Source organism: Bidens hawaiensis, unplaced genomic scaffold (assembly GCF_021521415.1).
Source record: "Bidens hawaiensis isolate Kalapana, Puna unplaced genomic scaffold, B.hawaiensis_p1.1 tig00008460_1, whole genome shotgun sequence".
Taxonomy (NCBI): domain Eukaryota; kingdom Viridiplantae; phylum Streptophyta; class Magnoliopsida; order Asterales; family Asteraceae; genus Bidens; species Bidens hawaiensis.
In genome coordinates, this window is record NW_027491601.1 from 710 (window position 1) to 72071 (window position 71362).

General features: G+C 38.4%; 5 protein-coding genes across 6 annotated transcripts; 3 read left to right on the forward strand and 2 right to left on the reverse strand.

Annotated features, from left to right (window-relative positions):
* The first annotated feature begins 11818 nt into the window (after nucleotides 1-11818).
* Nucleotides 11819-18578, forward strand: LOC143529079 (polyribonucleotide nucleotidyltransferase 1, chloroplastic-like). Of its 2 annotated transcripts, XM_077024951.1 has the most exons (23): nucleotides 11819-12196; nucleotides 13228-13296; nucleotides 13422-13528; nucleotides 13632-13674; nucleotides 13807-13890; nucleotides 14328-14392; nucleotides 14500-14656; nucleotides 14751-14807; nucleotides 15009-15122; nucleotides 15242-15505; nucleotides 15572-15646; nucleotides 15819-15932; nucleotides 16059-16151; nucleotides 16236-16414; nucleotides 16508-16691; nucleotides 16794-16841; nucleotides 16939-17011; nucleotides 17099-17280; nucleotides 17352-17510; nucleotides 17584-17637; nucleotides 17713-17754; nucleotides 17860-18158; nucleotides 18276-18578. In XM_077024951.1, exons 1-22 carry the CDS (start codon nucleotides 11924-11926, stop codon nucleotides 18142-18144), a joined length of 2721 nt encoding a protein of 906 aa, XP_076881066.1. In that variant the 5' UTR covers nucleotides 11819-11923; the 3' UTR covers nucleotides 18145-18158; nucleotides 18276-18578. The 2 variants fall into 2 exon arrangements, with proteins under 2 accessions (XP_076881066.1, XP_076881065.1); XM_077024950.1 differs by having other exon boundaries at nucleotides 17860-18578.
* A 339-nt stretch (nucleotides 18579-18917) lies between these two features.
* On the reverse strand, nucleotides 18918-35649 carry LOC143529080 (cationic amino acid transporter 2, vacuolar-like). Its single transcript, XM_077024952.1, has 14 exons — nucleotides 35294-35649; nucleotides 23350-23551; nucleotides 23179-23263; nucleotides 22944-23084; nucleotides 22734-22852; nucleotides 22519-22615; nucleotides 22255-22427; nucleotides 22068-22134; nucleotides 21801-21959; nucleotides 20805-21069; nucleotides 20606-20714; nucleotides 19630-19742; nucleotides 19451-19526; nucleotides 18918-19306 (listed from the first exon to the last, which is right to left on the reverse strand). The coding sequence occupies exons 1-14, from the start codon at nucleotides 35439-35441 to the stop codon at nucleotides 19144-19146; spliced, it is 1917 nt and encodes a 638-aa protein (XP_076881067.1). The 5' UTR covers nucleotides 35442-35649; the 3' UTR covers nucleotides 18918-19143.
* Nucleotides 35650-43214: 7565 nt separating this feature from the next.
* On the forward strand, nucleotides 43215-45303 carry LOC143529057 (uncharacterized). The gene is made up of 2 exons (XM_077024937.1): nucleotides 43215-43272; nucleotides 43379-45303. The coding sequence occupies exons 1-2, from the start codon at nucleotides 43215-43217 to the stop codon at nucleotides 44146-44148; spliced, it is 828 nt and encodes a 275-aa protein (XP_076881052.1). The 3' UTR covers nucleotides 44149-45303.
* Nucleotides 44210-46429, forward strand: LOC143529070 (uncharacterized). Its single transcript, XM_077024945.1, has 5 exons — nucleotides 44210-44664; nucleotides 44743-44798; nucleotides 44899-45236; nucleotides 45304-45526; nucleotides 45642-46429. Exons 1-5 carry the CDS (start codon nucleotides 44210-44212, stop codon nucleotides 46427-46429), a joined length of 1860 nt encoding a protein of 619 aa, XP_076881060.1.
* Nucleotides 46430-48284: 1855 nt separating this feature from the next.
* Nucleotides 48285-52633, reverse strand: LOC143529081 (uncharacterized). Its single transcript, XM_077024953.1, has 9 exons — nucleotides 52408-52633; nucleotides 50739-50952; nucleotides 50511-50668; nucleotides 50273-50418; nucleotides 50121-50183; nucleotides 49921-50013; nucleotides 49676-49837; nucleotides 49503-49594; nucleotides 48285-48937 (listed from the first exon to the last, which is right to left on the reverse strand). Exons 1-9 carry the CDS (start codon nucleotides 52523-52525, stop codon nucleotides 48469-48471), a joined length of 1515 nt encoding a protein of 504 aa, XP_076881068.1. The 5' UTR covers nucleotides 52526-52633; the 3' UTR covers nucleotides 48285-48468.
* Between the last annotated feature and the right edge of the window lie 18729 nt (nucleotides 52634-71362).

Sequence of the window (71362 nt, forward strand, 5' to 3'; positions counted from 1 at the left end):
AACATTTGAGAGTTTGAAGTTGGTGAGAATAGTGATTGGGTGACCCTGGAAATATCGTCTCAACCTGCGTGAAGCGTGTATAAGTGCCAAGACCAGTTTTTCCAGGGTAGAGTACCGGGTTTCCGCGTCTGCCAGCACGCGGCTAACATAATAGATTGGCATCTGGATGCCTTTTCGTTCTACAAGCAGGACTGCCCCGGTTGCTCTATCTGTTGCGGAGAGGTATAGGATTAACTCCTCTCCCGCTTGTGGTGCTGTGAGTGTTGGGAGTTCGATCAGGCGTGATCGAATCTCCTGGAAAGCTGCTTCCGCTTCTGGTGTCCAGCGGAAGTGCGTTTTCTTTAAACAATTTCTTAGTGTTGACACAAAAGGGAACGACCTATCCGCATGGTTTGCCAAAAAGCGGTTAAGCGCGACTAGTCGTCCATTAAGTGTTTGAGCCTGTTTTATGGTGGTAGGTGATTCCATTTTGACAATGGCTTCGACCTTTTCAGGGTTCGCTCTGAAGCCATCTTTAGTAATAATGACCCCTAAGAACTTCCCTTCTTCCACCCCAAATGAACACTTGCTCGGGTTGAGCTTCATGTTTATCTTTCTGAGCGTGTTGAAAGTTTCCTCAATGTCTTTCAACATCGTCTCTGGCTCGGGGCTTTTGATGACCAAATCATCCATATAGACTTCCAAGTTTCTCCCAATTTGGGCGTGAAACTCTTTGTCCATTAGTCGTTGGTACGTGGACCCCGCGTTCTTAAGTCCGAACGGCATCATTTTATAACAAAATGTGCCATCGGGCGTCCGAAAGGCGGTTTTGTCCTGGTCATCCACAGCCATGTGGATTTGATGGTACCCCTTATACGCATCCAAGAAGCATTTAAGGCGAAATGGTGCCACCGAATCCACCTTGAGATCAATTTCTGGCAACGGATAACAATCTTTGGGGCATGCTTTATTCAAATCTTTGAAATCTATGCACATGCGCCATTGTTTGTTATTCTTCGGTACCATTACGGGATTTGCAACCCATGTTTGATATTTGCTAACGCGCACGATGCCCGCATCAAGGAGTTCCTTGACTTGGGTTCTGCACGCGTTGGTTTGCTCGGGCCCCATTACTCTGCGCTTTTGTACGATCGGCGTTACGGCCGGATCGCATTTGAGCTTATGCTCTGCCTTTCCCCGGGGTACACCAGTCATGTCGGCTGGTGTCCACGCGAAGATGTCTGCGTTTCGCTGCAGTAAGCGCTTGAGTAAGGTGCGTGTTGGATCAACAATTGTCGGGCCAATGGTAACGGCCTGATCGGGATATTTCCCATTGAATGCCCACTGTTCAGGCTCAGTGATGGTTTGTTTGGCCATCTTCGGTTTGGGTTTAGAGGAGACAGATGCGATGCATACCTGGGGAATGCCCGTGATCATCGCTACGCCTTCAGTTGTTGGCCATCCCATCATGCCGTGGACTGAGGATACCACAGCGTTGAATCTTGCCATCCCGTCTCTCCCGAATAGGATGTCATACGTATGATGTGGTTTTTTCATCACAACAAAATCCACATCCTCCGTGCGTGAATAATTCCCATCAGTGAGAGTGACGGGGAAAGATAGGATGCCCAAGGGAGTGTTCATGCTGCCGTCAAACCCTTCCATTGAAGCGTAGACCGTCTCCAGGCGTTCCTTGTCTTCATCATCGAGCTTGTCGAAGAACTGCCTGTACATCACTGTCGACGATGCGCCATTGTCAACGAGGGTGCGGGAGGTGATGTAGTGCCCCAGCTGGCTTTTAATGACAATGGGGCCTTCTTTGTTTGGGCCTCCCGGCACTCGCGGGAAGCGCACTTCTGCTTCCTTCCATGCGCATGGTTCGGTCATTGGTCTCTTTCTTCCTCTGACCTTACCATGGACCATGTTGATGCTAATGTCGACGGGCTTCCGTCCGTTACCCCTGTACCTGTTGTCGTTCCTTCCTCCCTTCTTGATAGATGCCACGAGGTGTGCGAGCCTCCCATCCTTGACGAATGTCTCGACGATGTCCCTCAAGGATGTGCACTCCTCAGTGCTATGGCCCTTTGTCCCATGGAAGTCACAAGACTTGCTTTGATCCGCATTGGGTTTCTGTCGGATCACTGGAGCTTTTGGCCATGGCAGTTTTTCCGTGGCAAATATCTCCGTGACGCTCTTGGTGAGTGGCGTCCAGCGGTTTTTCCGGTTCAAAGGGTGCGTTTTGTCCCTTCCGCCAACCAGAGGGCGAGAGCTTGAGGGGGCGTCAAAGTTTATCCTTGACTGCCAAATACCTTGCCGCCTCTTTTTGTTTAGCCGGGCGGTTCTTACATTATTCTCCCTTGTCCTCTGCGTGTAGAGGTTTGTATTGTGGGGGAGATCTCTTCCCAGCTGTTTCTCTGTTTCGGCAAAGCGCTTGGCTGCCGTCATTATGGCATCCCACGTGGATGGCATACCGTCTTTACCCGTCAGAGTGCGGATGAGTTCTGGGTATTCAGCGCCCTGAATGAAAGCGGCGCGAACGAGGTCTTCACTGATGTTGCCCAGACTCACCTTCTTGGAGTTGAAGCGGGTGATGAAGTCCAGTAAGGATTCATCCTCTTCTCTGACACAGTTGAGGATCGTCCACTGCTCCTCAGTGTGTTTCCTCTGTTGACTAAACTGTTGACTGAACTTGTTCTGGAAGTCTGCCCAGTCATAAATGTGGTGGACCGGTAAACGGTCGAACCATGCTCTGGCTGCTCCTACCAGAGTCATCTGGAACATGTAGCACCACGTGGGTTCCGTCCAGTTACTGACGGTTGCCCCCGCAATGAACCTGTTCAGATGGTCATCTGGGTCGGATAGACCATCGTATGTGCCAATATTGGACATTTGTTTGGCACTCCTCGGGGCGATTGCTTCTGCAATGTCCCTTGCAAATTTTGACCTTCCTGCGTTTGTAGCAGTAGGTCTAAAGGCCTTGGAGAAGTCACGCTCGCTTTTTTCTGTGACTGGTTGGAATGCTTCCCCAAAATTCCTTTTTGGCTGGGGATCCGTTTCCTTACGCTTCCCTTTCGTCCTATGGCGAGGGTTCGCGTCGGTGTCGGAGTCTTCCCCCTCGCCGTCTGAGTACTCGTACTCACTACTCATGTTGAGGTGCTGGCGAGTACTACCGAATTCCTCAGCTTGTTGGACTGAACGCAAGCGTTCGTCCAACTCAGCCTGAAATTCTCTTTGACGTGCCTCGGCCCATGCCTTCACTTGATCAAGTGTTTGGCGAGGGGCTCGAGGTCGTTTTTCCAGCTGGGCATCAGTGAATCCCAGTGGAATATTTACTCCACTTGCCCCTACATGAGTGACTGGGGTAGTGTTCGTAAAATGTATTTCACTTGCCCCAGCTTGGGTGGCTGGGGTAGTGTTTGTAAACATTGTGTTGCCGGTGTTTACCCCAGTGGCTGGGGTTGTGGTTACCGGAATGGCGCCAATGAAGAAACACTAAGTAACCCCGGGCAGATTATAGGTAATCTGGGGGCCAGGTAATGTTTCCCACGAAGGTTAGGTCCAGCAGAGTAAGTTGTACTTCAGGGAACCTGCAAAACAGACACCGTAAGCTCGTCACTGAGAAGGGGGGGTTCCTCCTTGTGACCACCCTCCGGCGTGAGAATCAGTCTATATTGCTCTTTGAATATAAAAGTATATGAATACTATAAGAGCAGTTATCAAGTAAGTTATACGAGATTGTAGATGATCTTACCATTCCAAGATATTGGAGTATTTATAGCCGAAGGTAGGTTTTCTAGAAGGTACAGCCGGCCGAATAGTATTCCTGTTCAACCAACAGTGGATTACGCACAGGCCATACTGGTTGGTGGGTAGGTTACAGCCAACAGTAATAAAGTCGGCTGCACTATTCCACCAACTGTAGACCATGCACGTCCCACTGACTGTGGATTGTACGCAGGCCATGCTGGTTGGTGAATAGGTTACGGCCAACAGTAATACTATTCCACCAACTGTAGGCTGCGCCTGCTCCACAGTGAGGGTTGGTGAGTAGGCAGCGGCTAATAGTGACAAACAGTACTAGAGGGTGCTCCTCCTCGCACTGTTGTCGGTGAGCTGTCACCCTGTGATTGGCTCATGGGCTGTTCTGGTCAGATCGTCTGTCCTATCCATACCTTGGTAGGTATGGTACAAAAGATCTTTCAGAATCAGACTGGCTCACTTGGGCGGGATTGTTCCCGCCTTGCTCATGCCTTCACGTGACTGCTGAAGTAGCTAGTCTTGTACGTGTAGCCCTGCTGTCTGCGGGTAGCCTTCCCTGATGGCTTGTATCCGCAACTGCGGGAACAGGCGGGGTACTTCACCATTGGGAGGCTTTCCCTGCGTGTACAGCTTGCGTACTGCGCGTAAGATTCTATGAGCATGGTGGGTCCTGCGGGAGCAGATGGCCTTTGCGCAGACAACCCTGTTCAAGGTGAGTCTTGCGGGACCAACTGGTCTCTGCTGGGACCTACCTCTTCACACCCCATTATAATATCAGAGTACACCATCTAAACAAACTTGAAAAGTAGTAGAGTGGCTAAGGCATTGGTTGATAATGTGGATGTCAAGTGTTCGATTCTAGTTGTTGGCCGGTATTTTACCGTCCACTGTGGCTTACCTAATATTTTTAATATTTGTAGTTTATATTCTCTTCAAATTATTTTTGGATATTTCACACACTTGTGTCAACAGTAACTATTAGTTTCTTGTATTTATATATAGTATTCATATTATTCTTCAATTAAAGCTTGGATTTGCAGACAGATTTATTGCTTAAAGCTTGTTTGGACTAAATTGTTTGACCTGGTAATTTTTCAAGATAATAGGCTATTATAGCAACCCGACTTGAATTTACAAACATAGTCTAGCCTTTAAAATGCACAAAAGAATCCTTATAAAGACAATACCTTTATATGCGTCTATAATTACATATTAAACAGTTGTATTTTGACATTTTGAGCTATTTTATTTTCATGAAAGCCCTAACCCCTAAACCGTTACTGTTTGGTTCGGTTTTAATTTGTAAAGGTTTGGTTTCGGTTGTTAAAATAATACTATAGATGCACAACTATATAATGAAATTTCTATACAAATAGAAGATAGTGCGGTTGAAAGATGTGACGTCCAAATATGATATTGAAGTATCAAAGGCGAGTATGTAGACCTGAAATGTCAAAGGAAAACCGGCATCACCAATCGTCACCGTTATGTGGTTAATAATTTCATCATTATGTGGTTAATAAATAATCTCTAATAACTGTGTCTTTTATCATTGTATCGTATTTTTATTATGTGATGAAGCTTACCCGAACTGAACCATTTAACCAATCTAAATTGTCGAACCGGCCCAAAATTTTTCATATCCGACTCTATGAGATTGAAACATTTATAAACAGTGCACCCTGTGAAATAAATTTCTGGATCTGCCACTGTTGACATTGATCCATAATGAAGCTATCTTAACTTTAGTACGTGTTCAAAATAGTTGCAGGGATGCTCCCTCAATCATGAGAGAGCCTTTACGAACGTGTGGTTCAATTTTATATAGACTATAGCTACCCATGTTATCAAAGACCGGACTCGATCGGGTTCACAATATACACACACACATATATTTAAACAATTGTAAATGTATCTAGATTAACTTGTAAAATAAACGAGAATGGCATGAGCCGAGCTTGAGCTTAAAAAATACTCATAAGCCGAGATTAAACTTTAGAAATGCAGTTCAAAACAAGCTAAGCTAGACCTTGTACGAGCCCAACTTGACTCGTTTACACCCTAGGTCAAGGCGAGGGAGAGAAGTATTTTTACATACTCTCACGGTGGTATGGTGGTGTTGCCACAATAGGCGATGGCTTGCGATTAGAAGTGTCATCTAAAGGAGATTAATTTTGAACATGGAGTTTGATGGCGATGGTGTGTAGTTTTGACAGGGGTGTAAATGTGTTAAGCTAGCTATGAGAAAGCTCGAGCTTGACTCTTGTAATTCTGTGAACCACAAACTCGACTTTACCTCACTTTGAAAATTAGCTCGGTGGTGTATAAAGCTTAGACTTGTCTACTTAATGAAATTGTTTATAGACTTGAGCTCGCTGAAGCCCACTTCAAATCAAGTTATTAACGAGCCGATCTCAATTAGCTCATGAGTCATGAGTAGCTCGCCAGCTCGGTTCGTTTACACGTGTAAGTTAAGAGATGAAAAAGGAGACAAAGAGTTGTTTGGGCTTTTTATATTATATATATATTGAAAACCACATTCCTCATCACTCATACATTAACTATTCATGAAATTGTGAATTATTGACCTTACACGTGGATCTTGATCTTAACCTCTTCTCTTTACCACACGTATGGACCATACCTCTTTAACACATGACATTTCATTAAAAATGCAAATTAGTTATTTCGACTCATTTTAACGTCTATTTGTTACATGTTTAATATCAAATGTGTTATACAGTTGTTTCTACGTTGAAGATTAAACATGTAGTTTCTAATCAATTAAGACAACATTCAAAGTATGTAAATATAGTTTATTATTCTAATATATCACTAATACACTATCATTTACAGAATCTATGTATAGATTTTGCTTTTCCTCAACACCAAAAATTCCAAAGTCAAAAGTATGACTTTTTTTTTCTTTTTTTTTTTTTGGTGAGTTTTGGCTTTTCTGAAACACAATATATTAATACAAAAATGGGAGGTTACTATAAACCGAATCACAAATAAAGAATGCATGAGTTTCCTTTTAAAACACCTTTATGTATTTTAGTAACTTAGTTATGAGGCATCTTTCATATATACGGTTTATGCTTCAAGGACCTATGTTAAAGTAACATTTAAAGTTTCTATTTTACGAGCTCTAGGTTATTTAAATAGTCTATGACTCCAAACTCATTTGAACTTTATAAATTTTAAGATGATGTACATTTGATTGCTCAAATAATAATGTCACAACAAAATACAATGAGACCGTATGTATTGCTGAATATATTGGTTTCAGTTGCGGGATTAAGAGGACGTGAATTGAACAACATTGCACATCCAGCATCTTTCACTTGCAGCCCGGATGCCGATTTTGGTGCCCACGCATATCTAGTATAATTTGGTTTTTTAATAGTTTTAGGTGGTTTCCGCCACAGGAAAATGGTTTTTCTCAGCTTTGGACTTAAATAATTGTATTTATATATGTGGTATTTAGACAATTATTTCCAGACGTGTGTTCTACTTGAAATTGTGTGATAGTAACAACTGCTTGTGCGAATTTGCAATACCACTACTCGTGCGCGAGTTACCACTCTCATACACAAGCCATTATTGGTCTTCACCTAGTGTTGGACCAAGTTTAATTTCGGCCAATGATCTTCAACTAATGTCATTATGATGGTTTGGTTGACCATAAATATATTTGTGTTTATTAAACATTAATCTTGGAAGAATTTTCTAGTATAAAATGCTTTTATCTTTTTTGCTAGTGGGCCATCTACTCTTATGAAGTTATGCTTCACATACACCAAAATACTCAAAAACAAGTATTGTTAAAAAGTGAGAACTAGAGATGAGAACTCTCTAATTGGTTCCACAACTTACCATCTTCTTCTTGTACTTCATTTTCTTATTCCTAATCATAATTAACACCATTTTACCCTATGTAACCTCATACGTGGGAGCCATCTCTGACAATATATTCCGATTAGGTTGTTGTATCTTGGTAAACATGTAGTTTTTTCAATGGGAGATTTATAATATGTTTTAACTTTTAAGGGAGCTATGTTAAACACGAATCCTTATTAGTTTGCTCATTTTACAGTTAAAAACGAAGTCGAAGCCATTAACTCACATAAACTAAGAAGTTATATATTATTCATTTGTTTGATTAATACATGATATGGTAGCAAATATATTTCCCAAGAACATATTTATAAATAAAATTTGTGTTCACTAATTAGTTTTTGTAATATACACAAATAATATCTTAGCTTCTTCTTTATTCATTTCAAAATACGTTGAACCTTTTTCAAACTTAAATTTAAAGTCTTGTCATCCTTTTACTCATGCAAAATTGAAAAGTCAAAACACAATCAAAATAGTACAAAACGTTATATAAATAATGCTTAAACGAATATATATATATATAATACAACATTAAGCCGACACTTAAACAATTATTAATTCAAATGTTCTTTCCTTAATCAACACTAAAAGACACATTTACCATTTGAAGCATATAATATTAGAAATTATAGCTTGAAGAATAAGACTATGCACATGAACCCTGCGTTCTTAAGCATTAATATACTATGTGTTTGTGTGTGTGTTAAAGAGAGAAGAAAACAAGGAGCTCGTGAGAGAAAGGTGGCATTTAGCCAACTACATAATGTATGTCAAATGAAAATAACATGTATATGCGTACATGTCTCTCTTGTCACATGATTCACTTTGCTTTGCATAATGGTCATACGTACACAAGTCATCTTAGACTAATAGACTAGATGCGGGCCGTCTCTAGGTTATCTTATTTTCTGTTCGGGAGATGTTGACCCGACTCAACCACTTGTTTTCGAATAAAAGTAAACGAAAGCGAAATGATGAAACTATCAAGGTGAACCTCGTGATGTTACGAAGGTTGAATAAAGAAAAAAATAAAGTGGAAGAAAATAGGCACAATTAGACATGATACTAATAAGACATAAGGCATGGATACTCAACAAGGCATGAGTCGACGCAAATGAAACCTTTTATATTTTTTAACTTTTTATGTTTACTTGAAAATATGTTGATATGTAGGGCATGTTTGGGACCGCTTATTTAGACTCATTTTTAACTTATTAAATTTTCTAAAAAGTTAATATGTTCATAAGATATTTGGTAAGTCTGGATATTGTTAGTTATAATTTTTTGGGAAAAGAACATTTGCATTTAAATAAAGAAACCCAAACACCCCTATAAATTGTTAATTAATTAGATGAACACCAATATTTTTTCTTTTGAATGGCGTTAGCCTGACTCATAGATCTTCAATGGGAAGCTCCTACACTACATCAGCTGCTTCTTTTTAGGCCATATGTAATGGGGCGATTTTGGGTGAATTTGGGGTGGAACACCGCCCCCTGGGCGAAATGGGGCGGGGGCGTGGGGGTATTTGTTGCCGGAAGGGGGAATAATTTTATTATTATTATATTATTACGTGTGTGTGTGTTATATACATATATATATATATTACTATTTGTTGACTGGGCGTCACGTGTCGCAATTCGTCCCAATTTGTAGCCCATCTACTACGCATAGCCTTAAAACGTTGTTCTCCCTGAAAGAAATGCCAATATTGATGACATATTTGTTTGAGTAAAATATATGATATTATGCCAAAGTTACACACTTATACTCTACCATAATATTTGTTCCATATTAATTAGCCTGACTCATAGATCTTCAATGGGAAGCTCCTACAACAATGCTTCTTTTTAACATGCTGTTCTCCCCGGAAGAAATACAAATACTGATGATATATTTGTTAAGTAAAATATATAATATTATGCCAAAGTTATACACTTATACACATACTCTAGCATAATATTTTTTCCATATTAATTAGACTTAAAATTAATTTGAGATTTTATGATTTGAGTTTATTGTGAAATTTGCAAAAATTAATATTTATTTTGCCTAAATATTATTTTGATTTTTCATTTGCACAAATTTTTAATCACAATTTTACTAAAATAAATCGGTGTGATAAACAAAAGTCAATACCTAGTAGCTATAACTAGTTATATTTTATTTTAACAAGTTTTTATGACCGCGCGCCGCAGCACGCGGCCGTTTATTTGTGCATACAACTAAAATTTTAATCACTTATCATCAAACTATTAATCTTATAATGAACAAACAAAGTTACATGTATAACTAAAGGTGCACAAATCTGGCTTCCCCTCCCCCCCAACCAATCGGGTTGGCTTAAATCGTGTCAAAGAAAGTCAAACGGCTTTTTTTTGGTAAACCCACTTTGGGTTCCAACCCTGTTTTTCTATAATAAAGGATTAGTTTTGACCAGTTTGAAACCATGTTTTAACTTGTTTGAGTCGGGTTTGACTGAATACAACTTTGGGTTCCAATCTTGTTTTTCTGTATTCACGGCTCATCCCTCATCTTTATCTATATAATTGCATTAAAAATCATAATTTTTTTTCTCTTCTCCACTCATAACTACTTTAAAAAAAACATAAAAGAATTAATAAGAATAAAAGCGTTTTCAAAATCAACTTATAAACAATAATATTTTCCTCTTTCCTCAATTTAAAAAAGTAAGTTGCTTCAATAACTATTAGCTTATATAAGCTAATAAGCATAAGCTTGAAAAGCTAAATCAAACATCAAGTTAAGCTTCTTTTACAAAAAAAAAAGCTAAAAAAGCTATAAGTTTATATAAAAAAAACTAGGCCAAACACTCCCTAGTCCCTAGAGCTGTACAAACTGCTCGCAACTCGTTCGTCGTTCGCTCGAAAATTGCTCGAAAAATGCTCGTTTGATTTAGGCTCGGTTTGGAAGTGAGCCGTTCGGCTCGGTTCAGTTTAAAAACAATCCAAGTAGGAGCAAAGCCTCGCTCGGTTTGGTTTGGTTCGCTTTGCTCGAATTATTTTTTATTTATTAGTTTTATATATAAACTTTATGTATATATATAAAAGTATACTATTTTTTAAAGTTTTTAAAATTCTCCTCTTTTGTGTTGAATTCAAAATCCAACTTTAAACCGTAGCCGCTCTTTTTATACATGTTTTGTTGTTAACTTTGAGTTTTATACATTTTAAAGAGGAAAGTTTAGATAATTTTGAGTTAAAAGTCTTGAATTAATGATATCTGAAGTTTTAGAAATTTAAAATTGGAAACTTTGTACGAAATCAAGCATAAACCGAACCAAGCCGCTCGGTTTCAAAACCAAACCAAGTTCAAGCATAAAGATATCGCTCGTTTCTTTAAATTCAATCCGCTCGGTTCGGCTCGCTTTCAAACCAAACCAAGTATGAGCATGTTTGCGTTCGGTTCGGTTTGGTTCGTGAACAACCCTACTAGTCCCTACCATAAGTAGTATCCATTAGAGGTGCACAAAAAACACGAACCCGAAACCAGGTCTTTTTATTCCCGAACCTGTACCCGACCCTACCTATATGGTACAGATAAGGTATGCATTTCAGTCCCAAAACCCGTACCCGAACTGGACCCGATTTGTACCCGGAAATACCTGAAAATCGGAACCGGTTCCATACCTGGAACCAGGTTTTTCCAATACCCGAAACCGGGTTTTTTAAATACCTGATCTATACCCGAATTTACCTGAAAAATACATGAAAAATATCCCAAAAAATACCCCTAAAAAGTGCAACTCCTTAAAAGTTCAATCTATACCCCGGAATAAAGGCCGAAAAACCCCAAAAATATGGTTTTCTAAATACTCGAAAATAGGGTATTTAAATACCCGGTTCTATACCCGACCCGAAGCTGATACATAAGGTATGTTTTTAGAGACAATACCCGGACCCGAAACCGACCCGAGTATTAACAATATCCGATTTTTCAATACCCGATCATATCCAAACTCAGTTCCATATCCAAACCCAGATATTTGAAAAACCAAATATGTACACCTCTACTTTCCACTCACAAATATGGGAAGGAATGCTTTAAATATAACTATCACATTATAAAGCCCGAAAAGAATGCCACAAATATAATACAACTATACAAGTAAAATAATAATCCCATTATAAAAGCCCAATAAGGATGGATAATAAGTAGCCCATCTGCAAATGCCGCGCACCAGCAACAACGGATAAGAGTCTCATACACTCACTCACTCACTCACTCACTCCATCACCATCTTCTTCATTGTCCCACCACCACAATGCTTGCAAGCAGTAGCTTCCATGGCGGACCTTGCTGTCACTTCACACATCCAACAACATCATCATCCAATAAACACCACAAATCCTACTTCCGCCTCACTAAGCCTCATTCTATTTCCAATAATTTCATTTCACCGAGCCGAATACACTCTAAACGCTTCACAATTAAGGCTTTAAATCGTGAACCTGATGACGTCATCGCTTCGGAAAAGCACTCCACGCCGTTTTTTCCTAACCGCCGTTCCGTTCGAATTCCCGTCGGAGATAGATACGTAAGCCACTTATTATTATTATTATTATTATTATTATTATTATTAAGTTCGGTTTCAATTGCCTTAGAAACAAAATTGAATTATTTTATTACAAAATTAGATGAATTTGTATAATTAGGGATGAGCATTTTTTTACTGAAGCCGGTACTGTATACTGAATAGGATACCGGCCGAACACAATTGGTACGGGTACATATACATGTTTTCGGTGTCTAGGGGTGCAAATGAGCTGAGCCGCTCACGAGCTAATTAAGATTGAATCGATAAAAAGCTTGAAACGAGACGAGCACGAGGCTCAAATAAAATTCATTTAGTTATTGAGCCCGAGCCTTACTGTATTTCGAGTTATTAACTCTTTTGGACTTATGTGTATTAATTTCACACTGCAAAGCCGAGCTCGAGACAAGCTTTGGCTCGTTTAAGGTACTCACAGGAACTTGAGCCGAGTTTAGGCTCGTTTAAGGTACTCACAGGAACTTGAGCCGAGTTTAGGCTCGTTAACGTGTTTCTCAAAATAAATTTTTTTTTTAAATGTTGAGAAATAATTAGTCAACAAGAAATGAGCCAAGCCCGAGCCTGACCCGAGCTTGAGCTTAAGCTTGAGAAAATGGCTCACTAGCTCGTTTACACCCCTATCGGTATCGGTAACATTCCGTTTCAGTATTTTCAATGGTATGGTATTTGGTAATTTCACTCGTTTTGGTATTGGTATTTTTTGGTATGGTATTTGGTAATTTCACTTGTTTTGGTATTGGTATTTTTTGGTATGGTACCGATCTCATCCCAATTGTATTGGTATCAAGAAGAACGGGGAATTTACACATTGAGGTTATAAACTATTAGCTATCTGTTACTTGTGCTTCCTGCATAATTTTCAAGTTTACAAGATTGTTACCTTTTTAAACTGTTGAGTATAAATGATTTAATATATTATTTTTCTTCCAAAACAGTACAAACATGTTAACAACAATGGATGTAAAGCTTACTAGCATCTCTTATCTTTATTGCTCTAATATGTGTTCTTTCTACAGATAACAGTTGAGACTGGTCAAATAGGAAGACAAGCTAGTGGATCTGTTGTTGTAAGAGATGGAGAAACTGTAAGTTTTGAGAACAGTTACATTTATGTTTGGTTTTTAAAGTAGGTTATTCACATTATACATATGCAAGTTTGTGATGTGTTATCTTAGGTTATGCAATTTAATATAATAATAATCTCTTGCAGATTATATACACAACTGTTTGTATGGCTGATGTCCCGAGTGAACCGTCTGACTTTTTCCCTATGTCTGTACATTATCAAGAGCGGTTTTCAGCAGCTGGTAGAACTAGGCAAGTATTATTATTGTTTGCTTTTTTACTAGCAATACCTAAAAGTTCTATTCATATCTATTATACCAGGCATATATGCATTGATTTTTAATTATTTTTTCAGTGGAGGATTTTTTAAGCGAGAGGGAAGGACAAAGGACCATGAGGTATTAGTTTGTTCTTGTGCCCTTCATTAAAACCACCCCTATTTTCTCATTTCATGGATTTATTAATTAGCACATCCTCAAGTTATAATACAAATGTTGGAGTTTTGAATGGTATTTAATAATGTAATACAGGTACTTATTTGTAGACTAATTGATAGGCCGTTGAGGCCAACCATGCTTAAGGGATTCTACCATGAAATTCAAATACTATCTTGGGTATGTACTTGCTTCTTAGACCCTTTTTTTCTGTCTGCGTTTATTATTTTTATTTTCATGTATATGACTTTGAGGTGTCTTATACCGTTTCCAAGTCATGTAGCTGATACTAAGATAAATGTTTTGACTTTTGAGTTTTATTGTATAGTCATTATACACTGGACACCCTTATTCAAGCTTTCTGTTAAGTTGGTCGGTTGAGTTTTCTAGCTTTTGCAATGATATTATAAAACTTCTTGCCTTCTTTTTAAAAAAAGGCTGGATAACCAGATCTGCAATTTATTACACGGGACATGGAAAACTGAAAATAACATGGACTTCTAAAGTTAAAGATACGTTAAAAGTGAAAAACGGATGATGCTAAATGCATATTTGAAGTTCAAAGTTTTATGTTTGCTGGATTATATAATCCATAATGGAACTCATTTCATTTGCAGGTTTTGAGTTATGATGGTTTGCACTCCCCAGATTCTTTGGCGGTTACAGCGGCTGGAATCGCATTGTAAGATTTAATACCAAACTAAGCTTTTTTTCTCTTAGATGATATCATAGGTTATTTTAGTTTCAGTTAGCCTAATTACAGTTATTGCCACACTGTGTACCAAACAGAGCTCTCTCAGAAGTGCCACATACAGAGACTGTAGTAGGAGTTAGAATTGGTTTAATTGGTGATAAGTTTGTTGTGAATCCAACAACCATGGAGATGGAAGATTCAAAACTGGATTTAATGTTAGCAGGTTCAGAAGCCGGGATATTAATGATAGAGGTTGTACCACTCTTCTTTTATTGTTAGTACACTATGCATACATCATTATCACATGCCCTGACATGGTTTGTGTTTATGGACTTGTTCATCTCAGGGTTACTGTGACTTTCTTCCTGAAGAGAAGTTGCTTCAAGCAATAGAAGTTGGCCAGGTTGTTATCTAATTGTGTTGGATTTTACTTTCAGTTTTATTGGACTGTTATGGTTATTTCAGATAAATAGTAGGGTTTACTTTTATTGTTAAATAACTAATGTTAGATAAATCAAGAATTGGGATCAGATAGTCTTCTGTTTTCTATGCCTATATGTGTACGTGTCTCTGTTTGTTAAGTTTATTTTCTTTTATGCATCAGGATGCTGTAAAAGCCATATGCAAAGAGGTGGACAATTTGGCAAAAATATGTGGAAAACCGAAAATGCTTGATTCAATCAAGTTACCTCCACCTGAGCTGTATAAGCATGTAGAAGTATGTGACTCTTTTTATCTTTTTAAATATGTTGATGTTTTAATCTGATTTATCACCCTATGAAATTCATTTATCTGCATCAATGTTTTCTCTCAAGTTCACAAGTAAACACAATGCAGGAAATTGCTGGTGATGAATTAGTCAATGTTCTACAAATAAAAAACAAAGTACCAAGAAGAAAAGCCCTCTCATTATTAGAGGACAAAGTTCTAAACATACTTACTGAGGAGGGTTATGTCAGCAAAAATGAAACTTGTGTTGGTGCTGAAATAACTCCAGACATGCTGGAGGATGAAGATGAAGAGGAAGAATTTGTTGTTGATGGTGAATTTGATGAAGGCGATGTTCACATTAAGCCAGTTTTAAAAAAACCAGTTCCCGCGGTATAATTATCCTCTTTTCCTTAATAATTTATATTTTATATTTTATTCTTCTCTTTTCCTATGCAGTTCTACTCCGAGGTAGATGTGAAATTGGTGTTCAAAAGTGTTAGTTCCAAATACCTGCGAAACCGAATAGTTAAGGTATGCATGCAATCACTTGCTATTAGAAACTGATTGAAACATAGATATGCTAGTCTTTGATCTTAATGGTTTAATTTCATATATATACCCATGCATTAAGGGTATATATGAAGTTGATACTTCTTTTTATATCCAATGCTTTTGTCTTAATTAAAGTGTATTCCTCGTAAAGGGAGGGAAAAGAAGCGATGGTAGAACTTCAGAGGAGATACGCCCTATTGATTCAGAATGTGGTTTACTTCCTAGAGCACATGGAAGTGCTCTTTTCACACGTGGTGAAACACAGGTTTGTATTTAAACCATCAAAATTGGACATTTGTGACCTTTTGAGAAAATGGTGTTTTTATTTATTGTCTTGTGTTGTAGGCATTGGCCTTATGAGAAAATTGTGTTTTTATATGTTGTGTTATAGGCGTTGGCAGTGGTTACCCTTGGTGATAAACAGATGGCACAAAGAATAGATAACCTTGTAGGTGTGGAAGATGTAAAAAGATTCTATCTTCAGGTGTGACTATGCTTCTAGCTCTATTAAATACATATTAATTAGATTATTAGTATTAACTAAACCCGTCTTTTGTTGATTATACAGTATTCATTCCCACCATCATGTGTTGGAGAAGCTGGAAGAATTGGAGCACCAAGTAGAAGAGAGATTGGTCACGGTACACTTGCAGAACGAGCCCTAGAACCGATTTTGCCTTCTGAAGATGATTTTCCATATACTATACGTGTTGAGAGCACCATAACAGAAAGTAATGGATCTTCAAGGTGTGACAGTTTTTAGGGTTCACTTTGGTGTTATATAAAGAGTTCCACATTCTTTGACATTTATATTTCCATCTTTTTATATGATGATGCCAGCATGGCATCAGTTTGTGGGGGATGCCTTGCGTTACAAGACGCTGGTGTACCATTGAAGAGTTCTATTGCGGGTATAGCAATGGGTATGGTTCTGGACACAGAGGAATTCGGGGGAGATGGGACCCCACTTATTTTATCTGACATCACCGGCTCCGAGGATGCTTCTGGAGATATGGACTTTAAGGTAAATTAATAATATTCTATCTAAACAATGGTTTTTTATTTTCTTTTGCATACATCATATAGGTTACGAAATTAGTCAAATTACTGAACTTTAACAATGCAGGTTGCTGGGAATGATGATGGAGTAACAGCATTTCAAATGGATATAAAGGTTACTTATTTTATCTTTGTGTGTTTTCTTGGTTGTCAAGTAATTTGGTGAATATTGGTGGCTTTATATCTGAATATCATGTGTTTTAACATTATAGGTAGGTGGGATTACTTTGTCAATAATGAAGCAGGCTTTACTGCAAGCAAAAGAAGGGCGAAAGCGAATTCTTGGTAAATTTTAAAAACATAATAATATCAATATATCTTTAAGTATATACAGATATATTTTAAAAATTGGTTTGACTTTATTTTTTTCAGCTGAGATGTTAAAATGCTCACCTCCACCATCAAAGAAGCTTTCTAAGCATGCTCCACTTATTCTGGTTATGAAGGTTAAACCTGCTAAAGTTAACCTTATCATCGGTTCTGGGGGTAAAAAGGTCAAGAGTATTATTGAAGAGACTGGCGTGGATTCTATCGACACTCAAGATAATGGAACAGTAAGCTAAACATGCCAGCTTCTTTATGCTCTTTCGCAATCACTATCTCACATGTCTTTTGACTTTTGCAGGTCAAAATAACATCGAGAGATTTGGCAAGCTTAGAAAAGACTAGAGTCATTATTAGTAACTTGACAATGGTCCCAGTTGTTGGTGATGTATATAGGAACTGTAGAATCACATCTGTTGTTCCTTATGGAGTTTTTGTAGAAATAGTACCTGGCCGAGAGGTATAACTTCTATCCCAAGTAATAATCATGATTTATAGTTATAAATCTAAAACAAGTTTAAACTTCATTTCAGGGACTTTGTCATGTTAGTGAATTAAGTCCAGATTGGCTTTCAAAACCAGACGATGTACGTATTATCACCTTTTGTTAGCATCTTATATTCTTTCAATCAAACAATGACATTCTGTTTATATTGTTTTAGGCTTTCAAGGTTGGAGACATTGTCGATGTCAAGCTCATTGAGGTTTGAGTTTTTTAAAAATTAAGTTTTGTTTATATAACACGGATTGTTTTTTTAGTTTTTTTTAGGTTGTATATTAATCAGAATTATCTTAATGTATAATTACAGATAAATGAAAAAGGGCAACTTCGCTTAAGTCGAAAAGCATTGCTACCAGATCAAGGTACTGATAAGCCTAATGAAAATCCACGTCCAGCTGGCGGGAAAAGTAAACCTAGACAAAGTTCAAACCCACAAAAGGGTGAGGTGGATAAAACCCCTGAAGGTACATTTACCAAGAGATATGTTGGGTCCCGCAAAAACGAGCCGAAAACAAGTAGCAGCAAATCTGATAGTGTTGAATCCAGTGAGAGTGGAAGTGCACTAGTTAATGGAGAGGCTCCAGTTGGATAAAAGAAACACGAGGGGTAAAAAAGTAATTTCATTATTTTTGACATCATCTTCTCTAAAAGGACAGAGGTATGATCAGAAAGTAAAATTAAGAAAATGTTATTTTCACTAAAGTGGCTTAATTATGTAACCAGGAGTTGAATTCGTATCGATATCACTTGGAAACAGAAATCGGGGCTACCAAACTAACTAGAACTCTTGAAGTACCTTTATTTATTTTCATGATCGATGGGAAGACAGGACACTCAGAAATTTTTGGTACTACAAATGATTAATAGGAGAACCGTTACACGGGTCCTACAAATGATGCTGAATTTTTATTAATTATGATACTTGTATATAGATTAGAATTAATCATGTACAAGACCAATTTTGCATTTTCTTCCTTGTTTTAAATATGTGAGAATTTTGGAACCAGCAGGTTGTGTTTTAATGTTCAGATACTAGAAATGTCAACTACATTGTGTTTTAAATTACGTTAGCCAACAAACTATTGGGAATTTAAATTACACTAGTTTTATTTTAAAAAAATTACGAAAAGGACCAAAATGAGTGTAACATTGTGCTTTTGTACATATAAAAGATTCAACGAAGACATGTTCTGTGTTTAAGGAAGTAGTTTATCAACCAATTTGCCTTTTATAGCAGATCACTGCAGTTTCACGTATGTTCTCGTGTATGTGTTATCGTGTGTGTGCATATATTCGTTGGTGTGTTCTTTAAACACAATTTGTATGTAGATGTGAAGGACGAAACCAATGCACATGACAGACAAATTGGAAAATATTGAAAAGCAGAATAATACATTTCAATTTGGAATTCCTGATTAAGAATTCCAACCAACCCTAATAATCAATACGTACATATATGTGTATATATATTTACATAAAATGGACATGTTCCTTGGTTGTTAACTGCAGAACATATAACACAAGTAGCTTAAAGCACAAGGCACCGGATGTGACAAACAATCTAAGTTTTAATCTTGTCCCGTTTCATCGTCTATTCAGAAGGCAATGATTCTGCACTGCTTTGATATATTTCATCCACATGTGATGCTGGTACATACACTGCATGTTGCAACGAGCTGTGGGTCCGCCCATAGAATACATATACAAGCACTCCAATCATCAGCCATACTGATACTCTCATCCAAGTATCCGCCCTACAGTAACATATAGTTTTGAAATGAATAAGAGCAATTGTTCTTAACGAAATGAATTAAAAATGAGTATATTTAAAGGTATATACGCTATTTAATAAGTTTGTAGAGGTATATATGAAATTCGACCATAATAATAATACTCACCCTAGATTAAGCAGCAGATATGTATTGATGAGAATAGAAAGGATAGGCAGGAGAGGGACCCACGGGCATATGAAACCTATAAAACAGAACAAATAGTATGTTTTAAAATCTATTTACGGTATTTGACTTTCCATGAAAAGTCAACTGTCAATAGAAAACAACGAATATGAATGTATTACCGCCTGTGTGCCCAAAATTGTGTCGCGCATCATCCTGCTCTATAGAAGTCAGCACAGCAAGACTGAACAATAATAGAAGTCCACCGATTCCACATAATGCCAACCGTAATAAACTGTTTGTAAAAGCAATAAGAACAATAGAGTCAATAAACCTCACAAGTATTGATTAAAAAGGTGGTAAGATGTACAAGTCTAATCAGTCAAAAGGGTGGGTCGGGATGTGTTGACCTGAAAACACTCTTTTGTCGATTTTCTAAATTTTTTTATATACTTGATGTGTTTTTTGTGATTACAAAATCAACATCCATTCAATAAAAACCTAATTCTTTGAAAAAAAAAACAATATAGGAAGTTGTATGCATTTTATCCCGTTTAGAAAAACAGGTTGTGTTCAGGTTGACATGTTTAATCAAATGGGTTGTGTTCAGGTTGTGTTCGGGTTGACCTGGTTAACCCGTGTACTTGAACAAGTCAACCCACTAACCTGTTTTGACCCGTTTAACCTGATTTTTAACAACCTGCCAACTCGATTAACACGTTTACAACTCGGTTGTCACCCGCCAACCTGTTCGACACGTTTAGATAAATGGTCTAAACAGGTCGTGTTTTCTTTTCCCACGATTTTAAGTGTGTGCAGGTTAGGGTTGATGTTTTTGACATGAATAAAAATACAGGTCGTGTTCGAGCTAAAGCAAGCAATTGAACTCGCGAACCCACAAGCCGTCACGATTGACATCCCTATTAAAAATAGAAGTTGTGCGACTTTTATACCTTGATCCATTTGACTGTTACTTTTTATTTGACCCATTTAGATAAAAACACAAGTCAAGTGAACACATTGATAATCACAAATACTAGGTGAGCCTGTGTAGAAATTTTAAAATCAATAGTAAAATCCCACCAATGGCACGACTATTAGCAGGATTAATATTATTCTATTAAGATTACTTAACATACAAACACGAAACAAACTAACCTAGGAATACCAAGATTTGAGGCCGAATATGTAAGAATCAACGCTCCAACACAATTAAGCGTTATCATCCACCCTGCAATTTTTCTTCTCTTCTTTTCACTGAATAAAGCTACAAAATTCACAAAAACGCCATTAGCCCTCAAGTTTTTTCCTAATAAAAAATAATGTGTATGAAAAACAAAGAGCCCGGATTATAAACCTTGAGCTGCTACTTTAGCAATTAGAGGATAGCTAGCTGAAATCTCTCCTTTTGAGGGAAAACGTGTGCTTTTCTCCACACTTTGACCCTTGTTGACCTCAACATCGGTTTCGTCAGGACTAATAATATTGTTATAGCGCAATGAAACCGAATCTATGGCTGCCTGAAATGAGGATGGAAGTGGGACCTCATCTGGTGGGACGTATCGAAGTATGAGAACCGAGATTGCCACCATTGTGAATGCAAGAAGTGTGCCTACACTAACCTTCAAACACAAAGAAGCAACTATTACTATACACCTTGGAAATCAAAATAAAATAGAAAAAACTACACACAATAGTAACCAAGTTTTCAAAGCGTTCCACTAAAGTCAATCGACTTTCATCAGATGTTCCTATCTTGTGTACTTTTTTTAATAAATGAAGTTTTTTTAGATTAAGTGAGGCAAATGAAACTATTTATGAATCATGATTAATATTTAGTGATTATTATTTTTCCAGTTAACATAAAGTATGAAGTAATCGTGACGAAAAAAAATTCACTAAATATTAACCAAGTTTCATAATTGTTCGATTTAAGTCAAAATGGACAAAAGATAATATCACTAAATAGTAATCAAGATTCATATATACTTCATTTGCCTCACTTCACTTTAAAAAACGTTTATTTATAAAACATTACGTTAAATAGTAATCAAGATTCATATATATTTCATTTGCCTCACTTCACTTTAAAAACATTTATTTATAAAACATTACGTTAACTGTAATCAAGATTCGTATATATTTCGTTTGCCTCACTTAACTTTAAAAACGTTTATTTATAAAACATTACGTAAGATCGGAACACCTAATAAAAGTTGAGTGACTTTAGAAGAACAATATGAATAACTTTAGTGGGATGCTTATGAAAAGATGGGCGGGCCGGGCAAAACAGGTGGCTGGTCAAAACAGGTGATGTCAAATTATCTAAAAAAAGATGCCACATGGCACATACCATCCCCGCTAACTGCTCGACATCCATAGAAAACGCCAAGGTGGCAGCAATCAAACCAGTCAGAACTGTGCTCTTGACTGAAACTTGCGTACGCGGATTTACTTCTGAAAAAAATGATGGGAGCAAACCGTCTCTAGCCATAGCCATCAAGATCCGTGGCTTCAAGACATAAGGAAATAAATAATTAAATAAAAAACATTGCACAAGTGACATCTAATATAAAGTAAAGTAACTTTGTCTAGACTTTAGACATTTGATTGCGTTCACCTGAGGCAAAAGTGAACCCATCAATGTCGAGCACAGAGCAGTTACAGCACCTATAGTTATAATATACCTGTGAAATAACAAAATATAAAAATTTAATCTTTATGAGAAAGAAACAAAATGCGTGTAGAACTATAAATATAAATAAAACACGATAAAAAACATTAAGTGAATTTATTAAGTTACTTACGCGGCCCATTGAATACCGTGGCTAGCAAAAGCGGTAGAAATAGGGGTGTCGGGATCCATTGCATAATAAGGTACTAAACCAACAATAACCGCAGAGACCAACATATATAACATGCAGCAAATAGATAATGCAGCCCCAATTCCTAAAGGCAAATCCCGTTGAGGATTTTTCACCTGTAAAGTTCATCAATTTGAGTTCCATAAGGTATTTTTTTTTAAATTCCTTCACATGCGTGACAAAAAGTCGAATAATTAGTTTAAGTACCTCTTCAGCTGTACTGGCAACTGAATCGAACCCTATGTATGAAAAAAAGACTGTAGAAGCACCTGCAAGCATTCCATCGACTCCATATGGGAAGTATCTACAAACACCGAAAGATAAATAAAAATTTTTTATAAAAAAAAAGTAATATATATTTATTTTGTTGATGAACTCATGAAGATTTAATTCAAGTACAGTACAAAAGTAATGCCAATTACCCTGTGGAAACTTTATAGCCAACCCATCCACTCTTAAAACCTAGATATCCACCCGCTAGAATCACAAAAATCATAGCAAAAATATTTGCAGCGGTCACAACCGATTGCACAAACGTGCTCTGCCATATAAACAAACAATTTAACAACTTTATTAAAGAAAAAGGTAAAAAAATAAAATAAAAAAAAACCACTGTAACAACTAACAACTACCTCCTTGATTCCCACACATAACAGCCCGGTAACAACAAACACCAAAAAGGCTGCACACGGATCTACCACAAGTCCAAGTGCAGGAACAGAGTATCGGGCCAGAAATGGTGGAAGACTATCCGGGCCTCCAAAAAGCAATGCCTGAAGAAATAACAAAAAATTTTACATTAGAAAACAAATTGCATAAAATGTAAAATGTAAAAACGTAAAACGTAAAAATGTAAAATTCATGCACCAGATTAGGTGAAATTCCACGAGCAACCGCAGATCCACCAATCGTATACTCCAATATCAAAGCCCAACCGATTATCCAAGCAAGACTGTAAATTAACAAATTATAATTACTAACTAAAAATAATTACTATAATGCGTTGAGAATTATAAATTTATAACCATAAAAACATACCCTTCTCCAACACATATGTAAGAATAATGAAACGCGCTTCCAGCCGGAGGGCAACGACTCGCCAGCTCAGCATAACAAAAAGCCGAAAGGGCGGCTGCTATTCCAGCTATTAAAAAAGAGAAGGCTAAAGCGGGTCCCGAATGCTCTCGTGCAACCGTGCCCACAGGAATGTAAACTCCAGCTCCAATTGTTGAACCAACACCTAACAAATTTTATAATCCCAAAATAACTTCAGTACTTTTAAGCATTAATCAATATCCATAAATAAAACCCTAAAATCTTAGTCTTGAAATAATATGATAATTCACAAACACAATCAAATACAATGACACAAATTCAATATTAAAAAATATAAAAATTAAAAATTTGAACCAATGCCTAAGAAATTTAAAAAAATCCCAAAATAACTCAGTGAAGAAACACTAATTGACCCCGGGCAGATTACGGATAATCTGGGGGTTAAATAGATGTTTCCCACGAGGGGTTATGTCCGGCAAAGATGGTTCTTCTGGTGACCTGCAAAACAGACACCGTGAGCTCGTCACTTAGAAGGGGGTACCTCCTTGTGACCACCCTCCGGCGTGAGAATCAGACTAGATTGCTCTTGAATATAAGTGTATATTAAGAGATTGCTAGAAAAGATAAGATGTGATAAGGTAATGTAATGTGTCCATACCATTCCAAGGTGTTGGAGTATTTATAGCCGAAGGTAGGTTTCCAAGCAGGTACAGCCGGCTGAATAGTATTCCTGTTCTGCCAACTGTGGGCTACGCACGTGCCATGCTGGTGGTTGGTGGGTAGGCAGCGGCTGATAGTGACCAGGCCGGCTGTGTACTATTCCTGTTCCACCAACTGCAGGCTATGCACGTCCTCCGACAGGTTGGTGAGTAGGCAGCGGCTGATAGTGACATATAGTACAAGAGCGTGCTGCTCGTCATACTGTTGTCAGTGAGCTGTCGTATCTTTGGTCAGATCTTTTGTCCATACCTCGTCAGGTACAGTACAAAAGATACTCCAGTATCGTACGGACTGGCTCATTTGTGCGGGAGTGTTCCCGGCTTGCTCACTCCTTCTTCAGGTGACATTACTGAATTATTTAAGAGTTAAGTGCCTTGTGCGTGTAGCCTTGCTGCGCGGGTAGCCTTCCCTGACGGCTAGTATCCGTTGTTGCGGGAACAGGTGGAGTACGTCGACCATTGGGAGGCTTTTCCTGCGGGAACAGCTTGCGTACTGCGCGTAAGGACGTCACGTCTCTGAGCATGGTGGGTCCTGCGGATCCAGTTGGATTCTGCGCAGACGTCTCTTCAAGGTGAGTCTTGCGAGTTTAGCCTTTGAGCAGACGTCCCTGTTGAAGGTGAGTCTTGCGGGTTCAACTGCGCAGACGTCCCTCTTTGAGGTGAGTCTTGCGGGTCCAACTGGGCTCTGCTGGGACCTACCTCTTCAAGTCCCCCCAGTCCAATGTTCTCATGAATTGTTAATAAGTGAGGTGAACTTTTGGACTTAAGCAAAGGGTTTTGAAAAGGGTTTAGTTTTAAGGTTTTCCATGGGGATTCTTCCCGCGGAAGTCCTAATGTCACGTGCAGAAATTCCCGACTTTTCTGCTTGATCTTTGGGTATGATGCGGGTAGGTCTGTAACCTCCTCGCAAGTCAGGAGCGTTGAGTTCCACTTGTGTAGATTCTCCATGAGGTTTTGGTAGTTTTGAACATAGTGATCAATTATGTTAAAACAACCAATTCCATATTGGAGCTTCAAACAATCTAGTTCTCGACGTTCCCGCTATGCGGGGATGTTATTCCCGTTTCCGCAAGCATGGCCCAGAAGATCCTTCTTGGTTTCAATTCCCTGCGGAGTGCTAGGTATGTGAAGGGTTTCGCCTTGACACTGTACCCGCACCCGTCTTATAGTTACTTGGTTGCCGAGGTATTCTTGGCTTCAATTCCCTGCGGGTGCTAAGTATGTGAAGGGTTTTGCCTTAACACTGTACTCGCACATGTCTTATAGTTACTTGGTTGCCAAGGTAAGGGGTATAGTCCCGCTTACTTTTGAATCTTTTTGAATCTTTTTGAAATTCAAAGAGTTGGTGAAATGATAAGAACAGTCCAAACTGTTGAAACGTCGTCCGACGGTTTCTTCTGGCAGTGTCAGGACGTGCAGGACGTTATGACGACGTGACAGTATATGGTCATTCCAGACGCTTTTTCAGGCGCGTGGGCGCGAGTTTTCGGGCGCGTGGCCGCGAAGTTTACGGCACGCGTCCTGTCAACAGCTGTTGCCAGCTTGCTTTTTCCACGTGTCATAGTTTCATTGCACCAGCGTTTTCCTCTCTCTTCCGCATTAAATTCATCGCATTCATTGCGATGAGTATATAAATGGAGGAGAGGTTGCATCTCAACTCACAGTTTCACCTCTCTTCTTCTTCTAAACAATTTCCGGCGAATAATCTAACTTTTCTGTCGAGCATTCTCCTGAAATCGTTCTTCTTTACATCCAAAACATGTCTTCTGTTCATGATCTTGAGGCTACCGCCGAGGAGTCTGACGTGTATGCCGAGAATCCGTCGTCCACGTCGGACAAGGATGACAAGAGTACTGCTGGCGAGTGCCAGTGTGCTCTTCCGGTCGACCTCTATCAGTACGTCGTCAGGAAGTTCATGCTCGAGCCTTTCGAGCCTGAGTTTCCTGCACCTCATCAGACGGTGTACGATGCCCCCAAGGGCAAGATAGGGGTGTACGCTGCATTCTTCGTCTATGGGAATCTCAGGTTCCCATTGACGAAGTTTGTATACCGTGTTCTGGAGAGACACGGTGTGCATCTGACTGAGGTACACCCAATGGCGATCGCCAAGATCCGCCATTTCGAGTGGGTGTGTCTCATTCTGGGTGTGGAGCCCCATGTTGACCGCCTGATGACCTTCTATTCCTGGAGGTGCATCCAGGGGTGGTATACCTTGGTCAATCGGATCAAGGGTTTGAAGATCTGCGCTACCGAGCGCAGTCTTCGATCTTGGAAGCGGGAGTTCTTCTATATCTCCGCTCGCGTCGTCCCCATAGCGATGACGTTCAAGAACGGGAGAGCTCTCCCGAACCTTCACGCCTCCAACTACCAGGAGGCGGAATGGTTCTCCAAGGTTTCCCGGATCCAGTCTCCGGTTTACCGCTTTGCGGAGTCCGGGATGGTGATGCTCGGGATGAGCCGGGTGTGGAAGGAGGCGTCACAGATTCCCATCGTCCTCGAATACGGTTTGAACTCTGTCCCTTACGGTATGCTTCATATTATCCGTTAATTTAGGGTTTTTGTTCTAACCGTTTTTTCTTTTTGTTTTCAGAGGGAAATGACTTGCAGTCTCTCATGCAGCCGCGGGAGAGTGATGGTCCTGCTCGGATGGGTACTCGTGCTCTAGATGAGAACGAGTTGCCCATCCTTGAGCAAACGGCGGATCGGTTAGTGGAGGTCTACCCGCCGGGCCACCCGATTCTAAGCGCCACGCGGCCAGGTAAGGAGTTGTTTAACCCTCGACCTGTCAATGCTCAAACCTCTGCTAGAATTCCTCTAATCTTGTCATCTTCTGATGAGGAATCCGCAGATGGTCCATTCTTCGTGAGGAAGAAGAAGGCTGCTGGCGGGAAGGGGAAGGCGAAGGTTGCCTCCACTGCCGATCCGGTGAATCGGTCTGACTCAGAGACCGAAAGCGAGGAGGTGGCGGGGAACCCTGGTGGTGTTGAGATCACTGCTCCGGAGGTTGAGACGGCTGTCACCTCCGGGCAGCCCAGTACAACGACGGTGACCGGCGTAAAGAGGCCGGTTCCATCGGGTTCGTCCCCGCCTGTTCGTACCTTCAAGCTCAAGAGGACTCGTAAGTACAAACTTCCTTTACTTTTAACTTCATATCTTTCCGCCATTATACTTATATATCTTGTCTTCGTGTAGGCGTGGATGCTACCGCATTCCAGGGTGGAGCGGGGAGGAGCATCTCCGGACCCATGATGGTAGGTTTGGTCAACCTACCTGAGGCGATGACCCAGGCGGCTGCGCCTGCTTCAGTTGGTTCAGTTGCTCACTCGGTTGAGGCAACTGCTCCAACTATGACGACGTCTCCGCCGGTTGTCAGTGCCATATTCACTAATTCTTTCACTGAACCGGCGGTGAGTTTTTCGGTGGTCTCTTCCGCAGCGACGACCGCGGTTGTGAGTTCACCTCCGGTGAGTTCACCTCCGTTGGTCTCTACCACGGCGGCCTCCGCCATGCCTCCTCCGGCGCCGGCGACTACGGCCGGTCCTTCAGGTATGTCCGGGGTTGCGGCGTCTAGCCAATCTCTGCTTCCTTCCCATCTGCCTGACCTCTTGGATGGATATCCGTTAGGTTCGGGTGATGGGTTTGGCGGCTACAGGCCTATCGTCGACCCTACAGGTGCGTAGGGTTATTTTGGCCTGTTATGTTTTTTTTTATATCATCTTTTCCTAACTGTTTTTTGTTTTTGCAGTGTCGGATTCGAATGAGGTGTTTGTTCCGCGGTGGAACATCCGCCGGGGAACAACCTTTCGGACGGCTGTGGACTGCGTCGAGTGGGCGCGCCACGCCGCCCCCAGTGGTGCACTGGGAGAAGCTATGTCAAGCTACCAGGAGGGTAGGCTGACAAACGAGCTTCGAATTCTCCTTGCCCGGATGCAGCCGCGCGTCGAGCTGCTTTGTCGTGAAAACGACAAGTTAAAAGCAGCTCGTATCCAAGAAGTAGCTCAGGCGCGGGCTGTCCGGGAGGAGAACAGGAGGCTCTCCGCCGTTGCTGCGGAGAAGGAGAAGGCCTTCAAGGCCCTTGAGGTTGAAGTTCAGGCAGATCCGCGTAATTTAGTGATTTCGCGTAATTAATTAATATCGGGTAGGGAGCGGGTCTTGGACTTGGATTAATTGAGAGGGGTTAAATGAGAATGGGATTTCAGGGATATAAATACCCCCAAAATCCCAAAATATCTTCATTTTTCACCAAACTCCCTAACACTCCAAAAACACACACATACCACACTAACTTCGCCGCTGGACCGAAGGCAGATCCGGCAGACCCGAGTGAGAGAGAGAGCGATTAGTGGTGATAAGCAAGTAAACGAGATCCAAACAAGCCCAAAAAGGTATGATTCTTGATCTTTGAAGTTTAAAGATCCAAGCTTTTTAGTGTATAAACGACCAAAAATGGTCGGGTAGCGTAGTGGGTGATATTGAACCATAGCAAGGGTGTTAAAATCGCTCGAAATGCCGATCAGAAACTAAAACTGCGGCTGCCTGGGCAACTTCGCCTTCATCTGGGCAACTTCGCCTTCATCTGGGCAACTTCGCCTGCAAGCTAAGTTCGCCTGATGAACTTCGCCTGCAAGCTAAGTTCGCCTGATGGCAACTTCGCTGTAAAGTTAAGTTCGCCTAACTGGTAACTTCGCCTGAGGCCAAGTTCGCCTGATGACAACTTCGCCTGAAGCCAAGTTCGCCTGATAGCAACTTCGCTGTAAAGTTAAGTTCGCCTAACTGGTAACTTCGCCTGAGGTCAAGTTCGCCTGATGACAACTTCGCCTAAAGCTAAGTTCGCCTAAGGTTTAACTTCGCCTAAAGCTAAGTTCGCCTAAGGTTTAACTTCGCCTAAAGCCAAGTTCGATTAGAAAATAAATTAAAAATCTAATGAAAAATGTGTTAAGACAGTTAATGGAAATAAAATTTTTCCAAGCTGACCTGGCAGCTCGACCCCAGCCAGGGGCTCTGCCCCTTGGACCCTGCTAGGGGCTGCCGCCCCTAGACCCCGCTGCCAGAGGCGCTGCCCCCGGACCCCCGTTCGTTGTGGGTAGTAATTAAGACTAGAAAGATGTTATAAGTAATGATAGTTAAATTGATATGTATACTTGTTATACAGTCAGCCGTGCACAACTGAAGAAGGGGATTACGATCAACGGATAACGTAACCGTGTTCAGGTGAGTTTCTAGCCCCATTTATTTGTTACGTTTTCGGGGCTGTGTGCATACTCAATATGTTTGTTAATACACTTATCCTAAGAGATAAGTGTATGCCTTATGTGGATAATGTGAAATGTATGAATGATTGCTTGATAGTACGTGAACGATCTTCGGATATTGCACGTACTGTCAGGTTGTAACGCTATGTATAAGGTAAGTATGTTATGTATGTTTATGTGTATGAACATGATAGAGATAATAGAAGAAAGAAATGATAATGTATGGTTACGAAAAGGGTACCGAGCCCTACTAATACTCGAGGTATGATGTATGGTTGTATGGTAACGAAGAGGGAATCGAACCCTTCTAATATTCGAAAACTAGGGACCAGACCCTTATAATATCTGTGACGATAGGGACCAGACCCTTATAATATCTGTGATGTTAGGGAATCGAACCCTTCTAATATTCGAAAACTAGGGACCAGACCCTTATAATATCTGTGACGATAGGGACCAGACCCTTATAATATCTGTGATGTTAGGGAATCGAACCCTTCTAATATTCGAAAACTAGGGACCAGACCCTTATAATATCTGTGAGGTTATATGGCGAAAGGCTCTTTAAAAAGTATGATTATGTATGTAAGGAAAGCATGAAGGTAAAAATGAACGTATGATTATGAATGTAAAGAAAGTATGAAAGTAAAAATGAAAGTAAAAGCACTTAGGTGTATATGAAAGAAAGTTAAGAGATTAAGTATGAAGCGTAAGAATGTATTGTATGATTATGTGATTAACTAGAACTCACTCAGCGTAGCTGACTTTTAGTATGCACGCAGGTGAGTAGGATGAGGCAGCTCGCTTGAGGAGACACATGGCACTGAACAAGAATCTGGCATCTGAAGACTTATGATGTTTTAATTTAATGCTTTAATGTTGAAAGACAAAGGATGTTTTGAGACAAGTTATGAATTATGTAAAGTTTTATGAAAGTTTTATATTCCGCGTAAATGTTTTAATTAACTCTGATATTTATAACTGTGTTTATGAGTAAATCCAACACGAAAGTAGGGCTACCGGTAACGGGGCCTTACAGTTCAGGCCCGTCTCGAGGCCCGTTCCAAGGCTGCCCAAGCTGTTAACGAACAGCTTCGGTTGGCTAAGGAAACCGCTCGGAACGCAACTGAGAGGGCCACCAGGGCTGAAGCTGTTGCTGAGCCTCTACGCACCGAGAATGAGGAGCTCAAAGCCAAATTAGAGAGGCTCCAGCAGGCTCATGACGCCTTGGCCATGGAAGACGCCAAGAAGCTTCAAGAAATCTTGGACCAGAGGGGTATGCTTGACCATACTGAGCGTAAGCTAAAGGGCGTTGAAAAGGCTGCTGCTAAGGAAGTGTTGCTTGCCAACCTTAACAAAAGTGAAGCCGAACGCGCCCGTAACCAAGCTCAAGCTGCCCTCCAGGAGGCTCTGGTTACCAAGGAATGGCTTCTACGAGAAGCGTTGTCGCAGGTAAGCTTAGCTTCATAATGTCTTCACGCTTTTCTTTATACTTAGAAAAGGTTTTGATACTTGTATTTTTGTTTTGTAGGTTGTGCATCGGGTCTTCACGGACACATCATATGACGATGCCATGAGCGCAGCCCTCAACGCTTCTCATGAGGATGGAGAAAATGCTGGCTTCCTGCTTGGTCTAGGGTTCGTTGAGAAGGGCATCACGCCTTCCAACTTCCCTTTATATGATGTGGATACTGAAGCTGCTTATGACCAAGCAGTGAACCAGTATGCTGCCTTCCCGCATCCAGTGGTGGAGAAGGTGAACGAAGTTGCTGCTGCTGATGATGGGTTAACCATTCTCAAGACCTTCCTTGAACCGCCACAGCCAAGTGATGGTGCGGGTACAAGTGGGTTTGGAGGAAGTGGTCCTGAAGCTTGAACCTTTAGATCCCTTTCCACTGTTAGGATAGGTTTATGTTTTTGTATAGATTTACACTCTTGTAGGCGGGTAGATACCCGGCCATTCTTGTAATACTTGAATTTTTATGGAATGTAAATCCTTTGTGCGGGTAGGACCGTCACTCTTGCTTTATAAACGTTATACGACTTGCTCATGCATATTATAGTTTAATTTGGCACTTGTTTTGCCGCATAAACAATATATGATTCGCTTGTGCATACTTTAGTTTAACTTAGCAATTTCTTAAGTACTTTGGATAAGTTAACCTTTCAACGTGGTAGATAATAGGTTAAAGTTTTGCTTCCTCTTTCGTGATTGTGCGGGTAAGACCGTCACTTTCACTTAGCAGGATGGCTAAACTTTACCTATATCTGACCTGCGTGGAGGTTTTCCTCATTTTTTCCTTAAGAGATTTTCTAAGTGTTCTGAATAATTTAGCCTTTCGACGCGCGGTTGTCAATAGGTTAATGTTCAGTTTCCTCTATCATGATTGTGCGGGTAAGACCGTCACTTGCATTTAGTAGGATGACCAAACTTTACCTATGACTGACCTGCGTGAAGGTTTTCCTCATCTTTTCCTTAGAAATTCTTGCCGTTTTTTGTGTTTATGCGGGTTTTGCCGCCTTCCACACGCAATGACTTCTTTTCACACTTATTTATGCGGTGAATACCGGCATATCAGTGTTTTGAATAAATTAACCGTTCAACGCGCGGTTGTCAATAGGTTAGTTCGGTTTCCTATATCATGATTTGTGCGGGTAGGACCGGCACTTTCATTTAGTGGGATGACCCAACTTTACCTATAACTGACCTGCGTGAAGGTTGGCCGTTTTTTGTGTTTATGCGGGTTTTGCCGCCTTCCACACGCAACGACTTACTTCCCCACTTATGTATGCGGTGAAGATCGGCATATCAGTGTGGAAAGTTCATAAGTATAAATGTAAGATTATCAGCGTCAATGTGATAAGGAGAATCATTTCCATTAGAAGTGGCTCTGGGCCTTTTCTTTTACAAGTTTGGAATTGATCTACATGCAGACTGTGTAATTGAGCTCCCTTCCATGTTCTTGGGAGTGTCATCGAGCCTTTCGAGCCGATATGCACTTGGTTCGGAATCTCGTTGTTTACGCAGTATGTAGTCTCCGACATTGAAGCTGCAGTTTTATTCGTGTTTTCCCCAACTGGGGTTCTACACGCATTAGCCTGCTCAGCGTTCATTACGCCACGAGGTGCGTGAGCGTCCCATCTCTGACAAATGCTTCGACGATGTCCTTCAAGTCTACGCATTCCTCGGTGTTGTGGCCTCTTGTCCTGTGGAAGTCACAGATGTTGCTCTGATCAGCGTTGTGACGCTCTCGGATTATTGGAGCCTTTGGCCATGGGAGTCTCTCGGTGTCGAATATCTCGGTGACGCTTTTGGTGAGTGGCGTCCATCTGGAGTTCCGGTTTGACGACGGCATGTTATCCTTTCCGCCTAACCGAGGGTGCGAGCCGGATGAGGTGTCAAAGTTTACCCTTGACTGCCAAATGCCTAGCTTCCTCTTTTTGTTTAGTCGGGCGGTAAGGACATTGTTTTCTCTTGTTTTCTGGGTGTAGAGGTTTGTGCTCTGGGGAAGATCTCTACCCAGTTGCTTTTCCGTTTCCGCGAAGCGTTTAGCTGCTGTCATGATGGCATCCCATGTGTATGGCATGCCATCTTTACCCGTTAAGGTGCGGATGAGCTCTGGGTCTTTCGCGCCCTGGATGAAAGCAGCGCGAACAAGATCTTCGCTAATACTGCCCAGACTTAGCTTCTTTGAATTGAAGCGCGTGATAAAGTCTAGTAAAGACTCATCTTCCTCTCGGATGCAGTTGAGGATTGTCCATTGCTCTTCAGTGTACTTTCTTTGTTGACTGAAGTGTTGGCTGAACTTCTGTTGGAAGTCTGCCCAATCGTAGATGTGGTGGACCGGTAGACGGTCGAACCACGCTCTGGCTGCTCCAACCAACGTCATCTGGAACATATAACACCACGTGGGTTCCGTCCAGTTGCTGACGGTTGCCCCCGCTATGAATCTGTTCAAATGATCGCCCGGGTCGGATATACCATCATAGGTGCCGATGTTTGACATCTGTTTGGCACTTCTTGGGGCGATTGCTTCCGCAATGTCCCTTGCAAACTTGGAGGTTCCCGCATTTGCAGCGGTTGGTCTGAAGGTTTTAGAGAAGTCACGTGGGTTTCCACCCGCGTTTTTTGGTTTGAAGGTTTCTCCAAAATTCCTTCTTGGTTGGAAGTCCGTTTCCTTACGCTTCCCTTTAGCCTTATGGCGAGGGTTTACGTCGGTGTCGGATTCCTCCGAATCATCGTCCAAGTACTCGCACTCATTGCTCATGTTGAGCTGTTGTCGAGTGCTTTCGAATTCGTCAGCCTGTTGGAGTGAACGTAAGCGTTCATCCAACTCAGCTTGGAATTCCCTTTGACGTTTTTCCGCCCACGCTTTAACTTGTTCAAGTGTTTGGCGGGGGGGCCTCGTCTGTTGTCTTTCCACCTGGGTATCAATGAATCTCAGGGGAGGATTGTTTACTGCACTTGCCCCGGCTCGTGTAACCGGGGTAGTGTTCGTAAAATTTACTACACTTGCCCCGGCTTGGGTAACCGGGGTAGTGTAAGTAAAATGTGTGTATTCGCCGGTGTTCCCCCCAGTAGCTGGGGTTGTGGTTACCGGGGTTTCTTGGTTACTCCCTGGCCTGGGGACCTGAGTAACGTTAACCATCTTTTCGGAGGTTTTGAAAAAACTGAGAATTAGTTCTAGCTTGGTCCCACGGATGGCGCCAATGAAGAAACACTAATTGACCCCGGGCAGATTACGGATAATCTGGGGGTTAAATAGATGTTTCCCACGAGGGGTTATGTCCGGCAAAGATGGTTCTTCTGGTGACCTGCAAAACAGACACCGTGAGCTCGTCACTTAGAAGGGGGGTACCTCCTTGTGACCACCCTCCGGCGTGAGAATCAGACTAGATTGCTCTTGAATATAAGTGTATATTAAGAGATTGCTAGAAAAGATAAGATGTGATAAGGTAATGTAATGTGTCCATACCATTCCAAGGTGTTGGAGTATTTATAGCCGAAGGTAGGTTTCCAAGCAGGTACAGCCGGCTGAATAGTATTCCTGTTCTGCCAACTGTGGGCTACGCACGTGCCATGCTGGTGGTTGGTGGGTAGGCAGCGGCTGATAGTGACCAGGCCGGCTGTGTACTATTCCTGTTCCACCAACTGCAGGCTATGCACGTCCTCCGACAGATTGGTGAGTAGGCAGCGGCTGATAGTGACATACAGTACAAGAGCGTGTTGATCGTCATACTGTTGTCAGTGAGCTGTCGTATCTTTGGTCAGATCTTTTGTCCATACCTCGTCAGGTACAGTACAAAAGATCCTCCAGTATCGTACGGACTGGCTCATTTGTACGGGAGTGTTCCCGGCTTTGTGCGGGAGTGTTCCCGGCTTGCTCACTCCTTCTTCAGGTGACATTACTGAATTATTTAAGAGTTAAGTGCCTTGTGCGTGTAGCCTTGCTGCGCGGGTAGCCTTCCCTGACGGCTAGTATCCGTTGCTGCGGGAACAGGCGGAGTACGTCGACCATTGGGAGGCTTTTCCTGCGGGAACAGCTTGCGTACTGCGCGTAAGGACGTCACGTCTCTGAGCATGGTGGGTCCTGCGGATCCAGTTGGTTTCTGCGCAGACGTCTCTTCAAGGTGAGTCTTGCGAGTTTAGCCTTTGCGCAGACGTCCCTGTTGAAGGTGAGTCTTGCGGGTTCACCTGTGCAAACGTCACTTTTTGAGGTGAGTCTTGCGGGTCCAACTGGGCTCTGCTGGGACCCACCTCTTCACTCAGTTACCTTTAATAATTAATCAATATCCATAATTAAAACCGTAAAATCAAAATCAAATAAAATGACACAATTCCAACATAATTAAAAAAAAATATATAAAAAAAGAAAAATGAACCAAAAAATGAAAAGGTCAGCAACTTTTGTGTTATAATAATAATAATAATAATGTTATTATTATAATACATACCTATGGCAATTAGATGCAGAATGGATAACTCTTTAGCCAATTGATGATGCCCTGAATCTGAAGACTTAGAATGAACAGAATCAACCCTCTTTCTTCTCACCAAACTTCTAAATCCCGATTTTGCCCCTCCCTCAGAAACAAAACCCATCAAATTAACAGCAAAACAAATCTGGGTTTCAATCAGAATCTGGGTTTTGTTCAATTAATCACAGAATCTTGAAATAATAATATTAAGAATAAGAACAGGGGATTTAGGGTTTTCTTGAAATTGAAGATGGATTCGTAAAGATTCAATCCTTCCCTCGATGAGGGATGGATTGGTTGATTCCGAGAGCCTTAGAATGCTTGCTTGCGTATCGTATTGATGAATGAATTAAAGATTTGGTTTATTGAATTGATTGTTTGTGTTTGGTTGGTTTGATTGATGCTCTGCTTTCTTTCTATCTTTCCATGTACTCTGTTTTTATTCTGTGTGCAAGGGTACGGTTGGTTCTGAATTTTCATTATTATTATTATTATTATTATTATTATTATTATTATTATGCCGATGTGCAGAGGATGAAGTGGTAAGAGAACATTTTGTGTTTCATTTTTTTTTTTTTTTGATTATGAGGGTTTAAACTTATTTAATCTTTACGAGTAGATTATTAGTGAAACAAGTCGTTTTGGTTAGTTTATAGACACGTGACAAGTTTTAATTGGTTATACAAACTACTCGTGAATAATCATAAACTATTCGTCACGACTAGTTTATAATACGTACTTTGGGAATATGTTGAAAATAGCACCTAAAACCTGAAAAACCTAATCATAAATACCTATTTTGGGAATTTCCCCATTTGTATTGAATAATTTGGGTTCGGTGAATTTTGAACGCGCTGTATGTGATGTTAGACCCGAAGTCGTGTTTAACAAGTTAATCATGATTTATGTTTGATCATGTGTTTATTAGATAGAATTTGTAAGCTATGTTTTATTATAATTATCTTTACCAAAGTTAGGATATTTGGTTTACTTATGACTTATATCTATCCAGTTGATTAAAAAGCGTATTATCGTACAAGATTTTAACTATTTTATATCAAAATATTCTTATAGTTTTTGCCTTGTTCTTTACTCCACCGACCCTGTCATGCTCATTTTAATGGGATGATAAAATGGTTATGGTATAGAATAATAGGTCAATAGTTATCTCTTGTGATGTGTAACATTTAATCTAAAATGTTGTTCGTTAGACCCTCTTTTAACAAAAGAACTAAGGGGTGGGATTGAAACTTTATGAAACTATGGGGTCTAAATGTAAAGTTTTGATTAGGGTGGCAATATTGACCCAAACCCTTTCAAATGAGTCAATTTGAGTTCTTTTAAAAGTTAAATGAGTTGGTTTGGGCAAAAGGTTTTAAATAAATGGGTCAAAATGAGTCATTTGAAATTCCATCATTTTATTTTCGGGTCAAAATGGGTCGACAAGTTCAAAGAAATGGGTCGATGTGGGTTAGTGTCCTAAGGAAATGTGACAGGTTTCGGATCGGAACGGGTTTTCGTACAAGACAGGTTTCGGCACGAAACGGGGTTTCAGATCGGAACGGGTTCGGTTCAGGTTTCATGTCAACACGAGTTTTCACCCGTGACGTGTTGGGTTTTGGTTTCTTTTGTTTCTTTCTGGTCGATTCCGGACTCGTTTTTGTTCGTTTTTTCAGTTTTGTTTTTGTTCGGTTTGAATTCTTTTAGTTCCGTTTTGATTGTTTTTTTCGATTTCGATTGATGTGGTCCGGTTTTGGCTTTTTGTTTCTTTGTTTCATTTTCGTCGATTCGTTCGGTTTCGGTTCGATTCTAGATGGGTGTTTTTTTTATTTATGGAACTAGGACATGTATGAAGCATTTTAGTGTTTTTACTTATTTTGTTTATGATTTATATTTTGAGTTATATTTTTTTTTATTATTTTTGAATATTTTTAGGGTTTTTTATCTTAATAGAAAACCCCTCCAAAAAAATTCAAAAAAAATAATTAAAAAATCATAACTTAAAATATAAGTGAAAAACGAAAAATCTAAAAAAAACTAAAATGTTTCCGCCGTTATTCTCGTTAAAAAAAAAAAAAACCCCGGTTTGACCCTAACCTATTTTGACCCAAACCAAAACAACCCTTTTGACCAATGACTCATTTCAACCCATGACCCGTTCTACCCAACCTAATCCATTTACCACCTCTAGTTTTGATACACATTGGTCCCACAATTAAAAGTAATAATTGGGGCAGATCTTTGTACTCTTTCTCCCAACCCATGGGCCTTGCCGAGTCATCAATTTGATAAAAAATTAAAAATAAGTGATTCTTACAAATTCCAAAGGTAACATAATATATTTTATTTTATATTATTTTATGGGTTATCCTGATTACTCGTTCGTTTCATTAAAAGTTTAAAAGTGTTCATATTTTATTTTTATTCTCATTATAAATGTCAAATTTTAAATTTATTAGTTAATTTTCAAGTTTATCTTTAAACACACAACTAACATTAATAAACAATATTGATAGACCCATTTTACAAGGACATTATTGTTATTTGGTAAGCAAAAAAAACAATAATTTAATATATCTTAAACTTTGTATTTTTCAAACTAAGACACTTTGACAGAGACGAATGAAGTATTTGTTTGTGTTACACTAGGGCGTAAAACATGAGTTTGACTAGGTTTTGAGTTCGACTCGTTTCGAGCTTTTTTATTCAGTTCAAGCTCGGTTGATGGGTTACTATTTGTTAATTAATTCATATACGTTAAACGAGCTTAAGCTTAGCTTGAGCTCGGATAGTTACTTAAACAAGCTAAAACTCAGCTTGAGTTCAGCTGTGTAGTGTGAAATTAATATATAAAGTCCATAAAAAGGATAAAACTCAAAAATACACAAGGCTCGTTAAGTCTTGAAGAGCCTAAACAAGCTTCCCATGCAAGGCTCGTTAACTCAAAAATACACAAGGCTTATTTTGAGCTTTAGTTTTTATTAAAACGAAACTCAAGTAGCTCGCAAGCGACTCTACTCATTTACACTCCTACTTGCACCGTACAAGAATAAAAAGTAACAAAAATATTTAACCTTTAGTATAGGTGTGCAACTATTTGTTTTTTTAATCGATAACGAAGGTACCCATATCACTCCCGACATGTTCATAATTGACGGGATCCACAAGACGTATAGGCGTGTAATGGTTCCAGCAATACATGGAGTGGCCGATCAGAATTTAAAATTTATACGTCAATTATTGAATGCTAATTAATAAAACATAATTAAGTTGAACAAGTTATATCCACGTGACAAATCTTTACTTTAAAAACACCCAACTTATCTACTAAACCAGAATTGTGGGAATAATTGTATGTGAAACAGACAATAAAGAACCATTTCTCTGGACATAAATAACAATAGCAATAACAATAATGAGTTAATGTTTGTTAGATTGAGATTGTTATTAGTAACAAAAATATAAGTATGGATTGTATTAATAAAATTGTAAGTAAGATTAATATTATTTAATAGTTGGTAGTTTGGATTATTAAAATTTAGTTTTTATGAAGTTATCGTTTACGTCTAACTTTGAGTGTTTGATATCGTCTTGCCTTGATTATGAACGAGTATTAAATAATATACCATTAACTAAGATTGATTTTATTTATATGCATGTACCATATTGAATTGATGATTTAATTAGATTTTCGTTATAATCATCATCATTTTACATATAGTCTTTCTAACGTGTTTTCTGAGTCCATGTGTATCAAGTCTTCAATTGCCCTAGTTATTTGACGCTACATGTCCAACACGAAACCCATAGGCGAAATAACAACCAATCAGGTACCCCCTCCCACTTTTTTATAAAAAGACTTTAAAAATAACATGTTTGGAAAAACAATCATGTGCCATTTATTATATGGATACATGCCCTTTTAGAATATGATTATACATCTTAAAGGTTTTTATGTTTCTTGTATAATGTATACTAGCTTTAGAGCCCGTGTAACACACGAGTTAATCTAAATAATTAAGTTACAAATAAAGCAATACATAATGTATATAGAAAAATGTATTACATCTATACATAAATTGATTTTATTTATATCACAAAATGATTTTTTTTTTCAAAAAAAAATTAACTTAATAAAAAAAATAATGACGTGCAAAAACATACCCAAAACACCCCATTTATTGAAAATTTATTCTCAGTATCATGCATGTATAATTGAAAGAAATTAGGTTATGAACCAATTTCAGAAAATACTTCTCATATAATAATAGTTTTTAGCCACACCATGAAAAATATTTTGATAAGTTTGAGAGGCTTCGCAACTTTGTCAATTACAAAAAAAATAACAGGTTAACTCGTTCAATTTTGTGAATGTTTTGTTTCACTTTAGCATAGTTTTGTATTATATGCTTCACATACAATATTCTGATCACTATTTAAGAAAAAGTCATTGCTGACACAAAAGTTTCTAATTTGATAAAAGTTAGAAGTATTGATAGGCCTGGAGGTGACATGTTAGAAGTGGTTGTCATTTTTTCTTAAATTTTAATAATCATATGAAAAATACTCAATGTGCAAAATCTCGAATCTTTTGACTATTTATAAAATGTTATTAAAAATAAAGTCGTAACTCACTCACATTTAAAATTCTAATTTTCATTTGTTTTACATTTTCAAGTCAAAACTTTGAACCGGTAACAAGTTTGAGGATAAATATATTTTCATTCTCAAAATTTAAAAAATATTCAGATTGCCCCTTTTTTTACGCGTAACAAATTTGAGCCAAATGTTATTAATTTGTATCAAACGATTATCGACTTTTAACCCGTAACAATCAAATTTAAGTTTCATAAAAAACCCGAAGTGATCCATCATAAAAGGAACCCAATAACTAAATATGATAAACTTTATTATATTTGAAAGTGAATGGTATATACTATCCTTACAACTTAACACATATATGTATAGTTTACTAAATTAAACTAAAAAATAAATAGATAGATTTAATTCATATATTTATAATTTCTAAGTTTATATAACAATATACAAAAAACCAATAAATAAATGAATTTATTTGTAAAAAATAATCAACTTTTAAACACATATTTATATTTTAATTATTAAAAAATTACTTTGTAAACTGAAAGCATATTAGTGTTTTTTTATATTTATAATCTTCAACAATATACATAGTATACTATGTTAATGATAACATTTAAAATTATATTATTTTCAATATTTAATAAACATGGTTTGTTGTTGATTTTTGATTTCACTAAATATGTTGTGAAATATATTATAACAATGTATATTAGTATAATATGTAAATATTTATTTGTATAAAACTATATAGATATAATATAAGTAGAGTTTAAAGAAAAATAAATAATTTAATTAGATATAATAGAAATGAATTATAAAAAGAAAGTGAATAATTATTGACTTATGTCATATAATAGTTTTTGAGGGAAAAAATTGTGAGGATTAAACACAAGCTAACATGTGTCTACAATTATTTTACTTTATTAGAATAGGTGGAGATAGATTGTATTCAAAGAGTTTCTTCTAATAAATCAAATGGAACATAAGAAGCAAGTATGAAGAAAAATAAAAAAAACTTTATGGGCCTAAACATAAAGTTTTGAGTATGACAGTCACGCACGAAAGTGATAACTAATAATTGGGACCGGATCTTGGTTAATCCAATTAAAAAACTAGTGGTTCTTGCAAAATCCCATAGGTAACGCAAGTGCATATAATAAAATATCTTTATATTGTATCATATTTTAACTTAACTAGTTTATTTATTCACGTGTTACACCGTTACATGCATACAAACAATAAAAGTAATGCCAAGATAATATTTAAAAATTAGGATAAGTTTACAAATTATTTATTTTTCACATAAAAACATTTTAAGTTATTGCCCTGACAAAATAATATTTGAAAAATATATCGCCAAACAACAATAATGTAGTTGTCTTGCATGATGAAATAATAGAAACTAAAGGAGTGACACATGATTTTCTTTTAGCATAGGTCTCAATTTCAAATCTTGTTTATATTAGGTTTCATATACCATAACATGATGAAGACCACATATCCAATACAAGTTGCTATTACATGATCCCGTTTATTAACACGCCATAGGATCTCGTAAGTATAAAATTTTATACGTTAGCTCAAAGTCCAAACAACTTTCATCTAAAGTAACAAGATAAAATAACTTAGCTATCATCTTTAAAATTTTTTTTCCATCATATAAACTCTATCAAACTGTAAAATAACATATACCCCATTTTTATAGTAACTTCTTATAGTGAGTCTCATCATATTTATATTTTCCTGTCTTAAGGATTTTAATATAATAGAAAAATGACTTCAATTTTGAAACAATGGCCTTAAATAATTTGGCTAAAATCAAAGGCAACCTTGATCAGCTCATACAATTTTAATAAACTTTAGTACAACTGTACAAGAGACAAATGGACAATGGTTGTCTTGTTCATGTATCCATACAACTCTAATAAAAATGTTTATTTGGTTAAGTTTGACCTTTGAAGTTTGAAATGCCTATAAACATGATATCATAAACTTTTTTTTGAATATAATCTTGCTTCAAGAGCACGTAAACCAGTTGAAAACCGCAAATCCATGTTTGTAGAATCTGATTCACTTCCATCTAGATCATACAAGCTGTCATAGGTAAGAAGTTTGATTCGATCAAGCGACAACTAGCGAATAGCGATCCAACTAGATGTAACACGGCATTAAAAAAGGTTGTAAATGAAACTTTAAAAGAATCAAATCGAGCTTATTTATTTTTACTTACCAACTAGATACTATTACGTCACATGGCATATATTTTTACTAGAAACAAGACTCTGTTTCATTAACCTTTTAACGTGATAGATACAAGTGTTTTCACTAAGAAGACGAGAAGCTAAATCCATCGCCCCAATATGATGTCTTGTAGATTGTTTATAACGTCCAGTTTCAGATAAACCAACCAATAAACACGTGCCACCTGATTTTAACTCACTCGAGCTCGGGTTGTCCGAGTTAGACACCCCACCCGCCCTTAGTAGTACAGTTCGGTGAAACCAATTGAAAACATAAGGAGGCAAACCAATTAAAAAAAACTTTCCTAAAGTATGTTAGTTCAATCAACCCATTTGTTTTCCTCCCAAGATAGAAAATTGCCAATATTTTTGTTTCCATCAACTCAAAATAATTCAATACTAAGTAATTTTGAAGTAAAGAACTAAAAGTTTAAAATATGATACAAAAACAAGTTTTTACTCGTCTCTTTCTCTCTCTTACTATATATATAATTACTTCCCATCATGACTATGTGTAAGTGTTTATGCGATTATCGTAGTTTTTTTTTTACTTAAAATTGGTTCTGTATTGAACACACTTCTCAATCTTAGAATATCAAGCGTCAAATTTTCTAGCTTGTAATGTTCCATTCTGTCTCATCTCCTTTACAATCAAGTGATTATAGATCATATGTGAAATTCCAATATTCCATCCTATCATATGAGGTCACTTCCTCTTTGCTAAGAGCTAATAGCCATTTTCGTCCCTGTGGTTTTCGACTTTCGCCACTTCAGTCCAAAGTTTGATTTTTTGTCAATTTAGTCCTAGTAGTTTTCATTTTAGCCTGTTATATCCTCCCGTCTAACGGCATCCAAGTATGCCGTTAGTTCTTTATCACCTGAGGGCTAGAAGTGTCTTTTTAGATATTACCTCAGGGACTGAATAGTCTTTTTAGATATTACAATTAATTATTATATTAACTGAATACACAAGAACTTAGATACGATATTCACATACAACCAGTGATAAAGTGAAGAACTACGGAAGAAGAACCAGCGATTAAGTGAAGAACAACATGGAAATGTGGGATACCAGAGCTTCTGGTGATGATTTCGATCCAGACGTTGAATACGGTATGTATTAACCCCTTAACCCTAACCCTAACTATTATCTATTAATCAAAGAAACCCTTGAATTCCAAACCCTAACCCCTAACTATTATCTATTAATCGGTTTCAGGGAATTTTCCAGACCATTTTACTATTAAATTCCACCATGGGGGAGAGTTCGAGAAATCTCCAGAAACTACATACAAGGGGGGTTTGGTTACTTTTGTTGATAGAGTGAATGCTGATCTGTTTTCAGTGATTATTGTGAATGATATGGTACAACAATTAGGCTACAGCGAAGAGGAAGTTCTTACTGACCAGAAATTCTATTTTAGAATTCCCGGAGGGGACTTAGATTCAGGTTTAAGACCCTTGTCCAATGATGCTGATGCTCTTAGCCTCATAGGATATATTAGTGTGCATAAGGTAATTGAGGTGTATGTGGAACATTCACACATTATATCAAAGGTAAAAGAGGCTTCAATGTTAAGTTGTTTTAATGTGGAAATAGATGATGAATTAGAATCTGATGAACCTACAGATGATGATGTAGTTGAATTAGATGACATAGATTTACATAAAGTTAGGGTGCCTGAATCTGATGAAGATGTAGAGGGGTTTGATAGTGATAGTGAGGCAGAAGGTTCTGATTATGATTCAGACTTCATATTTAATGAAAACAGTATGGATGACCCAAATCAGGATATGGAATTATTTAGAGCAGCCGTGGATGATATATCTGATGAAGGTGAAGATGTTGAAGATAAAGGAGATGAGTTAGATGATTTAGATCTACATGATATTGATAGTCTTAGTGATCCTGATAATGATACTATGTTGCAAAGAGCTATTAGGATGAACAAGAAAAAAAAAGAGAAAATAACACTCAAAAGAAAATGATGAAGAATATTGTCATTTTTACTTGGGTCAAACTTTTGGTGGTAAAGATGAGATAAAGCAAATGGTGAAGACTCATGCAATTCATTCAAGGAGACAACTTCATGTTGTGAAGAATGACAAGATTAGGTATCGTGTAGTGTGTTTGGGGAGAAACTTAAATATGGGTAGTTGTGAAAATAATGATAACCAGACAAATGAGGTGGAAGAGAATCTCATGCCAAGAAGGAAAAGAAAATGTAAAAAAAATTGTGGGGCCCAAGAGGGTAGTTCCAGCCATAAATCCAAACCTAAAAAGAATAAGATTCCTCCTCCCACTTGCCCATGGGTCCTACATGTGTCTTTTGATGGGGCTGAAAGAATATGGTGTGTGACAACATTAGATACTGAGCATCAATGTTTACAAACTAGAACTGTAAGCTTATGCACGGTTGGGTGGTTGGCAAAGGAACTGGAGGAAGATCTTGAAGATGACCCAAATGAAAGTATGAGGAAATTGCAAAAAAATATTCAAAGGAGGTTGCAAGTTCAAGTCACCCCTAACTAGATTTACAAGGCTAAAAGAGTTGCTAAAAAGAATGTTGTGCATGATTTTAGTGGTCAGTATGCTATTCTTAGAGAATATTGTCAAGAGGTGGTTAGATGCAATCCAGGTATGTATTTTTAAGTATCTTAAACTGTTTACTTATGTATTTTAGTGTAGTTTTGCTAAAATATTTACTTATGTATCTTAAAACTGTTTACTTATGCTAGGTACAACTATCAAGATTGATGTTGAAAGTGAATGTAATCCTAGCAGCCCAACTAGACAGTTTAAGAGGATTTATGTATGTTTAGCTCCATTGAGGGAAGGCTTTAAATTATGTGGGAGAGAATTATTGGGGCTAGATGGTTGTTTCATGAAGGGGATATACCCAGGCCAAATCTTAACTGCTGTTGGAGTTGATAGCAACAATGGTATTTATCCTGTTGCATATGCAATAGTTGAATCAGAAAATACCAATTCATGGACATGGTTTTTGGAGATTTTAGCTGATGATCTGGATTTGACATCTAACTCTAATTTCACTTTTATGAGTGACAGGCAGAAGGTAATTATTTAACACTTAATTATGTTTTATATCATATTACTTACAAATATTTTTGTTTTAAAATTAGGGCTTAATACCTGTAATACAAAAAGTTTTCCCAAATGCTGAACATAGATATTGTGCAAGACATATTGAAGAAAATATGAAACAAAAGTGGAAGGGTCAAGCTGCAAAGAATCTGTACTGGAAGTGTGTATATGCAACAACTCCTCAGACATTTAATAAAGCAATGAAACAGGTGTTTACAGAAAATAAGGAGTTATATGATTGGTTGAAGAAATTCCACCAAGGCATTGGTCACTATCACATTTTACTGGTATTTTTATGTTATTAATTACATTCTTGTTCATTACATTATTGTTAATTACATCCTTGTCAGTTGAATTACTTATGCTTATACTATAGGTAGGGCACTAAGTGATTTGCAATTAAACAACATGTGTGAGGTGTTCAATAGGCAGTTGACACCTGGAAGGGACCTCCCTATCATTAGTTGCCTAGAGTTCATTAGGGAATACCTAATGAAAAGAATTGTGAAAGTGCATATGAAGATAGCAAAATGTAAAGGTCCATTAACACCCAATGTTACAGTTTCATTTAAAAAAATCAAGAAGGATGCCACTAAGTGTAATGTCATTTGGAATGGGGCTACAAAGTATCAAGTTAGTGGTCCAAATCAAGAGCAATATGTTGTGACAGTTGACCAAAGGTCTTGCACATGTAGAATGTGGGACTTGACTGGGATTCCATGCAAGCATGCAGTGGCATGTATTTTTGATATGGGTGAACATGGATTGGATGATGGTGTGCCAGAGAAATGGGTTGACAAAGTGTATTGGTTGGAAACATGGAAGAATGTTTATGCACACACCATAGATCCAATCAATGGCCAAGAAGAATGGGCACCATCCCCTTGGCCCACTAAATTGACTGCTCCTAAGCACCATGTGCAGATTGGTAGACCAAAAAAAAATAGAAAGAAATCTGCTGTGGAAATTGAATTACTGAGTCAAAAGGTTGGTAAAGCCAAGAAATTGCCAAGGAAGGGTCGTACAGTTACATGTGATATTTGCAAGCAACCAGGACACAACAAGAGATCTTGCAAGAAGAGGAAAACAGGAGATATAAGAGAAGCAGGAGGTTTAGGAACACAAGTTGATGCAACTGATGCAGCAGGCTGTTTAGGGGTTTAAACTGCTTTTGGTATTGTAATATTAGGATGTTAAACTGCTTTTGGTATTGTAATATTTTGGTACTATGTTTAATTATGTTAAAACTTGTAATCTTTTGGTATTAGGATGTTTTTGGTACTTTTTACTTTATGTTAAAACCTATAATCTTTTATATTGGTTAGTTGACCTTACAAATGTCAACTGGAATGGCTAATGGTATATTGTTTGAATTGCATAGTTGATTGTAGTTAAAGGGCATTTTGGTAATTTGTATTGGTTTTTATTTGTTTGTCTGTTTTTTTCCTGTTTGTTTGATCTGAACAAGCAGGCTGATAAAAGGCATTTTAGTAATCTGCATAATTTTGGTACTTTGCATACAAAAACATACAATCTGCATAATTTTGGTAATCTGCAAATAATCTGTTAATCTTACAAAAGTCATTTGACCTTAACATACAAAAGCAATATAAACTGTTAATCCATTAATCTTTAATTTCATGAGTTTTTGTATTTTGTATAATATGTTAATCTTTATCATCTTTAATTTCATATGTTTTTGAATTAGGTTAATTTTGACTTTTACAAAAGTCAACTACAGTGGTACCATTGACCTGTCAAACATTTTACACAAAACCAACCAATTAGCTTGTCAAACATTTTACAAAACACTTAATCAAACATTGAGTTGTTTAATCTAACCATATGTTCAAACAAAGACCATACATTTTCATATCATAAAATTAGTACTACAAAAGACAATACAGTGGTACGATGACCATACAACAAAGAGATCTTAGCAAGACAACTTCAATATTCAGTGGAAACATACATAAAGGAAAAAAACAACCAAAACAAAAGTCAATGCAAACTTCATTCTTTTGGTCTTCAATTCCATTTTAGTACATGTTTGACATATTGGAGGATCCATCCAAACAACAAAGCCACAACTCCTTGGCTACAATTAACAAAAATTAGGGCAAAAATTAGGGGAAAAAAACCTAATTTCAAATGTTTGTTCAATACAATTGTATAACTTACCTGTTTGTTGCAACAATAGAACCATCTTCCTGGGTTACTCTCCGTATATGAGGTACGAATCACAGTAGGCCAACCACATGAGCAGAAAACCATGATTGATGATCTAGAGTTTTGATGGAACAATTTGGTTGATAATCTAGAGCTTCGTTCTACTTTTGGTCTTATAAGGAAAAGAAAACTGATTTAAATTAAACATAATCTAAAACTAAAAAGAAAAAGACAATAATACCCTTAAACTAACGGCATACTTGGATGCCGTTAGACGGGAGGATATAACAGGCTAAAAATGAAAACTACTAGGACTAAATTGACAAAAAATCAAACTTTGGACTAAAGTGGCGAAAGTCGCAAACCACAGGGACGAAAATGGCTATTAGCTCTTTTGCTAATTCATTGATACACGTATGTACTTTAGGTTCCTAAAGTTGAAAGCTCAGAGTTCAACGACCTCTATGACTGACAAAAGTTTCTATTGATAAGGGTATTCAACGTCGTCGTTTTCTTATCACCGCTTGAGATATTTAGGCGAATGCAAAAGAGTTATACGTTAACCCCAACCCCAAATTGATAAGTCAGCCGTGAACAGCTCCATCCAGTTTTGAACCTTTATCAACTTTGATACATTGGTCATCGGCATCCAACCAACTAATCAAAATATTTGCGCTTGAAAAAGTCCACATTTGACTTTCTAGTATCTCAATAATACTTTGTTTAAAACTTTTAGTAATAATAAAAGCTGCATAAATAACAAAAACAATATAGAAAATCATGTAACTTTGGACACCAAAAGTATTAAATTTGACCCCATAAAGTCAATCTGAGAACCCTCAAGGCAAAATAAGAATCAAATTTGTACCAATTTTAGCATAAAACCTAAATTTGACTCGAAGCTATACAACTCTTCTCGAAAATTCCAATTTGACCAATGCTAAAGTCAAACATTTGACTAGTTTTCATGATTAAAAAACTCGCGAACTCAGTAATATTAGTTATTTACTATTTAGTGTTACCAGCTATTCACTTCACCTGCACATAAACCGGTTGAAAAACCCTACCCCGTTTCCATTATGTTGCAGACAATCGTTTGTAGAGCTCGAATCGCTTCCCTCTAAATCATCTGAACTATCTTCGCGAACAAGTTTGAATCTACCAGCATTCTTAATAACCCAATCAGTGAACTCAGGAGAAGATGCCAGCTCAGCAACTGATTGTCGGGTTGATTGTTCTGTGAATTCCTCCCATTCTTCCTCTGAGAACTTCTTCCTGTTTGGAGTCTTGTGAAATGTTGAGTATACATCATAACCCGGCCCGGTTTTGGTCAATGGTGACACCTTACCTTTAACCCGGGAGTTTGACCATTTGAAAGAATTCATCAAACCATTTAAAGGACTAGTCTTTTTTGAGCAGGTTAGAAATTCAGCGTGCCCGTGCTTCAAGGTTGTCTGTTTACATCTAGCTCCGAGATACCGGTTCCTAGTATATAATCGAGAACTGCAAGAAACCAAACTTTTAAAATGAATAACATGATTAAATAAACTCTATTAGAAAGCTAAGCTTCTACTAATTTATACGTCTTACTGTTATGTTCTATGTTTTCATCTTGTTGGTAATATCTTTACTTCTCCTTGTACAAAATCAAATATTAATTTATTGGACCAATTTCATATATACCCTTACAAACTTGGAAGTTGGAAAATATCATATATACCCAGCCAAAACTAAAAATATCATATATGCCATCACAAACTAGTTAAATATCACATTTACCTATTTCACTAAAAATAATATAAAAATGACCATTTTACCCTTAATTTTCGAAAACTTTAAAACTACATCTTTACCCATCTTTTAACTTTATAATTTGGAAAAAAATGATATATACGCAATCAAAACTAAAAATATAATATATACCCGGTTCAAATGAACTTTTACTTTATGACCATTCTATCCTTTTCTAGTATATGTTGTTTCATAACCTGTTTTCTTATTTTGATCGACATTCAAGATATATAATCACATATTGTTCTTGACGCACATTTAAATCAATCTAACTTACTCATAGTAGCACCCCTTCGTCTTCATGATCATATGATATAATGCCAAACAAGACCCCACAGCCACCATTGCCATAATGTTTTCCTTGGGACTCTGAAAAAAGAGATGAAATAAATAAATGAGCAAATTAGTTCTGGAAACACGTAAAACCAATTGATGAACAAAATAACTCACCAGGAAGATACATGCGACTGCAACAATAAACATTGACCATTTGACAAATTGAGCAACACCAACATAAATTTCACCATCTTCTGAAATAAGACTTTTTCTAAGAATACAATATCCAAGAGCGGCTCCTATGAGGAAGATTCCAAGCCCAACAAAGTAATACACCTGCAGGATTAAAGATAATAAACATATAACACGTGCTATTGAAATACAACCGATAATGTGGGAATAAATTAAGGAAAACTTACTAAGTTCTGTATATCTGGACTCATTCCAAAGTTTAAAAGGACTGAATTAAGATATGATGAAATATGATGCATTACAAAAGATCCTGCTCCAATCTGAAAGAATTACACGAGCAAAAACTATACATATTTTAGAAACACCAAAAGATACTTGCTGTATTCAATTTATAAATTATACCGAAAATGATGCGTGTAAAACTTACCACTGAGCACACTATAGCGAGGTAAAATGTGTTTCTTCTACCAATGGGTAACAATATTCTTGCCTGTTTAACAACAAATATAATATCATTATTAAACAATTCCTGAAAACCAGAGAGCTAATAACCTTATTTAGTTAGAGAGAAACATGTACCTGATAAAGAATTATGAAAACAACAGTTATGATTCCAATAACCATAGAACTGGCGTAATAAAAGGGAACCCATTCACTGACAATGGGTGCCATAAAAAGTAAAACAATGCCTACAGTAAGTAATATGTAACGCCATCTTTGTTGCACTGCATGTCACACAATCACCGAACTGAATGTCAGAACTAATAAATAAACATATTGATCAAACAGACTGTAATAAATGAAGATAAATAAGGACCTTCTTCAAGAGTGACAGTTACAGAACTAGTAATCATACTACCGAATTTCACATCAACAAACTTGTGCTCGTATGGTGACATGGTGGACATCCATAGCCCGTTTTGAAGAGATCTCCAGTCATCGTTTTCACACTCGCATAATCCTAGTGACGAGTTCCTGCAATAATTTAATAAGTATATGGAATGAGATGAAAGTTAGTAACAGGAATGAATCTGAAATGCATTACCTGTGGAAGCAAACTTGAATCTTGGTGTGCTGTTTCTTAGGGATGAATACAGGAGACAACGTGATATTATACACACTTGCATAATGTTGGAGCTTCAATCGTGATACACCAGATACAGGAACACGTGCACATGATACAACATCTTTGGATCCTTCATAAGGTACATTAAATGATGTAGGAGTAACATCTATAACTGGATTCCCAATATTAATGCCTGTGATCTCAAACAATAAGAATAGTTAGTATCTGTATGACTGTATCTCAAATTAGGGGTGCAAAAAAGCCGAGCCGCTCACGAGTTGCTCGAGATCGAATCAATAAAATGCTGGAAATGAGCTCGAGCCACAAACAAAGCTTGTTTACTTATCAAGACCAAGCCTGAGCTCGAGCGTTGTTTGGGAAGCTTGTTTAGACCCGCCGAGCCTTAACAAGCCTTGTGTATTTTTAAGTTTTACCTCCTTTTAGACTTCTATGTATTAACTTCACACTAGATTACCGAGCTCGAGCCGAGCTTTGGTTCGTTTAAGGTACTAAACGAGCTCGAGCCGAGCTTTGGCTCGTTTAAGGTACTACACGAGCTCGAGCCGAGCATTGGCTCGTTTAAGGTACCACACGAGCTCGAGCCGAGCTTAGGCTCGTTTAAGGTACTACACATGCTCGAGCCGAGCTTAGGCTCGTTTAAGGTACTACACTAGCTCGAGCCGAGCATTGGCTCGTTTAAGGTACCACACGAGCTCGAGCCGAGCTTAGGCTCGTTTAAGGTACTACCGAGCTCGAGCCGAGCTTAGGCTCGTTTAAGGTACTACACGAGCTTGAGCCGAGCTTAGGCTCGTTTAAGGTTTCTCTCCAAACATATAAAAATAATTAAAAACGTATAAAATTAATTAATAAATGATAAACGAGCCAAGCCCGAGCTTGAAAAAAAAAACTCAGGAGCAGAGCTCGAGCTTTACTAAAAGAGCTCAAACGAGCCCCGAGCCCTCAAAAGCTAAAACGAGCCGAGAACGAGCCGAGCTTAGGCTTGTTTAAGGTTTTTCTCAAAATATATAAAAATAACTAAAAACATACATAAATTAACTAATAAATAATAAACGAGCCTAGCTTGAGCTTGAAAAAATGACTCACGAGCCTCAAACAAAGCTCGTTTAGTTATCGAACCCGAGCTCAAGCCTTGTATGGGAAGCTCAATTAGACTCGTCGTGCCTTAACAAGCCTCATGCATTATCACATTTTACCTCTTCTAGGCTTCTATGTATTGATTTCACACTCCACAACCGAGCTTCAGCTCGTTTAAGGCTTTTCGAAAAATATATAAAAATAATTAAAACCTTATATGAATTAAACTAATATACGAGCCGAGCTCAAGCATGAAAAACTGAGTCACTAGCTGACGAGCTTTAGAAAAAGAGCTCGGGTGTAACTCAAAACGAGGCGAGCTCGAGTTGTAGTAATAAATTACCAAATTAAACTTCAGTCTCTAATGGCATGCATCTCAATGTACATTTGCAACTAGAATTCATGTAAACCTAAGCCGTAAACAGAAGGTATCAAGTATACGAAACCCTAACTTAAAGATGAAACAATAAGATTGAATTCTGATACAAAATAATGATCGATTACTAATGCATATGAAGTTAATCGATGATAACATCAAATGTGAAGTGCGTACCGAGTGGCGGAAGACGGTGATCGGAGCAGAGTGAGATCCAAAGGAAACCGTAAACAATGCATAATAACATGAAAGTGTATACAATATTATTATTATTATTATTAGCCATGGCCGTCATTGAAACACTCCGGTTGTAACATTTATTTATTCATTGGGGGATACGCCGCGTGCGACGGCGCGTGGCGTTGCATCACCGCTAGGTGGTGATCAGCGAAATGTACGTACATGTGTGTGTGCCGTGTGGGTTAAAAACAGATTAATTATTATTATTATTATTATTATTATTATTATTATTATTATTATTACTACTATTAATCTATTATTATTATTAAGTATACATACATAGATGGAGACTTAGCAAGATGGAGACTTTGGGTCAACGGAATTCTACAATCGGCACGTGCCTCGGTTCTCGTTAACGGATCCCCTACATGGGAATTTCAATGTCACAGGGGCATTCGGCAAGGGGATCCTCTATCGCCTTTCCTCTTTATTTTATCTATGGAATACTTCTCTTATATCTTCAATCGAGCGGTGGCAGGTAATCTCTTGCAACCAGATCGATATCCCTAATGGTGGCCCGAGACTTTCACACTTATTATTTGCTGATGATGCTGTTTTATTGGGAAAATGGTCAGAAACTAATTTGTTGAACGTTGCACGGTTACTTCGATGTTTTTATCTTGTCTCCGGGCTACGAATCAATCTAAAGAAAAGTGACCTGTTTGGTATTAATGTATCAGTGGAGAAGTTGAGAATATGGCGAACCAACTACATTGTAAAATTGGTAATTTACCATGTTCTTACCTTGGTCTCCGGGTCGGTGAAAATATGAATTTAATAAGTAGTTGGAATCTGGTGGTAGAGATCTTTGAAAAACGAATATCAAGGTGGAAGGCTTCGAAGTTATCAATGGGGGGTCGTCTCATATTGATAAAATCGGTGCTTGACGCGCTACATATATATTTTTTTTTCACTCTACAAGGCACCAATTGAAGTTATTAAAAGGTTAAAAAGAATTCGTCGTGACTTTTTGTGGGGTAGTACGGTGGAAAAAAGGAAAATCCGTTGGGTGAAATGGGACCGGGTAATCGAGGGTAAAAAATTCGGTTGTCTCGGGCTTGGTTCATTGAGAGACATAAATTTAAGCCTATTAGCCAAATGGTGGTGGCGCTTTAAAACTGAACCAGAATGGCTTTGGCGAAGAGTTGTTACAGGGATTCATTTCAATGTGCAGGGCATTAAACCGATTCCTTCCAAAAGTATGGAACAATGTCTCCAAGATTGATGAGACTTTATTAAAAAGAAATGTGCAACTAAAAGAATTAATCAAAGGAGATGTAGGCGACGGAAAAAACACATTATTTTGGCTCGACACATGGGTCGGCGATAAACCGTTGTGTTGCCAATTTCCTTCTTTATTCAGGTTAGAAAGACGTAAACGGTGTTCGGTAAGGGACAAAACAGTGGCTGGGTCATCGATGTATGGTTGGAACTGGACATGGTCGGCTGACCCGTTTACTCCGATCGAATTACAAGAACTTTGGGATTGTTTAGAAGTGCTACCGGGTTGAGTTCTGGAGGATAGAGCTGATAAATGGAAATGGGGCCTCGAAGGGGATGGACGTCTCACGACTAAATCTTGCCGAGAGCAATGTGCAAAGAACTCACATTCACATCCAATTTATGTTATGAATTGGAATACTTGGGTCCCTTTGAAAGTTAACCTCTTCGGGTGGAAAGCGGAAATGGGTAGACTCGCCACATCGGATGCCCTTTTCCAAAGGAATGCCATAGATGAAATAAAGTTGTGCCCGCTTTGTGAGGATGAAAGTGTCACACCCCGACCAAAGGCGGCGGAACATGCCGGGGTGCAACGTGATTGGCCAAATACACAAGACACTATTTAAAGTGACAATATTTATTCAACTCATTTTATTTCAACAAATCAATAACACATCTCGTTCATATAAACCAGTAGCAATCATATTGTTCATTTTACTAATACCCTAATAGTCTTGGTAACGTTTTCCGTCAAGCACTCGAGTCAACAAAAGTCAAACCTGTAACATTTCATAAAATAAAGTTTGTCAACACAAAGGTTGGTGAGCAATTCATAGGTTTGAGCGTATAAGTATATAGTAATAAAAAGCCACAAAACTTGTATACAAAACAATAAATAAAAGCAACAACTTGGATAAAATAGTTATCGCTAAACAAGTTAGCGACACCTAGCTATAAGGGGATGCCAAATAGTCTAGGATTTTATTAACAATTGCTAAACACATTAGCACCACCTAGCTACAAGGGGCTGCCAAGCAGTCTAGGATTTTTATAGTTATCGTTAATTGCATTACGTTAACGACACCTTGCCATAAGGGGTTGCCAAATGGTCTAGGATTTATAGTTCCACCATCCAAAAGCGATAAACACATAAGCATGTAAGCATAGAACACCAAATCGAGCAATCATTTAAGTAAAGTATACAATCACGTTTGTGGGTTTAAGATTCAAGTAAATAAAGCATTTAATTTGATAAGTATGAAATGTCACCCCAAAACGAAAGATGGAAAAAGGGGTATGAAAGTACTCACCTCGATTGATGAATTGAGAACTAATTAATGATGGACATATAAAAAGCTTGTGAACGAAACGAACGAATCCGACTTGAAAGCTAATTGAAAACGAATAAGTAAAATATTAATGAACTTGAAACCAAAATGAAACCACATCTGAAACATTAAATAAGAAGGTTCGGTTGTTAATCGGATTATCGGTTAATTTATAAATGTTTAGAGACTCGTACTTAATTGGTAATTTAAAGTAAAATAATATTATTTTATCGAGACTTTTAAATAACTAAACCAATATTAAATAAGAACAAGACGAGCTTAATTTAAGAGTTCGGTTTTATAAAAAAAAAAGAATGGATAATAAAGTTTATAATAATATTATTAATGATAAGATAGTAATGATAATAATAATTCTAAAAAGATATGTTATATATATATATACTTATATATATATATATATAGATATATAAGATAATAATAATAATAACAATAACTATTTCTAATAATACTAATATAGTATAATAATTATAACAATAATTATTATTAATAATACTAATATTAATAGTTATAGAATAAAATCTTGGTATTAAATTTTAAGGTGTTGTTGATAAAAATAGTAATAATAGTAACTAATATTGATAATAAATAATGATATCATACCCGATGTTGGTTCAAGTTCTAAACGAGTTCACAAAATAAATATAATAATATTATTGCTAATAATAAATGATAAAAAATATAATATTAATAAATAACAATAATATGATCTTTTAATAATATTAATAACCACTTTAATATTTATAATAATGATAATAATAATAACATTAAGAATCAATATATATATTAGTAAGTTTAATATAATAATACTAATAACAATTTTTATGTAATAATATTAGTATTAATAATAACCGAAATTTGTTAAGTATAAAAAACAACACCAAAACTGGTTTAGGATGAGACTCGAACCCGAGGCCTCTAGTCTAAATCACTAACGTACAACTCAACCGAAACCAAGGTAAACAATTGTTAATTTAAACCCATAAGAAAATAATAGAACCATTTCCTGGGTGTTCGTCTTTTACCCAAATAAAAAACAACACTATATCCAAACCAACTCATTTCAAAATATATAACCAAACAATATATCCGATTATTAACAATTTAAATACGACAATCGATATATGAAAAATTAATAATAATAAAACCCAAATTATATTGTACCTATTAGTCGTACACGAGTCGTGGATCTATTCCGAGGAATGAAACGAGTCGCACCTGCCGGAGACGGAAACCGCAACCGGAGGGAGAGGGAAAGAGAGAGAGAGCCGAGAAGAGAGAGTCGGAGAGGGAGAGGCCGAGAGAGAGAAAGAGAGCCGAGAAGAGAGAGAAAAATAGTGTGTGTGACGGCGGCTGGAGACGAAGAGGCTGCCGGAGCAGGAGCTCGTCGGAGCAGGAGAAAGAAAGGGGAGGTGACGGCGGTGTTGTGTGTGTGTGTTGGAGGTGGTGGCCGGAGATGGCGGCGGCCGAAATGGAGGTGGTGGTGGTTTGCTCGCCGGAAAACGAGCGAGGGAAGAGGGGGAGTTGGCTGGAGAAGGGAAGGTGGGTTCGGTGGTGGCTGCGGGTGATGGTGGTCGCCGGAATGTCACCGGACGCTGGAAATCGGCGTCGGAAAACGCCAAGAGAGAAAGAGGGCAGCTGTGGGTTGGTTTGTGATGTTTAGGTTTAGGTGTTTTTTTTTTTTTGTTTATATATATATGGCATATTTACAAAACCACCCCTTAAGTTTCATTCCAAGTTAATACGAGATTTAAAGGTTTATAAAAAAACTTATAACGACTTTACGAAATCATTTTGAACCTTTTATGTTTTTTTTTCTTAACGACACTACAATATGGCAAAACATTGATTTATTGATGATCGAGGTGTATAATAATATTATATAATAATTAATAAGGTTCTAAAAATGTTGAATCGGGTTTACGTAATAAAAAGTTTACAAAACGAAAACAACTCGGGACTCGAATTTGACGGATGTCACAGAAAGGGAGTCGGTTGATCATATATTCTTATCTTGCTATGTTGCAACAATAATATGGCAATTTGTAAGCTCTTGTGTGGGATCCCACCGGTTTTTGCTTTCGAATTTCGGGATCTTCTAACGATACATCTTACAAATGGGGTTCAAGAAACTAAGCGAAAAGCCATTCAAGCAATAGTACTCACGGCAAGTTGGTGTATTTGGAAGAATAGAAATTTGGCAATCTTTGAAGGAAGAAGGGTATCGATTAATCAACTCAAAGAGGACATAAAAAGGCAAAGTTTTCTTTGGGTAAAAAATAGGGGGAAAATGACGGAGTTAGATTGGGAGAAATGGTGTTCGTTTTCTTTTTAAGAAATGTAATGTAATGGTGTAAACGTTGTGGGTGTGTTGGTTGTATCTTGTCTAGCTTCTTGCTAGCTTTGTTCACTTTCATTCAATAAAATTAGTTGTTCAAAAAAAAAAAAGTATACATACATAGATTTTGATTTTGATTTTAATATTATTTTTGTTTTTCGTTGTTTTAAGTTTAAATATTGTGAACTAGCTTTAGAACCCGTGAAATACACTGGATGATCTAAATAATTAAGTTACAAATAAAGCAATATATAATATATATAGAAAAATGTATTGCATCTACGTTTGTATTATTATACATAAATTGATTTTATTTATATCACAAAATAATTTTTCCAAAAAAAAATGAACTTAATAAAAAAAATTAATGCACGTGTAAAAACATACCCAAGAACACTCCATTTATTGGAAAATTATTTTCGGTATCATATATGTATAATTGAAAGAAATTTGGTTATAAACAAATTTCGGAGAATACTTTTCATATAATAATAGTTTCGAGCTACACCATGAAAATATTTTTGATAAGTTTGAGGGGCTTCTCGACTTTGGCAATTCATAAAAAAAAGTAAAAAAAAAAACAACAGGTTAACTCGTTCAATTTTGTGAATGTTTTGCTTCAGTTGAGCATAATTTTGTACGACATGCTTCACAAATAACACTATGATCACTATTCAAGGAAAAGTCAATGCTGCACGAATGTTTATAATTTGATTAAAGTTAGAAGCATTGATAGGCATGGAGGTAGCATATCGGAATCATTTTTTCTTAAATTTTAATAGTCATGTGAAAATACTCAATGTGCAAACCCCGAATCTTTTGACTATTTCCAAAATGTCATTAAAATTAAATTCGAAACTCAATCGCATTTATAATTTTAATTTTCATTTGTTATACATTTTCAAGTCAAAACTTTGAACTCGTAACAAGTTTGACGATAAATTATTTGCATTCTCAAATTTTTAAAAATATTTAGATTACCTTTTTTTTACCCATAACAAATTTGAGCAAAATGTAGTTAATTTGTACCAAACGATCTATTTACCAACTTTTAACCCTTAATAATCAAATTTAAGTTCTGCATAAAACCCGAAGCAATCCTTGATAAAAAAAATCCAAGAAACTAAATATGATAAACTTTATTATATTTGAAAGTGACTGGTATATACTATCCTTGCAATTTAACACATATATGTATAGTTTACTAAATTAACCAAAAAAAATAAATTGATAGATTTAAATTATATATTTATAATTTATGAATTTATATGAAAATGTAAAAAAAACCAATAGATAAATAGATTTATTTTAAAAAATGGATCAACTTTTAAGCATATATTTTTAATTTAATGATTAAAAAAATTATTTCGTAAACTAAAAGCTTATTAAAGTTTTTATTCATTTTTTTATTTACAATCTTCAACAATATACATATTATAATATGTTAATGATAACATTTAAAATTATATTCTTTGCAATATATAACAAACACGGTTTGTTGTTGATTTTTGGATTTCACTAAATATGTTGTTTGAAATGTATTCTAACAATGTATGAGTAGTACAATATGTAAATATTTATTTTTATAAAAGTTTATAGATATAATAATTTAATCATGTTATAGAGATAATATAAATGAAGTGTAAAAAGAAAATAAATAATTATTGATTTATAACTATATTAGTTTTGGAGGGAAAAAAGTTGTAAGGATTAACCACAAGCTGACACGTGTCTACAATTATTTCACTTTATTAGAATAGGTAGATTAGAGTAGCCTTTGGTATTCGTCTCCATGATTTATGATGATCTGCTTCAAACATCAACATTCATCCAAACTTTCAAACATTTAATCTTTTTTGGGTCAATTTGTAACGGTTTACATTACGTAACGTTATTGATCATGACGCTTGTTGATGCCCACTATCCCTAAGGAGAGAATGGTGTGGGCCACGGTTAGCGTGTTTTGTACGTTTGCATGTTGTATTGGTGTTGGCTGGGACGTGGGTGGTAACCTCATTTCCTCCTCTTCTTTTGCAGTATTTGGTTTATGTTGGATTGTATGATTTGTTGAAGAGAATTCTGAATTTCGATTCCGCCCAGATTTGCCTAGACACGGATGACGCTAATGAAGAAAGAAATCCGGATACATTAGTTTGGATGAGTGTACACCACACAAATATCTATGTGATTGGATATAAATCCTATTAGCTATTTGCTTGGTTCTCTGACTTTAGCCTTGTGCGGTACTCAACCCCTTACTCCATCACTTTCGTTGTTGCATTTTCCATCGTGCTTGTGCCACAACACTACCCACGCTCATGGCGGGGTGACCATTACACTTGGTCTGAAACCATATAAACGAAGGGTGAAAGGGACATGATTGTTTCAGTTGCTCATTGGCCTAATTTGCAGGATTTTTTTTAATAATTTACCATCAAGACAAGTGTTAATAGAGTATTAGTCGTAATCGTAAAATTATATGTTTTTGTTTTTTGTTTCTTTGGTGGGAGGTAAGATATGATGGAAAATCTTACCCTTCATGATTTGTCTGGTAACGTGTATGCATTCGTATTCTTGTAATGTTTTTCCTTCTAAAAGCTTTCTCATTGGAGTATCTATATATATATACTTAATATATATTACGGAAAAATATAGAGAAAACAACTAAAACACCACTATATTGGATTTTCTATATTAGAAAATTTTATAGAATTAAAACTGAAGTACATTTGTATATTTAGAGGCTCATATTCAACCCCTTATATTTTGTTACGAGTGTATAAAAAAACAAAAAAATAATAAAATAAATGTTTCAAAGTATCTCTATGATGGAGATAGAAAGTTGGATGTGTGAAGTTTTTGAAAAGTAAACAAATTTAAAGAAAAATGTGTTTTTTAATTAAATTATAAAGATAAAGCTAGAGGCTCCAATGTTAATGCTCTAACACTTCATTTATCCATTCAACGACGGCAATGTCTAACAATTAGAAAGTAGCTAGAGGAGTGAACTAACGTACTAACTTTGACTTGTTTGTTGATGTGGTTCCAACCGATAATCGATTGGCCAAAGAACTAAGAAGGAAACCAGATTAGAAAATAGAGAGATAACAAGACTTAATTCATATCTTCATTCATAATCAATTCAAAGAACTAAATTGCCTTATAAAGGCCTACAAGACCATACTAACCAACCCACTACTTAATAACTAACATGCCCACTACCTTAAATTAAATAAAAACAAATAAAAGATAAATAATAATAATAATAATAAGATCAAACTCCATGCACGTCAATGTTTGTATGGCACATATCATTTGTCAACTACGGTCTCTCAAATTCACCGACTTGAGAATGGGATCCGGAATTAGCAACACCTAACAAGTAGTGACAACATTTATATGTTTCTATTACTTTCTTTCACTATCAAACGATTTTATAGGTTCTAACAACACTGGAGATGACAAAAAACCAACTCGCTTTAGTTTTTAAAGGATTCCTGTATTTGTTTCCATCAAGAATTTTTTTTTACACAGCTTAGTATGACCTTAGAACTTAACATAATTTCTATCATGTTTTAAACAAAACTTGCTTCTTCTATAACAAATTTTTGATTTAAATAGATTATAATTCAAAGATCTTGACACATTCATACTCATCAAAATAAAAGAAGCAATGGAATTTCGGATAACAAAAAAAAATTACAAGACGTGTCAAATTTACACAAAAGAGAGAAGTACATAGTGAAATGAAACTGATCAAATAGACGTCCGCCACTTGCTTTACACAAACTTCATGAGTCGTTATACCGCTGAAAGTTCCGAAAACATAAGTTATCAGTTGCAAACTTACACATAAGACACTTGTACATTATCTGGTTCCACAGATCCATACCACACCTACTGCATTGACCAGCACCCTCAATCCCTTGATCAAGTGAGAGAGGATGTGGGTGACCATGAGTCTTATAAATACTTCCAAACTTAAGATTTGAAAACAAATAAATGCTTCCTCTATTGACGGAATATGATTCTCTTTCACAACAAAGTATTAAAGGAGCACAAGTAGAATGCACCGACTGGGCACCCTCATCACAATGATAGAAACAACTATGAGGATTCAATTCGTTCTCACAAATTTCACAAAAGTATTCACTTTTGTGGTTTTTAATTGGCAGATAACTCAACTTCAAGGGATGTTTGTCATAAGCATGCCTGACTGTCTCTGGCAACAACAAAGCACACTTTGGATGTATATATACACAACACACGCGGCAGCTGTAAGCCAACCTATCATCGACACTTTCCAGACACATAAAACATAAAGGCAAACGAGATATATATCGAGAAGGAATCTCCTTATCTATTGAAAGAATATGACCTACGTGAGATTTATGTGTGATATTTTCCGGTAAAAACCCACAAGTGACATCAACGTTGTAGTCACATTCCTCACAACAATAAGCATATTCATTGCAAAGTAGGAGACAAACATCACAACGAAAAATGTCAAATAACTCATCTGGACATGAGTTAAATTAATGACATTAGAAAGATGGTATGTTGTGGGTGACCTGGATGGTTGTCTATTTTTCTTGGCAGCCGAGTACAACACTCATGACGAGCAAAGTTGCAAGTTTCATCTTCATTGGCCCCACACTTGTAAAAAGGCATCTCCATGATTGGTCCACACATCCAGTGCACAATAGCTCAATCCTTTTTATTGGGGTATGACACGACATCGACGAGCTGGCCTTCGATGAGGAGCTTGCACCATCTATCAATTGTACATCAACTAATATTAGCTCATGACGATGTACCCTTCTTATGTCATAAGATGCAGGTCCAATTTCTTTTACAAATTGTAGGGGTATGGTATTAAACCCGGTTTTACGACCCTAAATTTATTATGTTTGGCTTATTTTATTATATGGACTAATACAATGTTATTGGGCTGAGGGGGTTTTGTGGAGGTAACCCTAACTGGGCTAGGCCCATTAGGGTATCATGATGGTGGCCATGAGGCTCTCTATATAAGGAGGTCTCCACCTCCTTATTAAGGGGTCATGCTCAATAAGAGCCACCACCACTTTTTTGTGTCTGTAAACAAGAGATCTTTGAGATTTCTTAGCAGTCACCTCCACACCCCCGAAAAACCATTGCAGGTCTCAAGCAACCGGAGAAGAAGATCAAGACGTGGTTCGTTCATCTCGAAAATCCGTGGAAACATCGTCATGGATCAGGTCAGATTCATTTCATGCTTCGACATTGGCGCCATCCGTGGGACGGCAACGAACTACCCTTCGATCTTCATCTCGGCTGTCAGATCTCTCCCAGGAAAAACACAGATCTGGAAGTTTACAGAAAAAGGCTTCAAGGCTTGTTCTATTAAAGCTCAAAAAGATCCATAGATCTAAAAGAGGCTTCCAGATCTGTGCAAAAAGAAACTGCCTGATTCGAATGATCAAGTCTCCGGATCGGTGATGGTTTTTAAATCCGCTCCGAGCTTCAGATCTATCTAGATCTGATTTACAGATCTAGATCTAGATTACAGACCTGGTTTTTAGGTTTAAAATTGCAGATCTAACTCTTAAATTGCAGATCCAAAAATTACCAGACTTCCGCCGCCATGAACGCGCGCCCGCGGATTCTCACTCCGCAGCCGTGCATGTGCCGCCGCGGGAACCACCACGTGGGTTTCGCGCAAAAGACCTCCACCATGTGGGTTTTGCGCAGAAGACTGCCATCACGCATACTCGCCAGCGGGTCACCATTCCGCCGACATGCGTGAGCGCCCGTGGAAATCATCGCGGAAACCACCATGTGGGTTTTGCGCAAGAGACCTCCGCCATGCACGCGCACTCGCGAGTCACCACTCCATCGCCGTGCATGCGCGCATCAGGCCTCGCGCCAAACTTAAAGGTTGGGAATCCTCATAATATCCCATATGGCTACACGCCATGCTTAAAGGTTGGGAATCCTCATAATATCCCATATGGCTACTGTGACATCTGCCCCGATCCGACCCGACCCAGGTGCCCGTTTCCCTTACCCGATCTCTTTCTTTTATGATTTGATATTTATTTATACTTATATTTTACTTTTAATAATAATATATAATTTCCTTCCCGCCTCTTTCTCTCTCTTTCTTTCCGCCGTCCCGTCCCTCTCCTTCTCTCTTTCCGCCTTCTTTTCCCTCTTGTCGCCGTCCCGCCCTTAAGCCTTGTTTCCCTCTTTTTCTTCTAACTCTTTGCTGTCCTTTGTTCCTTCCCGCCTAAGGTTGTCTGCGCAGCTCCACGCGCCAGACCCCTTACAAGGAATCCTGCGTGAAGACCACCTGTTTCAGCGATACGCGAGACGAACTCTTCTCGCAGCGCGCTAAGAATTGTAATTCTTCTCGCAGCGCGCGAAGGACGGTAGTTCTTCCCGCGACGCGCTAAGGATTTGTAGTTCTTCTCGCAGCGCGCTAAGAATCGTAGTTCATCCCTCGACGCGCGAAGAATTATAGTTCTTCCTGCGGCGCGCTAGGAATTTTAGTTCCTCCCGCGGCGCGCTAAGAAATGTAATTCTTCCCGCGGCGCGCTTAGAAATGTAGTTCTTTCCGCGACGCGTTAAGGTTAGTTATGTCTGCCTTCGCGCTCGCGCTCTCTTGACCTTTTGTGTCAGCCTTCTCGCGCTAAACCCTTTGAGTTTTCTTCTGTTTAATCTAGCCGTTGCTTTTGTGTTGTCTTATCTTTTGAGCTGTTGACCTAATCTGCTTTATGTCTGAAAAGCCACTTTTGGCGCAGCATGCGCACCAACCCCATTGGTTGGCAGAAAAAGTGACTGACATTATCTTTGGAGATCTGCTTTTTCCATGCTTGACCAGTACCTTTATCTGACCCGCCCATGCTTTTTACTGTTCCCTGACAGCTTTATCTTGCCTCTGCAGCTGCCATATCTTTCCATATCTTTTGCTTTTGGATTCTTATGCTTTTTGATATCTTTTGCTTGATCCTGTTAAAGATCCTTTCCCCTTTTCTAGGGATTATGTCTCCTAGGGTTTTCCTATAAATAATAATAATGTTTTAACACTACACACACAAAACACTTAATCTCTCCTGTTCTCTTGCTCCTTGCTCTCTCTGCCGTCTTCCTCTCTGCCTCCGTCTTCCTCCCTGTTCTGCCCTGCTTTTCCGGTAATATATATATTATATATAATTTACTTATTAATTATGCTAACTTATAATCAAGACTTAAAACAAATCATTAAAACAATAATCTTATTTATAGGTTAACTTGTGCTTGTTTAAAGTTGGTTCTTGCTTTATCTTACACCGCATCGTTTATCAAGTGAGTAATCTCGTACTTAATCCCTTTTTGCTTTTAATGTTTTGGGATGTTCATGTGTTCATACAAACTTAGAGTCTTAAACTGGTTTATGAACTTTAGTCGCGCAGTATCCCATGTGTTGAGGACGTAGACTTGGCTGTTTATTTGTATGTGTGGATCATTAACCGTCTTGTCGGTCTATTCCGCAGTTCTCATGGTACCATTAGATGAACACGGGAGAACTATCGTTTATGATTTTCTCTTTTGTTTACACATGCACAGTTTGTCTTGTTTGTGAGCTCAATTGTGAGCACTGGCAGTCTTATGAATCTTAGAGTTGGTCCCGATCAGATTACACCCTTGTTGAAAACCAGACATACACATGTTGCGCGCAGATTTATTGTTATCTATGTATTGTATTAAACTTGATTTCTCACCAACACGCAAGTGTTTGACGTTTATTTTAACACATGTTCAGGTTTGCAGTAGCTGTTTTGGAGCTTATGGACACGTAGGAAGTTTTCTTTATTTTGGACCTAGATTAAAATGTATCAAGACAAGTTATTGTTGTTCGAATATTATGATTTATAATATATTGATTTATGATGATTTATGTTATCTTACTTTTACCTTGCGCGTGCGCGAATAAATGTATTTATCAAATATTGACACCCAATAGTGTCACGAGTAATGGAACAATATGTGGCGCCCCGATGTATAATCCGCCTTTGGTCGGGGTGTTACAGATTGGTATCAGAGCTCGTTGACTTTAGGATAGGTGGTTAGACGTAACGGCCTAGAATACCTAAGAGTCCCTTCTCGCGCATGAGAGAAATCTCATGTTTGCGCGCTTATTGTTAATTACTCGTTATTTATGAATATGCTCGCGCTTGCGCAGTATATGATTTTATGTTTTATTTCGCGATATTTCGATTTTTGTTGAATTTCGATTTTTATTGATTTTCTTACATATTCGTTTGTTGGGTTTGAAAATCCGAAAAGTCATGGTGATACATGAATAGTTGATTTTCAATTTCCATTTACGACTATGTTCTGAGGTTAGAGACTTGAAAAGTCATGGTGATGCATGAATTGTCAACCTCCAATACTCATTTTCTTGTGTATTTTATATTGAAGATTGAAAAGTCATGGTGATACATGAATCGTCAATCTCCAATACTCGTTTGCTCGTATATTTTAAATTGGGAATTCGGAAAGTCATGGTGATACATGAATTGTCGATTCTTGATTCGAATTTGTTACCTTTATTAAGTCTGCATTTAGGGTCATTTAATCTACTTTAACTTTTGATAGTATCTAACTCTGCGAAACCAAGCTTTTCGAGGTTATACTTTGTGCTAAAACCAAGATATTAACTAAAATTAAAACTTTTATAGAATGCCTCCGCTATCTCGCCGATTTCAGAGAAGAGAAGCCTCGCGCATGCGTAGACAGCAACGTTCCCAGGAAATGGCCGCCGCGATAGCCCAAGCCTTGAGCCAAAACAATACCTCCAGTTATAACATTAAATCCTTTAACGCGGGTAACCCTCCAAAGTTCACAGGTCTTGAAGGAGCCACCGTGATGCTCCAATGGCTCGAAAAGATTGAAAACGCTTTCCTCCACACCCAATGCCCCTCAGACAAACGAACCCTGTATGCCTCCAGTGTCCTGGAATCCAGAGCGCTTACATGGTGGAATGGAGTAGCTCATGCGCGTGGCGCAGAGGCTGCTTCTAGCATGACATGGGAGGAATTCAAGGAAATTCTTACGCGAGAATTCTGCCCTCCCAACGAAGTTAAGCGCCTGGAGGAAGAATTTTGGAACCTGAAGCAATACAGTGGAGAAGCGCGCGAGTACGCGACGCGCTTCCATGAACTAAGCCTGCTTGTCCCTCACCTTGTTACCCCTTCCCGCCGAGCCATAGAGAAATTCCTTGGGGGTCTCCCCATGGAAATTCAAGATTCTGTATGGGCTAGAAACCCAGTAACCCTCTCTGACGCCATTGAGTTTGCCGCTGTGCTCAGCGACAACCATGTCAGAGCAGGAACCCTGTTCCTGCGGGGAGCTGAGAAGAACAAACCCACCAAGACTGCCCCTGAACCAACAGAAACCAAACCAGAACCCTCAAACCATAACCAGAAACGTAGGCGCAGACAAGCCTATGCGCTTACCAGCCCACCCATAGTCCAGCAACCCGCATACCAACCTCCAGTTTACGCGCCTAACCCTCTGTCAGCTTACCCAACACCTCCTGTAGCCCACAACTATGCCCTAACCAATCCCGCACTCCCTGCCCCGCCACTTAAGAAACCTTACACAGGAAACCATCCCTTTTGCCCAACCTGTAGATTTCACCACCCAACCCAAACCCCGTGTCGACTTTGTAACCGATGTGGCCGTACTGGTCACACTGCTGAGAACTGTAGAGTCCTTCCCGCCAATCAAATTGCGCCAACACCACCAGTCTACCCGCAGAACCCACAATCAATCTACCAAAACCCACGACCCAGATCGTGCTTTAACTGCGGTGATCCCAGTCATTTCCGGAACGCGTGCCCGAGACTACAAGTGCAAATCACACAAGCGAATCCGGTGAACCAGATCTCGAACCAAGTGACGCGTGGACGAGCTTTTAACATAACCGCGCACCAAGCGCAAGCGAATAATGACGTAGTTAATGGTACATTTTTGCTTAACGGATTTTATGCTTCTGTACTTTTTGATACTGGCGCCGATCGAAGTTTTATCTCTCGCGCCTTTGAGCAGAAGCTTACGCGACCGCGCGATAACTTAAAAGAAGATTTTTCAGTTGAATTGGCTAATGGCGAAACTATTTTAATAAACTCAGTGATTAAAGATTGTACGCTTAACCTTAACGAAAACAATTTTCTAATCGACCTCATCCCCATGCCTCTTGGAAGCTTTGATGTTATCATTGGTATGGACTGGCTTACGCATAATCGCGCCGAAGTTATTTGCGCCAAGAAGATGATTCGCATACCTCGAGAAAATGGTGATCTTCATATCTACGGCGAAAAACCCTCCCGCGGTCTTAAACTTATGTCTTGCGCCGAAGCCCAAAGACTCATGCGGAAGAAGTGTATTGCATTCTTAGCCCATGTGGTTAAACCTGCTGAAGAGAAGAAGCTTCACGATATCCCTGTTGTGCGTGATTTCCCTGAAGTTTTTCCTGATGATCTTCCTGGTATCCCTCCCGCTCGTGAAGTCGAGTTTCGTATTGATCTTATCCCTGGTGCTTCCCCCGTAGCTAAATCTCCTTACCGTCTTGCACCCGCTGAGATGCAAGAATTGGCCAGCCAACTTCAAGAGTTGACTGCTAAAGGATTCATTCGCCCTAGCTCTTCGCCCTGGGGTGCTCCGGTGTTGTTCGTTAAAAAGAAAGATGGATCGTTTCGCATGTGTATCGATTACCGCGAGTTGAACAAACTCACCATTAAAAACCGGTATCCCTTACCGCGTATTGACGACCTCTTCGATCAACTCCAAGGTGCCTCTTGTTTCTCCAAGATTGATCTCCGCTCTGGTTATCACCAGTTGCGCATCCGCGATGAAGATGTCCCGAAGACTGCTTTTCGAACTCGTTATGGCCATTTTGAATTCTTGGTCATGTCCTTCGGTTTGACCAACGCACCCGCCGTTTTCATGGATCTAATGAATCGGGTGTGTAGGCCTTTCTTGGATAAATTCGTGATTGTGTTTATCGATGATGTTCTGGTGTATTCTAAGACCAAGGCCGAGCATGAGCAACATCTCCGATTGGTATTGCAAAAGCTTAGAGCCGAGCAGCTCTTTGCCAAGCTCTCCAAGTGTGAATTCTGGTCTGATGAAGTACAGTTTCTTGGTCATGTTGTAAACAAGATGGGTATTCATGTCGACCCATCCAAGATTGAAGCAATCAAGAACTGGATTACGCCATCTACTCCTTCTGAGATCCGTTCCTTTCTGGGCTTAGCTGGTTATTACCGGCGCTTCATTTCGAACTTCTCGAAGATCGCTTTGCCTTTAACAGCTCTAACGCACAAAGGTAAACCGTATATTTGGGGCTCGAAGCAAGAAGAAGCCTTTCTGACGCTCAAGCGTTTGTTGTGTGAAGCTCCTGTTCTTGCGCTACCTGAGGGTAATGAAGATTTTGTCGTGTATTGCGATGCCTCCAACCAAGGTCTCGGTTGTGTTCTTATGCAACGAGGCAAGGTTATCGCTTACGCATCAAGGCAACTCAAGGTTCATGAAAAGAATTATACAACTCACGATCTCGAACTTGGTGCAGTGGTATTTGCCTTGAAGATCTGGAGACACTACCTTTATGGTACTAAGTGTATCCTCTACACTGACCATAAAAGCCTTCAGCATATCTTTGATCAGAAGGAACTCAACATGAGGCAACGCCGATGGAACGAACTCATCAGCGATTACGATTGTGAAATCCGGTATCATCCTGGTAAGGCTAATGTGGTAGCCGATGCGCTCAGCCGAAAACCCTGCCAACTTAACTGTATCTTGCCGCGAACCCAGCTTCACTTCGCGCCGATTCAAAGCAACCTTGAATCGCGTATTCGTGACGCGCAGCGCGCATCCATCAGTAATGGTAACCTTCGCGCCGAGTTAGCGTGTGGCGCGGAATCGCACTTTGTCCCTAATCGGAGTGGAATTCTCTGCTATCTTAACCGCATCTGGATTCCCTTTGATGAGAATCTTCGCGCTGATATCCTGAGTGAAGCGCACAAATCTCGGTATTCTATTCATCCTGGCGCTGATAAGATGTACAAGGATTTGCGCATTACTTATTGGTGGCCCGGTATGAAAAAGGATATTGCTGTGTTCGTAGCTAAATGTCTGACTTGTTCTAAAGTGAAAGCTGAACACCAACGCCCATCTGGTTTGCTCGAACAACCTGAAATTCCTACGTGGAAATGGGAATGTGTAGCGATGGACTTTATTACCAAGTTACCTTTGACAGCAAGCAAACATGATAGCATTTGGGTAATAGTGGATCGTTTGACTAAGTCTGCTCACTTTCTGCCCATTCGTGAAAACTACCGTGTTGAGCAACTCGCGCAGCTTTATGTCAAGGAAATTGTCTGCCGCCATGGTACTCCTTTGAGCATCATATCCGATCGCGATGGCCGTTTTATATCCCGCTTTTGGAAATCTCTCCAATCTGCGCTAGGAACTCGCTTGGACATGAGTACGGCATATCATCCTCAGACTGACGGACAGTCTGAGCGAACTATTCAAACTCTTGAGGATATGCTCCGATCTTGTGTTCTTGATTTTGGAGGTAATTGGGATTCACACCTGCCTTTGATTGAGTTCTCTTATAATAACAGCTATCATTCCAGTATCGGTATGGCCCCATTTGAAGCACTTTACGGTCGTAAGTGCCGCTCCCCGATTTGTTGGAGCGAAGTGGGTGAAACTCAAATCACAGGACCCGAACTTGTTCAAGAGACAACCGATAAAATCGCCAAGATCCGTGATCATCTGCTGACTGCCAGAAGCCGACAGAAGAGTTACGCAGATCGTAGGCGGAAGCCTCTCGAATTTCAAGTTGGTGATCTTGTTCTCCTCAAGGTGTCGCCCTGGAAGGGTGTTGTCCGCTTTGGGAAGAAAGGTAAGCTTGCTCCTCGTTATGTTGGTCCATTCAAGATTCTCGCGCGTGTAGGAAAAGTTGCCTACAGACTTGACCTGCCGCCCGCGCTCAGTAATGTGCATCCAACGTTCCATGTATCCAATCTCAAGAAGTGTTTAGCTGACGAGAACCTTCACATTCCGCTTGATGAAGTTCAAGTTGATGAAACTATGCATTTCGTTGAGAAGCCTGTTGAGATTATGGATCGCGAGGTTAAGCAAACCAAGCGCAGTCGTATCCCTATCGTGAAAATTCGTTGGGAGTCCAAGCGCGGAGCCGAGTTTACATGGGAAAGGGAAGATCAAATGAAGATCAAGTACCCGCACCTGTTCTCTGCGCAACCTACTTCGAGATAAATTTCGGGACGAAATTTCTTAAAGTAGGGGAGACTGTGACATCTGCCCCGATCCGACCCGACCCAGGTACCCGTTTCCCTTACCCGATCTCTTTCTTTTATGATTTGATATTTATTTATACTTATATTTTACTTTTAATAATAATATATAATTTCCTTCCCGCCTCTTTCTCTCTCTTTCTTTCCGCCGTCCCGTCCCTCTCCTTCTCTCTTTCCGCCTTCTTTTCCCTCTTGTCGCCGTCCCGCCCTTAAGCCTTGTTTCCCTCTTTTTCTTCTAACTCTTTGCTGTCCTTTGTTCCTTCCCGCCTAAGGTTGTCTGCGCAGCTCCACGCGCCAGACCCCTTACAAGGAATCCTGCGTGAAGACCACCTGTTTCAGCGATACGCGAGACGAACTCTTCTCGCAGCGCGCTAAGAATTGTAATTCTTCTCGCAGCGCGCGAAGGACGGTAGTTCTTCCCGCGACGCGCTAAGGATTTGTAGTTCTTCTCGCAGCGCGCTAAGAATCGTAGTTCATCCCTCGACGCGCGAAGAATTATAGTTCTTCCTGCGGCGCGCTAGGAATTTTAGTTCCTCCCGCGGCGCGCTAAGAAATGTAATTCTTCCCGCGGCGCGCTTAGAAATGTAGTTCTTTCCGCGACGCGTTAAGGTTAGTTATGTCTGCCTTCGCGC

What these genes read in the sequence shown, in the direction of transcription:
- LOC143529079 (XM_077024950.1), top strand. Translation starts at nt 11,924, where the DNA reads ATGCTTGCAAGCAGTAGCTTCCATGGCGGACCTTGCTGTCACTTCACA. An exon ending in TTCCCGTCGGAGATAGATAC is followed by an intron (nt 12,197 to 13,227) that starts GTAAGCCACTTA and finishes TTCTTTCTACAG; the next exon opens with ATAACAGTTGAGACTGGTCA. An exon ending in TCACACGTGGTGAAACACAG is followed by an intron (nt 15,933 to 16,058) that starts GTTTGTATTTAA and finishes GTTGTGTTATAG; the next exon opens with GCGTTGGCAGTGGTTACCCT.
- LOC143529080 (XM_077024952.1), bottom strand. Translation starts at nt 35,441, where the DNA reads ATGGGTTTTGTTTCTGAGGGAGGGGCAAAATCGGGATTTAGAAGTTTG. An exon ending in TCTGCATCTAATTGCCATAG is followed by an intron (nt 23,552 to 35,293) that starts GTATGTATTATA and finishes AAAATTTGTTAG; the next exon opens with GTGTTGGTTCAACAATTGGA. An exon ending in CACGGTATTCAATGGGCCGC is followed by an intron (nt 22,135 to 22,254) that starts GTAAGTAACTTA and finishes GTTATTTCACAG; the next exon opens with GTATATTATAACTATAGGTG.
- LOC143529057 (XM_077024937.1), top strand. Translation starts at nt 43,215, where the DNA reads ATGGAAATGTGGGATACCAGAGCTTCTGGTGATGATTTCGATCCAGAC. An exon ending in CGATCCAGACGTTGAATACG is followed by an intron (nt 43,273 to 43,378) that starts GTATGTATTAAC and finishes AATCGGTTTCAG; the next exon opens with GGAATTTTCCAGACCATTTT.
- LOC143529070 (XM_077024945.1), top strand. Translation starts at nt 44,210, where the DNA reads ATGGTGAAGACTCATGCAATTCATTCAAGGAGACAACTTCATGTTGTG. An exon ending in GGTGGTTAGATGCAATCCAG is followed by an intron (nt 44,799 to 44,898) that starts GTATGTATTTTT and finishes TACTTATGCTAG; the next exon opens with GTACAACTATCAAGATTGAT. An exon ending in GTTGAAGAAATTCCACCAAG is followed by an intron (nt 45,527 to 45,641) that starts GCATTGGTCACT and finishes CTTATACTATAG; the next exon opens with GTAGGGCACTAAGTGATTTG.
- LOC143529081 (XM_077024953.1), bottom strand. Translation starts at nt 52,525, where the DNA reads ATGACGGCCATGGCTAATAATAATAATAATAATATTGTATACACTTTC. An exon ending in AACTGTCACTCTTGAAGAAG is followed by an intron (nt 50,419 to 50,510) that starts GTCCTTATTTAT and finishes TGTGACATGCAG; the next exon opens with TGCAACAAAGATGGCGTTAC. An exon ending in CAGTCGCATGTATCTTCCTG is followed by an intron (nt 49,595 to 49,675) that starts GTGAGTTATTTT and finishes CTCTTTTTTCAG; the next exon opens with AGTCCCAAGGAAAACATTAT.